Source organism: Bos mutus, chromosome X, assembly GCF_027580195.1.
Source record: "Bos mutus isolate GX-2022 chromosome X, NWIPB_WYAK_1.1, whole genome shotgun sequence".
NCBI classification, from domain to species: domain Eukaryota; kingdom Metazoa; phylum Chordata; class Mammalia; order Artiodactyla; family Bovidae; genus Bos; species Bos mutus.
In genome coordinates, this window is record NC_091646.1 from 35,953,892 (window position 1) to 36,025,980 (window position 72,089).

Sequence of the window (72,089 nt, forward strand, 5' to 3'; positions counted from 1 at the left end):
AAAAATCACTGCACATTCATTACTGATAAAATTTAAAGCATTTAAATTTACCAATGGTTACTTTGGATGCTTAAATCCATTTTAGATTAAAACATTCAGGATATTATTAACAGAAGGGAATTTCTTTAATAAGGAATATCTTTTTTAAAGACCTAGAAAAATATCATCTTCTAATGATTAAAATCATTGAAAATATAATTCTTCAATGTTTCTAATGATGAAACATTGAAAGCTATCACTTAAAGATATGGAACTTTGTATTATGCTGTTGAGGGTGTAAGCTTCTATTAATAAAACCACTTTTGAGAATAGTTTGCATACTACCTAATAAAACTGAAGATGCTCATACTTTATGACCTACCAATTCCATTTCTCGTTATATATGAGAGAATGCATACACATGTCCACCAGGTTACAGCACTGTTCATAATATCCCCAACAGGAAACAACCCAAATATCCATCAAAAAGTGTATAGTCATAGCATTATGATATATTCATACAACACTATGTACACTATGATATATTCACACAAGTACATATGACTCTATGAAACAATAAAAATGAAGGAACTACAATCACTCACAATGAGAACTAATCTTATAAACATGATATAAAAATATGGCATACTCAAGAGAAAACAAATATTCAAAAGTTTACAAATTATGAAAAGAAGTGGTAATAGCTATAGCATTCAGAAATAGGTAAATAGGTAGCAAAACTCAAAAGAAAAAAAGTGGTTTTCACACACACAAAAATATGGTAATGTTTATCTCTAAGAGAGAGAGAACTTAGTGATCAAGAAGGTGCTCAATATCTTGACCTGAGTGGCAATTAGATGTTTGCTTTATAACAAAATGTTAAACTATGTGAATATTTTATGCAGCTTCTTTATATATGTTATTCATAATAAATATGATACAAACAAATGAAAATGTATTCTAGTATAATGTACCACTCAGATTCATTCTAGCCAATAATCTGTCAATCTAATTGTCGGAATTTCAGTTCTAAAAACATTTACAAAGGAATTCTAAAATCTAGTAAAACAATATATTAGTTGCAATACAGTATCAGGTCTTGGATACAAATAATTATCTCTTCTCCTATAGCATATTAAAACATATATAGGGATTTCCCTGGTGGTTCATTGGCTAGAGGTCAGAGTGCCCAATGCAGTGGGCCCAGGACTCAATCCCTTGTCAGGGAAATAGATCCCACATGCTGCAACTAAGACTTGACATAGTGAAATAAATGTTTTAAAAACATATAGAAATTGCTTTGTAATTTTATCAAATCACTGATTATGGCCAGTTATTCCAATAGTGAAATATGATATTCTCATCATTTATTAAATGGAAATCTTTTACTACAAAATCAACAAGTATTTTCAGAATCTACTAAGTAATTATGTTACCAGGATGGAATTTAGTAGAATGTAGTAAACATGTAAACATAATGAACACAATTATCCAAGAACAAGTTTCGATGATCCAAGTACAAGCTCTAGTTGTTCTCGTCATCTGGGAGTTCCATGAAGTGGACCATTAGAGCAGAAATTAATAAATATTTTTGTTTCAAAATGTAAGCATTGATGATTAAAACAGAAAGCCACAAAGAGAATAAAACAATCAGATACATAGTATTGGTAACAGACGACTTTGACTGTTGTAAAAATTTTATTTCCTAGTGAAGGTATCAGTGTTTCCAGTAGTAGTGTTGAAGCTATGCCTTTATATCCATGTTCAAATCCAAAGCAATTAGAAAAGGGTAGCACTTCTTTCTGGAGAATTTTATCACAAATGGATGTTGAATTTTGTCAAAGGCTTTCTCTGCACCTATTGAGATAATCATATGGCTTTTATTTTTCAATTTGTTAATGTGGTGTATTACATTGATTGATTTGCATATATTGAAGAATTCTTGCATCCCTGGGATAAAGCCCACTTGGTCATGGTGTATGATCTTTTTAATGTGTTGTTGGATTCTGATTCCTAGAATTTTGTTAAGGATTTTTGCATCTATGTTCATCAGTGATATTGGCCTGTAGTTTTCTTTTTTGTGGCATCTTTGTCAGGTTTTGGTATTAGGCTGATGGTGGCCTCATAGAATGAGTTTGGAAGTTTACCTTCCTCTGCAATTTTCTGGAAGAGTTTGAGTAGGATAAGTGTTAGCTCTTCTCTAAATTTTTGGTAGAATTCAGCTGTGAAGCTGTCTGGACCTGGGCTTTTGTTTGCTGGAAGATTTCTGATTACAGTTTCAATTTCTGTGCTTGTGATGGGTCTGTTAAGAATTTCTATTTCTTCCTGGTTCAGTTTTGTAAATTTGTACTTTCTAAGAATTTGTCCATTTCTTCGCTGTCCATTTTATTGACATATAATTGCTGATAGTATTCTCATGATCCTTTGTATTTCTGTATTGTCAGTTGTGATCTCTCCATTTTCATTTCTAATTTTATTGATTTGATTTTTGTCCCTTTGTTTCTTGATGAGTCTGGCTAATGGTTTGTCAACTTTATTTATCCTTTCAAAGAACTAGCTTTTGGCTTTGTTGATTTTTGCTATGGTCTCTCTCTCTCTCTCTCTCTTTTTTTTTTTGCATTTATTTCCACCCTAATTTTTAAGATTTCTTTCCTTCTATTAACCCTGGGGTTCTTCATTTCTTCCTTTTCTAGTTGCTTTAGGTGTAGCGTTAGGTTATTTATTTGACTTTTTTCTTGTTTCTTGAGGTATGCCTGTATTGCTATGAACTTTCCCTTTAGCACTGCTTTTATGATAAAAACTCTCCAGAAAGCAGGAATAGAAGGAACATACCTCAACATAATAAAAGCTATATATGACAAACCCACAGCAAACATTATCCTCAATGGTGAAAAATTGAAAGCATTTCCCCTAAAGTCAGGAACAAGACAAGGGTGCCCACTCTCACCACTACTATTCAACATAGTTTTGGAAGTTTTGGCCACATTAATCTGAGCAGAAAAAGAAATAAAAGAATTCAAATTGGAAAAGGAGAAGTAAAACTCTCACTGTTTGCAGATGACATGATCCTCTACATAGAAAACCCTAAAGACTCCACCAGAAAATTGCTAGAACTAGTCAATGAATATAGTAAAGTTGCAGGATATAAAATCAGCACACAGAAATCCCTTGTATTCCTATACACTAATAATGAGAAAATAGAAAGAGAAATTAAGGAAACAATTCCATTCACCATTGCAATGAAAAGAATAAAATACTCAGGAATATATGTACCTAAAGAAACTAAAGACCTATATATAGAAAACTATAAAACACTGGTGAAAGAAATCAAAGAGGATACTAATAGATGGAGAAATATACCATGTTCATGGATCAGAAGAACCAATATAGTGAAAATGAGTATACTACCCAAAGCAATCTATAGATTCAATGCAAGCCTTATCAAGCTACCAACGGTATTTTTCACAGAGCTAGAACAAATAATTTCACAACTTGTATGGAAAAAAAAAAAAAAAAAACCCTTGAATAGCCAACACAATCTTGAGAAAGAAGAATGGAATTGGAAGGAATCAACCTGCCTGACTTCAGGGTCTACTACAAAGCCACAGTCATCAAGACAGTATGGTACTTGCACAAAGACAGAAATATAGATCAATGGAGCAAAATAGAAAGCTCAGAGATAAATCCACGCACATATGGATACCTTATCTTTGACAAAGGAGGCAAGAATATACAATGGATTAAAGACAATCTCTTTAACAAGTGGTGCTGGGAAAACTGGTCAACCACTTGTAAAAGAATGAAACTAGAACACTTTCTAACACCTTACACAAAAATAAACTCAAAATGGATTAAAGGTCTGAATGGAAGACCAGAAGCTATAAAACTCCTAGAGGAGAACATAGGCAAAACACTCTCTGACATACATCACAGCAGGATCCTCTATGACCCACCTCCCAGAATACTGGAAATAAAAGCAAAAATAAACAAATGGGACCAAATTAAAATTAAAAGCTTCTACACAACAAAGGAAACTCTAAGCAAGGTGAAAAGGCAGCCTTCAGAATGGGAGAAAATAATAGCAAATGAAGCAACTGACAAACAACTAATCTCAAAAATATACAAGCAACTCCTACAGCTCAACAGAAAAATAAATGGCCCAATCAAAAAATGGGCCCAAAGAACTAAATAGACATTTCTCCAAAGAAGACATACAGATGGCTAACAAACACATGAAAGATGCTCAATGGAATTTAGAAAGATGGTAATGATAACCCTGTATGCAAGACAGCAAAAGAGACACAGATCTACAGAACAGTCTTTTGGACCCTATTGGAGAGGGAGAGGTTGGGATGATTTAGGAGAATGGCATTGAAACATGTATATCATATGAGAAAGGAATCGCCAGTCAAGGTTCGATGCAGGATACAGGATGCTTGGGGCTGGTGCACTGGGATGACCCAGAGGGATGGTATGGGGAGGGGAGTGGGAGGGGAGTTCAAGATGGGGAACATGTGTACACCCATGGCGGACTCATGGTGATCAATGGCAAAACCAATACAATATTTTAAAATAATTAACCTCCAATTAAAATAAATAAATTAAAAAAAAAAAAACAAAGAAAGTGGTAGCACTAAGCGTTTGAATAAATTTCGTCAATTTTTGCTTCCATGTTTGTGTGTGTGTATACACACACACACACACACACACACATATATATATATATATATACACACACCCATACACACATACATACATGGACTTCCCTGGGGGCTCAGATGGTAAAAAATCTGCCTGCAATACAGGAGATTCCTTACCAACTGAGCTACAAGGGAAGCCTTTTTTCTAGTCATCAGTTAAAACAACAACTGGACACTTAGTGATTAGAAAGAACTAGTGAAGGGAAATGTAGCATCACTGTCAGAAGAAATCTATTCAGATTAGGGTTATAGAATATCTTTGTAAAGTATAGGTGGCAGAATTCATGGTATCTTGAACAATACAGAGAACTTCAGTTTCCACTGATGTCAATTAAGTGTCTAATTCACTGAAATAGGTAAAAAATCAAGTCTAGAATCCTGATTGAAGTATATTGTACTGTCAAAGAGACTAATAATTTATCTGTAGTTTCTTATGCTCATTAAAGTAATGTTAATATCAGCTTATTTTTCTTATTTAGGTATCATGTTGGACCTAATAAGATCAATTTAAGATAGGCTATGCGCAGAAGGGCCTAGAGGAGCTATCCCACATTGAAGGTCAGGAAGGGCAGTGATGAGGAGATACCCCTTGGCCAAGGTAAGGAGCAATGGCTGCGCTTTGCTGGAGCAGCCGTGAAGAGATACCCCATGCCAAAGGTAAGAGAAACCCAAGTAAGACGGTAGATGTTGCAAGAGGGCATCAGAGGGCAAACACACTGAAACCATGCTCACAGAAAACTAGTCAATCTAATCACACTAGGACCACAGCCTTGTCTAACTCAATGAAACTAACCCGTGCCCGTGGGGCAACCCAAGATGGGCGGGTCATGGTGGAGAGATCTGACAGAATGTGGTCCACTGGACAAGGTTATGGCAAACCACTTCAGTATTCTTGCTTTAAGAACTCCATGAACAGTATGAAAAGGCAAAAGGATAGGATACTGAAAGAGAAACTCCCCAGGTCAGTAGGTGCCCAATATGCTACTGGAGATCAGTGGAGAAATAACTCCAGAAAGAATGAAGGGATGGAGCTAAAGCAAAAAGAATACCCAGCTGTGGATGTGACTGGTAATAGAAGCAAGGTCTGATGCTGTAAAGAGCAATATTGCATAGGAACCTGGAATGTCAGGTCCATGAATCAAGGCAAATTGGAAGTGGTCAAACAAGAGATGGCAAGAGTGAATGTCGACATTCTAGGTAGGAATCAGTGAACTAAAATGGACTGGAATGACTGAATTTAACACGGATGACCATTATATCTACTATTGTGGGCAGGAATCCCTCAGAAGAAATGGACTAGCCATCATGGTCAACAAAAGAATCCAAAATGCAGTACTTGGATGCAATCTCAAAAACGACAGAGTGATCTCTGTTCATTTCCAAGGCAAACCATTCAATATCACAGTAATGCAACTCTATGCCCCAACCAGTAACACTGAAGAAGCTGAAGTTGAACGGTTCTATGAAGACCTACAAGACCTTTGAGAACTAACACCCAAAAAAGATGTCCTTTTCATTATAGGGGACTGGAATGCAAAAGTAGGAAGTCAAGAAACACCTGGAGCAACAGGCAAATTTGGCCTTAGAATACGAAATGAAGCAGGGCAAAGACTACTAGAGTTTTGCCAAGAAAATGCACTGGTCATAACAAACACCCTCTTCTAACAACACAAGAGAAGACTATATATGGACATCACCAGATGGTCAACACCGAAATCAGATTGATTATATTTTTGCAGCCAAAGATGGAGAAGCTTTATACAGTCAGCAAAAACAATACCAGGAGCTGACTGTGGCTCAGACCATGAACTCCCTATTGCCAAATTCAGACTTTAATTGAAGAAAGTAGGGAAAACCATTAGACCATTCAGGTATGCCCTAGATCAAATCCGTTATGATTATACAGTGGAAGTGAGAAATAGATTTAAGGGCCTAGATCTGATAGATAGAGTGCCTGATGAACTATGGAATGAGGTTCATGACATTGTACAGGAGACAGGGATCAAGGACATCCTCATGGAAAAGAAATGCAAATAAGCAAAATAGCTGTCTGGGGAGGCCTTACAAATAGCTGTGAAAAGAAGAGAAGCAAAAAGCAAAGGAGAAAAGGAAAGATATAAACATCTGAATGCAGAGTTCAAAAGAATAGCAAGAAGAGATAAGAAAGCCTACTTCAGCGATCAATGCAAAGAAATAGAGGAAAACAACAGAATGGGAAAGACTAGAGATCTCTTCAAGAAAATCAGAGATACCAAAGGAACATTTCATGCAAAGATGGACTCGATAAAGGACAGAAATGGTATGGACCTAACAGAAGCAGAAGATATTAAGAAGAGATGGCAAGAATACACATAAGAACTGTACAAAAAAGATCTTCATGACCCAGATAATCACGATGGTGTGATCACTGACCTACAGCCAGACATCCTGGAATGTGAAGTCAATGGGCCTCAGAAAACACCACTATGAACAAAACTAGTGGAGGTGATAGAATTCCAGTTGAGCTATTTCAAATCCTGAAAGATGATGCTGTGAAAGTGCTGCACTCAATATGCCAGCACATTTGGAAAACTCAGCAGTGGCCACAGGACTGGAAAAGGTCAGCTTTCATTCCAATCCCAAAGAAAGGCAATGCCAAAGAATGCTCAAACTACTGCACAATTGCACTCATCTCACATGCTAGTAAAGTAATACTCAAAATTTTCCAAGCCAGGCTTCAGCAATATGTGAACTGTGAACTTCCTGATGTTCAAGCTGGTTTTAGAAAAGGCAGAGGAACCAGAGATCAAATTGCCAACATCCGCTGGATCATGGAAAAAGCAAGAGAGTTTCAGAAAAACATCTATTTCTGCTTTATTGACTATGCCAAAGCCTTTAGACTGTGTGGATCACAATAAACTGTGGAAAATTCTGAAAGAGATGGGAATACCAGACCACCTGATCTGCCTCTTGAGAAATGTGTATGCAGGTCAGGAAGCAACAGTTAGAACTGGACGTGGAACAACACACTGGTTCCACATAGGAAAAGGAGTACGTCAAGGCTGTATATTGTCACCCTGCTTATTTAACTTATATGCAGAGTACATCAGGAGAAATGCTGGGCTGGAAGAAACACAAGCTGGAATCAAGATTGCTGGGAGAAATATCAATAACCTCAGATATGCAGATGACACCACCCTTATGGCAGAAAATGAAGAGGAACTAAAAAGCCTCTTGATGAAAGTGAAAGTGGAGAGTGAAAAAGTTGGCTTAAAGCTCAACATTCAGAAAACGAAGATCATGGCCTCCGGTCCCATCACTTCATGGGAAATAGATGGAGAAACGTGGAATCAGTGTCAGACTTTATTTTTCTGGGCTCCAAAATCACTAGAGATGGTGACTGCAGCCATGAAATTAAAAGACGCTTACTCCTTGGAAGGAAAGTTATGACCAACCTAGATAGCATATTGAAAAGCAGAGACATTACTTTGCCAACAAAGGTTTATCTAGTCAAGGCTATGGTTTTTCCTGTGGTCATGTATGGATGTGAGAGTTGGATTGTGAAGAAGGCTAAGTGCCGAAGAATTGATGCTTTTGAAGTGTGGTGTTGGAGAAGACTCTTGAGAGTCCCTTGGACTGCAAGGAGATCCAACCAGTCCATTCTGAAGGAGATCAGCCCTAGGATTTCTTTGGAAGGAATGATGCTAAAACTGAAACTCCAGTACTTTGGCCATCTCATGTGAAGAGTTGATTAATTGGAAAAGACTCTGATGCTGGGAGGGATTGGGGGCAAGAGGTGAAGGTGACGACAGAGGATGAGATGGCTAGATGGCATCACTGACTCGATGGACTTGAGTCTCTGTGAATTCTGGGAGTTGGTGATGGACAGAGAGGCCTGGAATGCTGCGAATCATGGGGTTGCAAACAGTCGGACACGACGAGCGACTGATCTCATCTGATCTGATGTTACTCTTTTTAGTGAGCTTCCCTGGTGGCTCAGACAGTAAAGAATCTGCCTGCAATGCAGAAAACCTGGGTTCAGTCTCTGGATCGTGAAGATTCCCTGGGAAGGGAATGGTGACCAACTCTAGTATTCTTGCCTGGAGAATTAATGGACAGAGGAGCCTGACAGGCTACATGGCTACATGGCATTGCAATGAGTTGGATGCAACTGAGTGACTAACACACACATACACACACACACACGCACATATACAGAAATGTTTCTAGTATCATTTTAAACTCTAAATCTACTTATGATATACAATGAGTATTGCTGGTAATATGGTAAAAAGGGGCCCATTTTTTGCAAAGTGAGCACTGTCTACTCTGATTACACAATAATGGAGTAAATATTCTCCTTTTTACTTTTACCTCTAGGTGTATAGCTGCCATCTTCTCTTCCATAAAGTAATCAGCAGGTAAGTCTATTGAACCTTCAAGGAATATAGTACTATTCCATAACATTCAATTTCATAATGATTCTTGATGTATGTATTATACCTTCTCAGTTATTTTCTGAGTTAATTAAAAATAAATAATAGCTACTTTTATGTAATATTTATTAAATATTGGGTTTCCCAGATGGCACAGTAGTAAAGAATTCCCCTGCTAGTGCAAGGGATGAGGGTTCAATGCCTTTATCAGGAAGATCCCCTGGAGAAGAAAATGGCAACCCACTCCAGTATTCTTGCTTACAGAATTCCATGGACAGAGGAGCCTTGCAGATTACAGTCCATGGTGTCCCAAAGAGTTGGACATGACTGAACATGCACAGTTTCTTAGGGCTTCCATGTAGCTCAATCAGTAAAGAATTTTCCTGCAATGCAGGAGACCTGAGTTCCATCCCTGGGTTGGGACGATCTCCTGGAGAAGGGAATGGCAACCCACTCCAGTATTCTTGCCTGGAGAATTCCGTGGACAGAGGAATCTGGCAGGCTATAGTTTATGGGGTCGCAAAGAGTCAGACATGCCTAAGAGACTAACACTACTATTACTACTATTAAATATTATATGATAGATGATCTTGAGTTCTTTATATATGATATTAAATATTGCAGCCTCATCCTGTATCCATTCTGCTCATCTTTCAGCTTGCCAACAGTGATGGTGGCAACTTCCTTCTTCAAACACATGCAGGAACACTTCAAACACTCTTCTTCTCTGCCTGAGAGCTTTGTTCTGCAGGTCAGGAGCTTACTCAGCATGAAAGCAGGGCAGCACCAAGGGCAGGGAATTTAATTCTTACAAAATAATCCTCAATAGTGAAGATGGGAATAATTGAATGAAGGCCCTAGTTTTTTTGTCCTTCCACAGGACATTTCAGAGGCATGTTCTGTACAATATCTCAGAGGACTGGGCATCTGTTGTCCACATGAGCAACCCACATAGCACCATGTCCCTTATTGACTCCTTCCTTCTCTCAGTTTCTCTACTCTCTCTTGCACTTCCTGGATTCATCTTCTAAATGGATACCTGTATTCCAGACTTTGTCTCAAGGACTATTTTGCAGGGAAGCTAAAGAAAGATAGAAATAAACCTAATATCTTTATTTAAAAAAAAAACTGAAAAACAGAAAGTCAATATATTTTGCCTGCAGTTGCAAAGTTAAAAAATGGCAGAATCTAGGATTTGAACCTAAGTCATTCTGGTTACATAGTCTAGACTCATTCCGTTATGTCATATTATATCTTAAGTTTGGGATTTAGTTAAAAATAGTTTCACCATGCTGTTCTCAAACCTATTTACATTCAACCATTTATTTAATGTTTGCCTTTTAGGACAAATTAAATTGCAAAATAGCATGGGAAATATTTATAGTACAGGATTTGTATACTATAATAATATAATACTATAATACTACAATAAAATCAAAGTATAGACAGATTTATTGTTAATAATTTTATATCTTTATGCTAGTTTTTGATAGTAAATCTATACATTACTACTATTATAGTAAAATTCATTAAACACATTAACAAACAAAAGCCTGTTCAATTATTCCAATATGTAATACTTTTTAATTTTAATTAATTTATTTTTTTAATTTTATTATTTTTTTAATTTACAATATTGTATTGGTTCTGCCATATGTCGAAATGAATCTGCCACAAGAATACATGTATTCCCCATCCTGAACTCTCCTCCCTCCTCCCTCCCATACCATCCCTCTGGGTCGTCCCAGTGCACCAGCCCCAAGCATCCAGTATCGTGCATTGAACCTGCACTGGTGACTCATTTCATATATGATATTATACATATTTCAATGCCATTCTCCCAAATCATCTCACCCTCTCCCTCTCCCAGAGTCCAAAAGACTGTTCTGTACATCAGTGTCTCTTTTGCTGTCTCGTATACAGGGTTATTGTTACCATCTTTCTAAATTCCATATATATGCGTTAGTATACTGTATTGGTGTTTTTCTTTCTGGCTTACTTCACTCTGTATAATAGGCTCCAGTTTCATCCACCTCATTAGAACTGATTCAAATGTATTCTCTTTAATGGCTGAATAATACTCCATTGTGTATATATATGTACCATAGCTTTCTTATCCATTCATCTGCTGATGGACATCTAGGTTGCTTCCATGTCCTGGCTATTATAAACAGTGCTGCGATGAACACTGGGGTACACGTGTCTCTTTCCCTTCTGGTTTCCTCGGTGTGTATGCCCAGCAATGGGATTGCTGGATCATAAGGCAGTTCTATTTCCAGTTTTTTAAGGAATCTCCACACTGTTCTCCATAGTGGCTGTACTAGTTTGCATTCCCACCAACAGTGTAAGAGGGTTCCCTTTTCTCCACATCCTCTCCAGCATTTATTACTTGTAGACTTTCGGATCGCAGCCATTCTGACTGGCATGAAATGGTACCTCATAGTGGTTTTGATTTGCATTTCTCCATTCTGACTGGCATGAAATGGTACCTCATAGTGGTTTTGATTTGCATTTCTCTAATAAAGAGTGATGTTGAGCATCTTTTCATGTGTTTGTTAGCCATCTGTATGTCTTCTTTGGAGAAATGTCTATTTAGTTCTTTGGCCCCTTTTTTTTTTTTCTTTTTTTTTTTTTTTTTGTTTTATTTATTTATTTATTTTTTCTTTGGCCCATTTTTTGATTGGCTCATTTATTTTTCTGGAATTGGGCTGTAGGAGTAGCTTGTATATTTTTGAGATTAGTTGTTTGTCAGTTGCTTCATTTGCTATTATTTTTTCCCATTCTGAAGGCTGTCTTTTCACCTTGCTTATAGTTTCCTTTGTTGTGCAGAAGCTTTTAAGTTTAATTAGGTCCCATTTGTTTATTTTTGCTTTTATTTCCAATATTCTGGGAGGTGGGTCATAGAGGATCCTGCTGTGATGTATGTCAGAGAGTGTTTTGCCTATGTTCTCCTCTAGGAGTTTTATAGTTTCTGGTCTTACGTTGAGATCTTTTAATCCATTTTGAGTTTATTTTTGTGTATGGTGTTAGAAAGTGGTCCAGTTTCATTCTTTTACAAGTGGTTGACCAGTTTTCCCAGCACCACTTGTTAAAGAGATTGTCTTTAATCCATTGTGTATTCTTGCCTCCTTTGTCAAAGATAAGGTATCCATATGTGCGTGGATTTATCTCTGAGCTTTCTATTTTGTTCCATTGATCTATATTTCTGTCTTTGTGCCAGTACCATACTGTCTTGATGACTGTGGCTTTGTAGTAGAGCCTGAAGTCAGGCAGGTTGATTCCTCCAGTTCCATTCTTCTTTCTCAAGATAGCTTTGGCTATTCGAGGTTTTTTGCATTTCCATACAAGTTGTGAAATTATTTGTTCTAGCTCTGTGAAGAATACCATTGGTAGCTTGATAGGGATTGCATGGAATCTATAAATTGCTTTGGGGAGTATACTCATTTTCACTATATTCATTCTTCCAATCCATGAACATAGTATATTTCTCTATCTATTTGTGTCCTCTTTGATTTCTTTCACCAGTGTTTTATAGTTTTCTATATATAGGTCTTTAGGTTCTTTAGGTAGATATATTCCTAAGTATTCTTTTCGTTGCAGTGGTGAATGGAATTGTTTCCTTAATTTCACTTTCTGTTTTCTCATTATTAGTGTATAGGAATGCAAGGGATTTCTGTGTGTTGATTTTATATCCTGCAACTTTACTATAATCATTGATTAGTTCTAGTAATTTTCTGGTGGATCTTTAGGGTTTTCTATGTAGAGGATCATGTCATCTGCAAACAGTGAGAGTTTTACTTCTTCTTTTCCAATTTGGATTCCTTTTATTTCTTTTTCTGCTCTGATTGCTGTGCCCAGAACTTCCAAAACTATGTTGAATAGTAGTGGTGAAAGAGGGCACCCTTGTCTTTTTCCTGACTTTAGAAGAAATGCTTTCAATTTTTCACCATTGAGGATAACGTTTGCTGTGGGTTTGTCATATATAGCTTTTATTATGTTGAGGTATGTTCCTTCTATTCCTGCTTTCTGGAGAGTTTTTATCATAAATGGATGTTGAATTTTGTCAAAGGCTTTCTCTGCATCTATTGAGATAATCATATGGTTTTTATTTTTCAATTTGTTAATGTGGTGTATTACATTGACTGATTTGCAGATATTGAAGAATCCTTGCATCCCTGGGATAAAGCCCACTTGGTCATGGTGTATGATCTTTTTAATGTGCTGTTGGATTCTTTTTTTGTGTGTGTGTATTCCTTTTTTTTTAATTTTTTATTATTTTTTTTTGGATTCTGATTGCTAGAATTTTGTTAAGGATTTTTGCATCTATGTTCATCAGTGATATTGGCCTGTAGTTTTCTTTTTTTGTGGCATCTTTGTCAGGTTTTGGTATTAGGGTGATGGTGGCCTCATAGAATGAGTTTGGAAGTTTACTTTCCTCTGCAATTTTCTGGAAGATTTTGAGTAGGATAGGTGTTAGCTCTTCTCTAAATTTTTGGTAGAATTCAGCTGTCAAGCCGTCTGGATCTGGGCTTTTGTTTGCTCAAAGATTTTTGATTACAGTTTCAATTTCTGTGATTGTGATGGGTCTGTTAAGATTTTCTATTTCTTCCTCGTTCAGTTTTGGAAAGTTGTAGTTTTCTAAGAATTTGCCCATTTCTTCCACGTTGTCCATTTTATTGACATATAATTGCTGATAGTAGTCTTATAATCATTTGTATTTCTTTGTTTTCTGTTGTGATCTCTCCATTTTCATTTCTAATTTTATTGATGTGATTTTTGTCCCTTTGTTTCTTGATGAGTCTGGCTAATGGTTTGTCAATTTTATTTATCCTTTCAAAGAACCAGCTTTTGCCTTTGTTGATTTTTGCTGTGGTCTCTTTTGTTTCTTTTGCATTTATTTCTGCCCTAATTTTTAAGATTTCTTTCCTTCTACTAACCCTGGGGTTCTTCATTTCTTCCTTTTCTAGTTGTTTTAGGTGTAGAGTTATGTTATTTATTTGACTTTTTTCTTGTTTCTTGAGGTATGCCTGTATTGCTATGAACTTTCCCCTTAGGACTGATTTTACAGTGTCCCACAGGTTTTGGGTTGTTGTGTTTTCATTTTCATTCGTTTCTATGCAAATTTTGATTTCTTTTTTGATTTCATCTGTGATTTGTTGGTTATTCAGCAGCGTGTTGTTCAGCCTCCATATGTTGGAATTTTTAATAGTTGTTCTCCTGTAATTGAGACCTAATCTTACTGCATTGTGGTCAGAAAAGAAGCTTGGAATGATTTCAATTTTTTTTAATTTACCAAAGCTAGATTTATGACCCAGGATGTGATCTATCCTGGAGAAGGTTCCATGTGTGCTTGAGAAAAAGGTGATATTCATTGTTTTGGGATGGAATGTCCTATAGACATCAATTAGGTCTAACTGGTCTATTGTATCGTTTAAAGTTTGTGTTTCCTTGTTAATTTTCTGTTTAGTTGATCTATCCATAGGTGTGAGTGGGGTATTAAAGTCTCCCACTATTATTGTGTTATTGTTAATTTCTCCTTTCATACTTGTTAACATTTGCCTTACATATTGCGATGCTCCCGTGTTGGGTGCATATATATTTATAATTGTTATATCTTCTTCTTGGATTGATCCTTTGATCATTATGTAGTGACCGTCTTTGTCTCTTTTCAAAGCCTTTGTTTTAAAGTCTATTTTGTCTGATATGAGTATTGCTACTCCTGCTTTCATTTGGTCCCTATTTTCATGGAAAATCTTTTTCCAGCCCTTCACTTTCAGTCTGTATGTGTCCCCTGTTTTGAGGTGGGTCTCTTGTAGACAGCATATGTAGGGGTCTTGTTTTTGTATCCATTCAGCCAGTCTTTGTTTTTTGGTTGGGACATTCAACCCATTTATGTTTAAGGTAATTATTGATAAGTATGATCCCGTTGCCATTTACTTTATTGTTTTGGGTTCAAATTTATACACCGTTTTTGTGTTTCCTGTCTAGAGAATATCCTTTAGTATTTGTTGGAGAGCTGGTTTGGTGGTGTTGAATTCTCTCAGCTTTTGCTTGTCTGTAAAGCATTTTATTTCTCCTTCATATTTGAATGAGATCCTTGCTGGGTACAATAATATAGGCTCTAGGTTGTTTTCTTTCATCACTTTAAGTATGTCTTGCCATTCCCTCCTGGCTTGGAGAGTTTCTATTGAAAGATCAGATGTTACCCTTATGGGAATCCCTTGTGTGTTATTTGTTGTTTTTCCCTTGCTGCTTTTAATATTTGTTCTTTGTGTTTGGTCTTTGTTAATTTGATTAATATGTGTCTTGGGGTGTTTCGCCCTGGGTTTATCCTGTTTGGGACTCTCTGGGATTCTTGGACTTGAGTGATTATTTCCATCCCCATTTTAGGGAAGTTTTCAACTATTATCTCTTCAAGTATTTTCTCATGGTCTTTCTTTTTGTCTTCTTGTTCTAGGACCCCTATGATTCGAATGTTGTAGCCTTTAATACTGTCCTGGAGGTCTCTAAGATTGTCCTCATTTCTTTAAATTCATTTTTCTTTTGTCCTCTCTGATTCAATTATTTCTACCATTCTATCTTCTAATTCACTAATCCTATCTTCTGCCTCTGTTATTCTACTATCTTTTGCCTCCAGAGTGTTTTTGATTTCATTAATTGCATTATTCATTATATATTGACTCTTTTTTATTTCTTCTAGGTCCTTGTTAAACCTTTCTTGCATCTTCTCAATCCTTGTCTCCAGGCTATTAATCTGTGATTCCATTTTGATTTCAAGATTTTGGATCAATTTCACTATCATTATTTGGAATTCTTTATCAGGTAGATTCCCTATCTCTTCCTCTTTTGTTTGGTTTGGTGGGCATTTATCCTGTTCCTTTACCTGCTGGGTATTCCTCTGTGTCTTCATCTTGTTTAAATTGCTGAATTTGGGATGTCCCTTCTGTATTCTGGCAGTTTGTGGAGTTCTCTTTATTATGGCATTTCCTCGCTGTGTGTCGGTTTGTACAGGTGGCTTGTCAAGGTTTCTTGGTTAAGGAAGCTTGTGTCAGTGTTCTGGTGGGTGGAGCTGGATTTCTTCTCTCTGGAGTGCAAGGAAGTGTCCAGTAATGAGTTATGAGATGTCTATGGTTTTGGGGTGACTTTGGGCAACCTGTATCTTAGAGCTCAGGGCTGTGTTCCTGTGTTGCTGGAGAATTTGCTTGGTATGTCTTGCTCTGGAACTTGTTGGCCCTTGTGTGGTGCTTGGTTTCAGTGTAGGTATGCAGGCGTTTGATGAGCTTCTGTCAATTAATGTTCCCTGAAGTCAGGAGTTCCCTGGAGTTAGAGTTTGGACTTAAGCCTCCTGCTTCCAGTTATCGGTCTTATTTTTACAGTAGTTTCAAAACTTCTCCTTCTATACAGCACCATTGACAAAACATCTACGTTAAAGATGAAAAGTTTCTCCACCATGAGGGCCACCCAGAGAGGTTCACAGTGTTATATGGAGAAGAGAAGAGGGAGGAGGGAGTTAGAGGTGACCCGAATGAGATGAGGTGTAATCAATAGAGGAGGGAGCGGGCTAACCAGTAATCACTTCCTTATGTGCACTCCACAATTGGACCACTCAGAGATGTTCACGAAGTTATACAGAGAAGAGAAGAAGGAGGAAGGAGACAGAGGTGGCCAGGAGGATAAAAGGGGGAATGAAAAGGAGGGAGACAGGTCCAGCCAGTAATCAGTTCCCTAAGTGTTCTCCACCGTCTCGAACACACAGAAATTCACAGAGTTGGGTAGAGTAGAGAGGGGTTAAGGAGGAGACACAGGCGACCTGGTGGAGAAAAAGGAGAGCCCAAAGAGTGAGAGAGCAGTCAAGCCAGTTATCTCGCTCCCTAGTGAAAAATGGGTACTGAAGATTGGGTTCTTAAAGGTACAAATTGGTAACAAATACATAAAAGCAAAAATTAAAAATCTAGAGTAGAGTTTGGAATTTCAAAAATACAATGTTAAAGAAAAGAAGAAGGCAAAGAAAGAGAGAGAGAGAGAGAGAGAGAAAAAAAAAAGTCACAAAAATTATAAAGAAAATATAGGTACAAAATTGATAACAAATACCAAAAAGCAAAAGTTAAAAATCTAGAGTAGAGTCTGAAATTTCAAAAAAATACAATGTTAAAAAAAAAAAAGAAAAAGAAAAAGAGAAAAAAACAAACAAAATCAAGTCAAGTCACAAAATTATAAAGAAAATATGGGTACAAAATTAATAACAAATACCAAAAAGCAAAAGTTAAAAATCTAGAGTCTGGAATTTCAAAAATACAATGTTAAAAAAAAAAGAAAAAAATAAATAGAGGAAAAACAAACAAAAACAAACCAAGTTGCAAAAATTATAAAGAAAATATAGGTACAAAATTAATAAGAAATACCAAAAAGCATAAATTAAAAATCTAGACTAGAGTTTGGAATTTCAGATATACAATGTTACATAAAAGAAGAAGAGAAAAGAAAGAGAGGGAAAAAAGTCACAGAAATTATAAAAAATATATATATAGGTACAAAATTGATAACAAATACCAAAAAGCTAAAATTAAAAATCTAGAGTAGAGTTTGGAATTTCAAAATACAATGTTAAAGAAAGGAAGAAAAAAAAAAAAAGGTCACAAAAAATTATAAAAATACATATATGAAGTTTGCTTATTAAAAAAAAAATAGAGTCTTTTTTGTTTTGTTTTGTTTTTTTCTTTTTGCAAAGTAATAGTAGGTTATAAAAGTGAAAAATTAAAGGATTAATAGAGGACTTAAAATTTTTTTTTAATTAAAAAAAAAAGAAAAAAGAAAGAATGATCATAAAAAGAGTAAAAATATATCTAGGACTTTCTCTGGTTTTGTTTTGGGTATTGTGGGGTCAGTTCATTTTCGGCTAGTTCCTTGGTCCAACTTGTATTTCTCAAAATCTATAGGCCCCTTCCTATGTATTCAGTTCTAACCACAGGGTTTTAATCTATTGCCTGTAGCTTCCAAGGCAGTTCCCTCTGTTATAGCTTCTTCTGTTTGCTGGTCTCTTCAGTGTCTGGTTTCCATCCTGACACAAAGGGGACTGTGGTGGACACTTTTTTTTTTTTTAGGCTCACTTGTTCAGTCACACTGTGGGGAGGGAGGGACGCTGCAAACAAATAACACTGGCTTGTGCTCGCAGTGCCTCAGCCACACTGGGTCTGCCCCCGCCCACGGTGCGTGTAGCCTCCCTGCCCACACTACTCAGGCTCTAGGCTGCTCTGCCGGGAACCATCCATGGCCGGCCCTGAGCTGTTTGCACCTCCCAGGTCTAAGCTGCTCAGGTTCAGGCACTCGGGTAGTCCTCAGAGGCGCAGACTCGGTTGGGCCTGCGTTTTGTGCCCTTCCCAGGTCCGAGCAGCTCAGGTGATGGTGTGTTTGGCGAGCACGATTGCTGCGACTTATCGCCTCCCCACTGCTCAGTTATCTAGGTGTACAACTGGCGCACCTTCTCAGGCAGCTGTTGACCATCCAGACCCCCAAGAAGTTTTAGTTAGCAAAGAAGCCTGCTTAGAGTTTTGTAGATAGTGTCTCTCTGGGGCTGTGATTGCCCTCTTCTGGCTCTGGCTGCCTGTCACCAGAGGGGGACGGTCTGTAGCCGGCTATCTCTGTACAGTCCTTTGTTCCATGCACGGGCCTGGTGGTGTCTTAGGTTAGGGCTAGCTTTTCGCATGGTAGATATCCCACAGTCTCGTTTGCTAGCCCAAATTATTTCGCTCAGATAGCACTCGGGGTATTCAGGCCAGATCCTTGCAATGCAGCCCGTGCCGCACCTCCCTGCCCAGCCCCCGCTTGCTAATGGCAGATGCAGGTGTCTGTGCTGCTTCTCCACTGGGGGAGTTACCATAGGGCTCATAATCTGTGGGTTTTAATTGTTTATTTATTTTTCCTCCCTATTATGTTGCCCTCTGTGCTTCCAAGGCTCGGCACAGATTCAGCAGTGAGAAGGTTTCCTGGTGTTTGGAAACTTCTCTCTTTTTAAGACTCCCTTCCCAGGATGGAGCTCCATCCCTCCCTCTTTTGTCTCTTTTTTTGTCTTATATATTTTTTCCTACCTCCTTTCGAAGACATGGGTTGCTTCTCTGGGTGCCTGATGTCCTCTGCCAGCATTCAGAAGTTGTTTTGTGGAATTTACTCAGCATTTAAATGTTCTTTTGATGAATTTGTAGGGGAGAAAGTGTTCTCCCCGTCCTACTCCTCTGCCATCTTAGCTCCTCCCTCCCATTATGTAATTCTAAGCATAGAATTTCAATCATGGAAAAGAGAAAAATTTAAATTAAATAAGTAACACTGAAGCCTTCATTTATGTTCCTCCAGTTTCTTAACTATCAATACCTGAGGATTACTTTGAGAGTACTAATAAGACAACTATCATCTAAAATAATATTCTTTTTTTTTTAATGTTACTCATTTATTGATACCTTAAACTATTATCACCCATTGTCAGGAATAATGCAATATCTCTTCGTTCTTATGTGTCATAATCATCACATATAAAAATACAGACACTGCGTGGTATTAAGCGTTTTTTGGAACTGATCAAGAGTCTATGTCACAGCATGCATAAGTTATTTCTATCAAAACTGTTAATTTATACTGGCACAAATTTTCATTAAGCATACAAATACTTTTTTTTAAAAGCATACAAATACTTTTTTTTTTGAAGATTCAACATATTTTTTTATTTTTATTTTTTAACTTTACAATATTGTATTTGTATTCTTAAAAAGTAAGACTTCTGTTCCTAGGGCTGATTCATGTGGATCAATGGCAGAAATCAACACAATATTGTAAGGAAACTATCCTTCAATTAAAAATAAATATGGCATTGAAACATGTATAATATCACATAAGAAACAAATCGCCAGCCCAGGTTTGATGCAGGATACAGGATGCTTGTGGTTGGTGCACTGGGATGACCCAGAGGGATGGTATGGGGAGGGAGGTGTGAGGGGGGTTCAGGATTGGGAACATGTGTACACCCGTGACAGATTCATGTTGATGTATGGCAAAACCAATACAATATTGTAAAGTAATTAGCCTCTAATTAAAATAAATAAATTAAAAAATAATAAATAAATAAATAAGAAAAATAATAAATATATAAAAATAAATAAAATGGGAATCAAACTAGAAAAAATAAACAGACAACAACTACAAAATAAGACTTCTGGTCAGCCTGTAAAAATCTTGAGTGTAATTTCTCTGCCAACCAAGTAAAAAAGCTGAACAAACTGAAAAATTGAGGACTCTTCTTGAGTCAGTCAGAAAAGTCAGGTTACAAATCAATTTTCTTCCCCCAAATTGTAGACAAAAAGTAGGTACAGGGAATCACAACTTACATGAACAGAAACCTATAAGTAGAAATCTCTGCAAAAACCTGGACCAGGTTAGGAAAACCCAAACTGTATAATTGTTGGAGGCAAAGTTTGGATAAAAATGTTTTGCACTGTAATACTAAAAGTCTATTGACTAAAGTTGTTTTTTCCCAGTACATCATGTTGCCTTTCAAACAAAGATTACAAGGCACACTAAAAAGCAAAATAAATGAATAAAAACAAAAATAAAAAAGCAACAGAAAAACCATTAAGATAAACGAGTCATACACAACAGCAATGTTAGAGTTATCACACTAGGAATTTTTTTTAAAATATGATGATTGATATGCTAAGAGCTAGAGAAAAGAATGACTCAGGCAGAAAAATGGAGAAAATTTTTTACAAATAGATATATTTTGCAAGAAATAATATGGGAAGATCTTCAGGGAATTAAAATTATATAGATCAGAAACTTGAATCTAGATTCAAAGGAAGAAAAAAAATTGGACAATGTATAATCGCAATAAAGTATGTTTTCTTTTTAACATTAATCTAATGAATAAGTTGGTTTGAAATAATAACAGCTACAATGTATTTAATTTGGTTATACATTTATATATATATATGTGTGTGTGTGTGTGTTTACATATAAATGAAATTAGTGACAGCAATGATAAAAAGGTCATCAGAAAAGAATTAAGACTATTTTATCATTTTAAGGTACTTATACTATAGGTGAAATGGTATAGTGTTATTTGAAATTGAACTTATTTTAGTTGTATATGTATACTGAACACTTCAGAGAAACCATTAGTAAAAAGTAACAGAAGAAGTATACTTGATATGCCAAGAAAGGAGTAAAATGGATGCATATAAAATACCCAATTAAAACCACAAAAGCCAGAAAACTTCTGGAAGATAAAAGCAGGAGTAATGAAGAAATGTAACAAACAGAAAACAGTAACAGAGTAGATATTAATCCAACTATATCAATAGTCAGTGGTCTAAATACACAAATTAGAAGACATACTGTAAGAGTGGATCAAAAAACAAGACCAAACTATATATTGTCTTCAAGAAACCCTCCTTAAATGTAAAATCATATATACTAAAAGTAAAGGAATAGATATATACATACATACATATATATATATAAAACACACTATGACAACATTAACCAAAGCAAGCAGGAATAGCTATATTCATCTTGAGACAGAATAGATTTTGGAGCAAGGAAAACTATCAGGGGTAAAGAAGGACAACATATAATGAAAAGGAGTCAAATTTCCAAAACAACATAACAATATTTTTTTATTTTTTAAAAATTATTTTTTATTGAAGGATAATTGCTTTACAGAATTTTGCTGTTTTCTGTCAAACCTCAACATGAATCAGTCATAGGTATACATACATCCCCTCCCTTTTGATCCTCCCTCAAATCTCCCTCCCCATTCCACCCCTCTAGGTTGATACAGAGCCCCTGTATGAGTTTCTTGAGCCATACAGCAAATTCCCATTGGCTATCTATTTTACATAAGGTAATGTAAGTTTCCATGTTACTCTTTCTATACATCTCACCCTCTCTTCTCCTCTCCTCATGTCCATAAGCTTATTCTCTATGTCTGTTTCTCCATTGCTATCCTGTAAATAAATTATTCAGTACTGTTTTTCTAGATTCCATATATATGTGTTAGAATACTGTATCTACTGTATCTTTCTCTTTCTGACTCACTTCACTCTGTATAATAGGTTCTAGGTTCATACACCTCATTGGAACTGACTCAAATGTGTTCCTTTTTATGGCTAATATTCCATTGTGTATATATACCACAACTTCTTTATCCATTCATTTTTCGATGGACATCTAGGTTGGTTCCATGTTCTAGTTATTGTAAACAGTGCTGCAATGAACAATGGGATACATGTGTCTCTTTCAATTTTGGTTTCTTCAGGGTATATGCCTAGTTATGGGATTGCTGGGTCCTATGGCATCACTGACTCGATGGACGTGAGTCTGAGTGAACTCCAGGAGCTGGTGATGGACAGGGAGGCCTGGCGTGCTGCGATTCATGGGGTTGCAAAGAGTCGGATACGACTGAGCGACTGAACAGAACTGAACTGAATGGTGGTCTTACAGAGAAGGCAATGGCAGCCCACTCCAGTACTCTTGCCTGGCAAATCCCATGGATGGAGGAGCCTGGTAGGCTGCAGTCCATGGGGTCCCTAGGAGTCGGACACGACTGAGCGACTTCACTTTTACTTTTCACTTTCATGCATTGGAGAAGGAAATGGCAACCCACTCCAGTGTTCTTGCCTTGAGAATCCCAGGGACAGGGGAGCCTGGTGGGCTGCCATCTCTGGGGTTGCACAGAGTCGGACATGACTGAAGCGACTTAGCATCATTATCAGCAGCATAGTGGTTTTATTCCTTGTTTTTTTTTTTTTAAAGGAATCACCATACCATCTTCCATAGTGGCTGTATCAATTTACATTCCCACCAATAGTGCAAGAGTGTTCCCTTCCCTCCACACCCTTTCCAGCAGTTATTGTTTGTAGACTTTTCAATGAGGGCCATTCTGACCGGTGTGAGGTGATATCTCATTGTAGTTTTGATTTGCCTTTCTCTAATAATGAGCAACGTTGAGCATCTTTTCATGTGTTTGTTAGCCACCTGTGTCTCTTCTTTGGAGAAATGTCTGTTTAGGTCTTTTTCCCACTTTTTGATTGAGTTGTTTGTTTTTCTGGTATTGAGTTGTATGAGCTGCTTGTATATTTTGGAAATTAATCCTTTGTAAGTTGTTTCATTTAGTATTATTGTCTCCCATTCTGACGGCTGTTTTTTCAACTTGCTTACAGTTTCCTTTGCCGTTCAAAAGCTTTTAAGTTGAATCAGGTCCAACTTGTTTACTATTGTTTTTGTTTCCATTATTCTAGGAGGTGGGTCATAGAGAATCTTGCTTTGATTTATAAAACAGCATAATTCTTAATGTACATTTGCCTAACAACAGATCATAAAAATATGAAAGAAGGAACTAATAGAACTGCAAGGAGAAATTCATATGAATTCCCCTGTTATATGACTTGACTGCCTTTTATCATAAATGGACAAAACAGGCAGGAGGAAATTCAGTAAGACATAGTTGAACTCAATAGCACCATTAAACAACTATATGTTATTGACAGCTATAGATTACTTCATCCAACAACAGCAAATTATATGTTATTTCAAGCTCACATGAACCATTCATCAAGATAGAAAACATCCTGGGTTATAAAACATACCATAAGAAATTTAAAAGAACAGAGCATATATAATGTCTGCTCTCATACCATAGAGGGATTGAACTAGAAATCAATAACAGAAAGATAATTAGAATACCACAATAAAAATTTCAAGGGAAATTTTAAAAAATATTTGGAACTAGATGAAAGTGAAAACAACTTACAAAAATTTGTAGAATGCAGCAGAAGAAATGCTTAGAAGGAATCTTATAGTATTGAATGAATGAATTCAGTTCAGTTCAGTTCACTCAGTCGTGCCCAACTCTTTGTGACCCATGGACGGCAGCACCCCAAGAATCCCTGTCCATCACCAACTCACAGAGTTTACCCAAACTCATGTCCATTGAGTCAGTGATGCCATCCAACCATCTCATTTTCTATCGTTCCCTTCTCCTCTCACCTTCAATCATTCCCACCATCAGGGTCTTATCAAATGAGTCAGCTCTTCACATCAGGTGGCCAAAGAACTGGAGTTTCAGCTTCAATATCAGTCCTTAAATGAACACTCAGGATTGATCTCCTTTAGGATGGACTGGTTGGATCTCTTTGCACTCCAGGGGACTCATAAGAGTCTTCTCTATCACCACATTTCAAAAGCATCAAATCTTTGGTGCTCAGCTTTCTTTATAGTACAAATCTCACATCAATACATGACTACTAGAAAAAACATAGCCTTGACTAGACAGACCTTTATTGGCAAAGTAATGTCTCTGCTTTTGAATATGCTATCTAGGTTGGTCATAAATTTCCTTCCAAGGAGTAAGCGTCTTTTAATTGCATGGCGGCAGTCACCATCTGGAGTGATTTTGGAGCCCAAGAAAATAAAGTCTGCCACTGTTTCCCCATCTATTAGCCATGAAGTGATGGGACCAGATGCCATGATCTTAGTTTTCTGAATATTGAGTTTTTAAGCCAACTTTTTCACTCTCCTCTTTCACTTTCATCAAGTTCTTCACTTTCTGCCATAAGGGTGGTATCGTCTGCATATCTGAGGTTATTGATATTTCTCCAAGCAATCTTGATGCCAGCCTGTGCTTCATCAAGCCCAGCGTTTCTCCTGATGTACTCTGCATATAAGTCAAATAAGTAGGGTGACAATATACAGCCTTGACACACTCTTTTTTCCTATTTGGAACCAGTCTATTGTTTCATGTCCAGTTCTAACTATTGATTCCTGACCTGCATACAGTTTTCTCAAGAATCGGGTCAGGTCGTCTGGCATTCCCTTCTCTTTCAGAATTTTCCACAGTTTATTGTGATCCACACATGACCCATGCATGTATTAGAAGTGAATCTTAAAACAGTAATCTAAGCTTCAACCTTAGTAAAATAGGAAAATAAGAGCAACTTAAATCCAAAGTAAGCAGAAGAAAACAACTATTCATGATTAGAATAGAAATAAATGAAATTAAAAGCAGTGAATCAATAGAGAACATCATCAAACTCAAAGCTCGTTCTTTGAAATATCAATAAAGTTAATACACCTCTATTCCAGCTAACTATACCAATATTTGTGGTTGTGCATGTCCCTTTTAGAAAATGTTGTAGCATTTGCATATAACCTATGGACATCCTCCTGTGTACTTCAAATCATCTCTAGATTATTTATAATACCTAATACAACGTTAATGCTATGTTAGTAATGCTGGTGCGTGACAAATTCAAATTTTCTTTATGGAACTTCTAGAATTAAAAAATATATATTTTCAAGCCATGGTTGACTGAATCTGAAGATGTGGAATCCACTAATATGGAGGGCCAACTGTTTACCAAGGTAGAAGTTTAGAACATTTATATATAAAAGTCAATCACTTTCCTACATACCAGCAATTAACAAGTAGAGTTTGAAATTAAAAACATTCATTTACATTAGAACATCAAAGATGAAAACTCTAGCAAAATATGTACAGCAGCTATATAAGGAAATCTATAAAACTGATGAAAGAAATTAAAGAACCAAGTAAATGGTGAGATATTCCATGTTCATGAATAGGAAAACTCAATATTTTCAAGATGTCACTTCTTCCCAATTTGATTTATAGATTAAGAACAATTCCAACCAAAACCCTAGTAAGTTATTTTGTGGATATTGACAAACCAATCTAACATATATAAGGAGAAGTGAAGGACCCAGAATAACCAGTTAATTATTAAAAGATAAGAACAAATTACAGCACTGACACTGCCCAACTTCAAGACTTACTATAAAGCTATAGTTATTAAGACAGTGGAATATCTGTGAAATAATAAATAAATAGATCAATGAAACAGAACAGAGAGCCCAGAAATAAAGCCACATAAATACAGTCAACTGAACTTTGACAAAGGAGTAAAGTCAATATAATGAAGAAAAGATTTTTTTTTTCAACAAATGGTGCTGGAACAACTAGACAATAAAATATATTAAAAAAAATTAATCTAGACACAGACTTTACTCTCTTCACAGAAATTAGCTCAAAGTAAATCATAGGCCTAAATGTAAAATATGTAACTATAAAACCCCAAGAAAATATAGAAAAAATATCTAGATGACCCTGGGTATGGTGATGACTTTTTAGATACAAAACCAGAAGCCCATCTATGAAAGAAAAAAGTTGATAAACTGGACTTCTTTAAAACTAAAACTTCTGCCTTATAAAAAACAATGTTAAGAGAATGAGAAGAAGAGTCACAGACTGAGAGAAAATGCTTGCATAGGGTATGTCTGATAAATGACTCATCTCAAACATACAAAAACATTTTTTTTTTAAACTCAATAATAAGAAAACAGAAATGCTTAAAAATTTGGCCAAAGACCCGAATGGTCATTTCACTAAAAATGATACATGGATGACAAATAAGCATATAAAAACATGTTCAAGATTGTATATCAATAGGGAATTGAAAATTAAAATAACAATGGCTCAATGGGTAAAGAATCTGCCTGCAATGCAGGAGACACAGGAGACTTCGGTTCAGTTCCAGGATCGGAAAATCCAGTATCTTTGCCTGGAAAATCCCATGGACAGAGAAGCCTGGTAGGCTACAGTCCATAGGGTCGCAAAGAGTCGGACATGACTGAGCAATTAACTATTTCACTTTTCACTCAGTAGGTGAGTGCATGCTCAGTTGCTCAGTTGTGTTTGACTCTTTAAGGCCCCATGGACTATAGTCTGCCAGGTTCCTCTGTCCATGGGATTTTTTCAGGCAAAAATACTGGAATGGGTTGTCATATCCTCCTCCAGGGGATCTTCCTGACCCAGGGATCTAACCCATGTCTCCTGCATTGACAGGCAGATTCTTTATCACTGAGACACTTGAGAAACACTTTTAGTGAGTAGACAAATAAATGTGGTACATCCAGATCATGGAATATTATTCCATGCTAAAAAGAAATCAGCTATCAAACCATGAAAACACATGGAGGAACCTTAAATTCATATAGTAAATGAAAGAAGACAATGAAATTGTCACATACTGTATGATATTCTGGAAAAGTCAAAAGTATGGAAACAGTAAAAATATCTGTGATTGCTTAGGTATAGAGAAGACGGAGGAATGAACAGGCAAATCACTGAGGAATTTTAAGGGCAGTAAAATTATACTGTATAGTACTCTCATAGTGGATACATATGATTATATTTTTGTCAAAATCCATAGACTGTCAACACCAATAAATTATATATCTTGGCTGCTGATGTGTCAGTGTAGTTTCACCAGTTTTAACAACTGTATCACTTGTGTGGGAGGTTGTCTATGGGTAAATGGAAACTTTTTTTCCTGTATACTCACTTTTCCTATGAATCTAGACCTACTCTAAAAAGTAAAGGTTACTAATTAAATTTTTTGTGGTTTAGTTGCTAAGTCATATCTGACTCTTTCGTGAATTAAAAAATACATATTTTTTAAAAAGTATTTATACCAAATCTTTGCTATACAGAAAGAATTTGATGTAGCTATAAGAAATGGTTTAGTTATTATGGGAGATGGGTAAATAAAGGAGTTAAGAGCACAGATTCTGGAGCCAGACTCCCTGGCATAAATCCCAGTTCTATTACTTACAAGCTACATAACTTTTGGCAAATTATTTATCCCTTTGATAACATCATTTTTTTAATATATAAAATGGGGATAATGAAAGTATCTTACCTCATAGATCCATTGGGAGCATTAAATGAGTTAATATATGTAAAGTTCTTAGAATAGAACCTGGCACAGAATGTAAGCATTCAAATACATATTGTTATTATTTTATATACATATTCAAACACTGTATTGACTTGCCTAAAATGTTAACAAAATTATAAAATTCTCACCAAAATTATTGAAAATCTTTCTTTTTCTAAAAAGCATGTTTGTTTGTATAACAATCTTTCTGAACTTGTTATAAACTCACAATATATCTCTTATCTCACCTTTTACCACATCATTTGTTTTACTGATTCCCTACATGTCACACTCAGCTTTATCAAAATTCTTTGTCTATAAGAGATCTAAATTTTATTTTGTTAGTTAGATGTGATATGAATTAGCAACTATTTTGTTTTTCTATTATGGATTATAAATCTATTTTTCATTAGTAGAATTCTATAAAGGAAAAGAAAATTAATCTATTAAATATGATTGAGGAATTTGAAGAAGATGATATACTTGCAAAGTCACATAAAATGTTTGAGATTTTTAAGGTCAGGGCTTGGGAATTGCTGTTAACTTTTTTAAAATGGCGTTTTGTGCATGTGGGTATGTGTGAGAGAAAATAGAAGAGGAGAAAAATGATGAGATCTAGAGGAAATAGCTAGTATAGAATTAACGTAAAACAATTCAGCCATTCAACACATAATTGGAGTGTACTTTATGCAAAATTTCTATTAAATAAAGTATAAATACATGAATGAGTGAATAAATGATTGAAACTGTTTATCTACCAGCTGTTTTGGAAAAGGAATAAAATATACAAGGCAAACTGAAAAATTCTGGTCAATAAATCAGGTAATAGTTGCTCATGACCATGTGCACATATGTGTGTGTGTTAATTGTTTGGGTTTCCAAGGTGGCCCAGTGGTAAAAAATCAGCCTGCCAATGCAAGAGATGTGGGTTTGATCCTGGGTTGGGAAGATCACCTGGAGTAGGAAATGGCAACCAACTCCAGTATTCTTGCTTGCGAAATTCCATAGACAAAGGAGTGTGCAGCCCACGGGGTCGCAAAGAGTCAGAAATGACTGAGAACGCATGCTGTATTAATTGTTTCTATCCAAGGACATTCACCTGCAACACGAACAAAACATGTTTATCTTAACAAAAGGAAGAAAAAAGATTTACCTTTGATGAGTTAATTGAATAATGAGCTCACAAGTATGACAATTTTGCTTCATATGAGGAACAAAAAAAAAAAAATTGTAACAGGGGTCACTATTTAATTTTGACTCTGGTACCTTATTTAAAAAATAGAACAAAACAACAACAAAAATTTTCAAGTACTCACAGGAAACTAAAGGGGAATTTCAAAAAGGACTCAAATGTTACTTATTCAACAACATTGACAACAAACGATGCTCCTTAAAAGTTTCAACAATTTATTATCCAACCAATTGAAACTTTAGTATAAACATTACACAGAGTTTTTCAATATTTCTGAGGTTTGTTTTTTCATTAAGCAAATCAAAACCTCGTAAATATATGTCTTATCTATTATTTCTAAGTTTTTAATGTTAAAGTTTCTAACAGACCAATTGCTACAGTGAATGATTTAGAGAGAAATCTGGAATGTAACAAATAGTGCTAGCTTTCTCAGAACAATATGTAATACCTTACTCTTTGGTTACCATATAAATTAATTGTTTAAAGATCCAAGTTCCTGAAGATCTTAATGGACGTAACAAACTTTCTTACTTAACATACTTCAATTACACATAAAGTATAGAAAGTAATTTAAAAAAACTTACCCACTATCCAGGTTTATCAAATATTAATGTTTTGCTACATTTTCTTCACAAGTATTTTTAGTGAATATATATTACAAATATACTGAAGCAAGCTGTGCAATCTTCACTGGTCTGTTTCATCTCTCCCTCACCAATGGAAACTACTAAACTTTATTTAATGTTTATCATTCTCAGACATGATAGTTCTTATACTATTAATACTTGTGTAACAGTTAAAATATGTAATCTGTTTCCTTGTTTTAAATTTTTGTAGGAATGACATCAGCTAAATGGTAGTATAGAAATTTCTAGCTCCCATCTTCTCCTGCTGCTGCTGCTGCTGCTGCCCATCCTCTCCTAGAAACATCTCCTAGAAAAATCTCATGGCCTTAGATGATTTCAGCAGGTTCACACCCAGGCTTCTGCAGGGTCCTGTGACCCAGGCCCCATGCTCACCCAGGTGCTTGGCTCCAAGGAAACTTCTGTGGCATCAGGCCCCTTGCATACTTCTATGAACCCAGGCTCTCAGTTTACCCCAGCACTTGCTGACACTCATGACACAGGCAGCTTTCATGGCACCAAGCTCCCAATAGGCTTACAAGAACCCAGGCCCTCTGTCTACCCCAACACTGGCTTCTTCCCATGGTCTCAGGTGGCTCCAGCAAACACAGCCTCCTAGCTCACTCTAGTGTTGTCTGGCTTTCATGACCCTAGTGACTCCTATGATTCCAGGCTCCCAGAAGGCTCCTGAAAACTTAATCCCCCAGCCCATACAGGTGCCTGCTGGCTCTATCAGCCATAGCAACTTTTGCAGCCCTAAAAGGCTCTTGCAAATTCAAGCAACTTCCAAGGCATGAGGCTTCTGGGGTCTTCCTATGAACTCAGACTCTCAGTCTACTTCAGCACCAGCTGGTTCCAATGGCCACAAGTGGCATTAGCTTCAGGTAGGCTCCAACAAACCCAGGCTCCAAGCCAACCAAGAGTTGGCTGGTTCCCATGATCCAAGTAGTTCCTGGGTACTCAGGCTCCTGGTAGGATCCTGAAAGTTCAGACATCAATATCACACTGGTACAGAATGCCTCCCTGACACAACATGCCCCGTGAGCCCCTATGAACCCAGAATTTCCACACATTCCAGTGTTTACTGGCTCCCATGAACTAAGAATCCACTGTGGCCTCTGGTTCCAGATTAGTAGGTCATAGAAGAGATCAAAAATGAAGTTAAAAATAATTTGAAACAAATGAAAATGAAAATACAATATGCCAAAGTTTATGGATGTGGAAAAGCAAGTTAAATTGGGGCATTTTATTGATAAATGTCTACATTACAAAAAAGAAAAGATATCAGAATAAGAAATTTAAGTTTTAACCTCAAGGAACTAAGGGAAAAGCTAAAAGGCAGAAGTTAGTAGAGGAAGGAAATAACAAAGATCAGAGAAGAAATAAATGAAATAAAGAATACAAAAAATACGTAGAGATGTCTATGAAACCATGAGTTGGCTTTCTTAAAATAAAATGACACACTTTTAGCTAGTCTAAGTGTAAAAGACAAGACTTGAATAAATAAAATATAGCAAAAATCATATAACAAAACTGAGGCTAAGCGTATCACTCATAGTCTTCCCAGGCAGCTCAGTGGTAAAGAACCTGCCAATACAGGAGATACAGGAGATGTGGGTTCAATCCCTGGGTAGGGAAGATACCCTGGAGGAGGAATTGGCAACCAACTCCAGTATTCTTGCCAAGGAAATGTCAAGGACACAGGAGCCTGGTGCACTACAGTCCCTGGGATTGCAAAGAGTCAGACACAACTGAGTGACTAAGCAATAACAACAGCAGTGCACGCACACACACACACACACACACCACTCACATCAATACATGTGAATGTCAGAATGGGAGAAAATAATTGCAAACAAAACAACTGACAAAAGATTAATCTCCAGAACATATATAAGCAACACATACATCTCAATGTTAGGAAAACAAATAGCCCTATCAAAAATAGGCAGAAGACATAAATAGACATTTATTCACAAAAGACATACAGATGGCCAATAAACACATGAAAAGATGCTCAACTTTGCTGATTATTAGAGAAATGAAAATCAAAACAATGAGGTATTACTTCACACCAACCAGAATGGTCATCATCAAAAAATCTACAAATAATAAATGCTAGAGAGGATGTGGCAAAAAGGGAACCCTCTTATATTGTTGGGGGGAATATAAACTGACACAGACATTATGGAAAACAGTATGGAGATTCCTTAAAAAATTAGGAATAAATATTTCATATGACCCAGCAACCCCACTACTGGGCATACACCCTAAGGAAATCACAGTTCTAAAACACACATGTACCCCAATGTTCAAAGCAGGACTATTTACAATAGCCAGGACATGGAATCAACCTATATGTCCATTAACAGATGAATGGATAAAGAAGATGTGGTACATATATACAATGTAATATTACTCAGCCATTTAAAAGAATGAATTTGAGTCAGTTCTAGTGAGGTGGATGAACCTAGAGCCTGTTATACAGAAGAAAATAAGTCAAAAAGAGAGAAACAAATACAGTATATTAACACTCATATATAGAATCTAGAAGAATGGTCTTGATGAACCTATTTGCAGGAAAAATATGGAGACACAAATGTAAAGAATGAACTTGTAGACAGTGGGGGAGGAAAAGAGTGGGACAAAATGAGAATTCGCATCAACATAGATGTAAAACATCTTCTTGAAAAGCTAAAGTTCTGACTTTTTGTTCAGTTTATCATCTTACATGACTTCCTAATTTAAAAGCTGTTCTATTAGACAGCTCATCTACCCATTGTCAGCCTTTACTTATACAGTAGTCAGCCAAAAACATTTTATGGTGAGCATTTGCATGCAAATTGTAAATGTGCATAACCTAGACATATAAGATCTAAACATTCCATCAAATTTTCCTAATCTGCTTTTCCCATGGATTTTATTTATAAAAGCAGCTATCATTACATAAAATCCTGTCTTCTAGACTGTTACTGAGAAGGGGTTAGATCTCTATTTTTAATCCTTGAATTCTTTATAATTTCTACCTTACTCTTTTTTTTCCTTATAAGTGCAAAGCAGAATGCTCTTTTAAAAGATGAACTTACTGCCCTGATATTGTATCAGAACCACATTGCAAAATACCTTGAAGAACCAAAAACATGTAGCTGGCCTTGGACTCAACTCCAGTTTAAACAAAATGGTTTCTAAAAAAAACAAAAAACAAAAACAGAAACCCAGTCATGGAAATTCATCTTTAATGTTCCTCAAAGATTCAAGAGATTCCTTAGGAGCACAAGCAAATTATGCAGATTAGGAAGAAAGAGATCAGGATGGTTTGTACAAGTTCAAGGAATGGATGGAGAGACAGACAACCACAAATACAAGAGAGAAGAACAAACCTGTAGGAGAGTCTGATAAAATTAAAAGCTCCACATGGCTGAAGATTTTTTTTAAAATGTGAAAAAAAAAATTAAAACAGTTTTATTTTTGCAACGAAAAAAATTAAAGATATAGATGCTGATTGAGGTGGATGGTTTAATATGAATAAAATCTCACACTAAGCAGGAAAGCTTATTTTCTTCACTGAAGTATCTTAAGCATTTAAAAAAATGTTTAGTACACAGTATGTGTTCAATAAATATATATTGGATGAATGGGTGTCTCACATAGAGCCAAACATCTTGGAATGTGAAGTCAAGTGGGCCTTTGGAAGCATCACTACAAACAAAGCTAGTGGAGGTGATGGAATTCCAGTTGAGCTATTTCAAATCCTAAAAGATGATGCTGTGAAAGTGCTGCACTTAATATGCAAGCGAATTTGGAAAACTCAGCAATGGCCACAGGACTAGAAAAGGTCAGTTTTCATTCCAATCCCAAAGAAGGGCAATGCCGAAGAATGCTCAAACTACCACACAACTGCACTCATCTGACATGATAGCAAAGTAATGCTCAAAATTCTCCAAAATAGTCTTCAACAATACATGGATCATGAATTTCCATATGTTCAAGCTAGATTTAGAAAAGACAGAGGAAACAGAGATCAAATTGCCAACATCTGTTGGATCATAGAAAAAGCAAGAGAATTCCAGAAAGACATCTACTTCTGCTTTATTGACTATGCCAAAGCCTTTGACTGTGTGGATCACAACAAACTTGAAAATTCTTAAAGAGATGGGAATACCACAGCAGACAGCTTTACCTTCCTCTTGAGAAATCTGTGTGCATGACAAGAAGCAACAATTAGAACCAGACATGGAACAACAGGCTGGTTCCAAATTGGGAAAAGATTACACAAAGGTTGTATATTGTCACCCTGCTTATTTAACTTATATGCAGTTACATCATGAGAAATGCTGGGCTGGATGAAGCACACACTGGAACCAAGATTGCCAGGAGAAATATCAATAATCTCAGATATGCAGATGACACCACCCTTGTGGCAGAAAGCAAAGAGGAAATAAAGAGCCTCTTAATGAAAATGAAAGAGGAGAATGAGAAAAGTGGCTTAAAACTCAATGGGAATTCTAAAAACTATGATCATGGCATCCCATCTCATCACTTCATGGCAAATAGATGGAGAAACAATGAAATACTTTATTTTGAGGGGCTCCAAAATGACTGCAGATGGTGACTCCAGCCATGAAATTAAAAGATGCTTGCTCCTTGGAAGAAAAGCTATGACCAACTTAGACTGCATATTAAAAAGCAGAAACATTACTTTGCTGACAAAAGTCTACCTAGTCAAAGCTATGGTTTTACCAGTAGTCATGTATGAATGTAAGAGTTGGACTGTGAAGAAAGCTGAGCACTGAAGAATTGGTGCTTTTGAACTGTGGTATTGGAGAAGACTCTTGAGAGTCCCTTGGACAGCAATGAAATCCAACTTGTCCATCCTAAATGAAATCGGTCCTGAATATTCATAGGAAGGGCTGATGTTGAAGCTGAAATTCCAATACTTTGACCACCTGATGGGAAGAACTGACTCATTTGAAAAGGCTCTGATGCTAAGAAAAATTGAAGGCAGGAGGAGAAGTAGACAACGCAGGATGAGATGGTTGGATGTCATCACCGTCTCAACTGACATGAGTCTGAGTAAACTCCAGAAGTTGGTAATGGACAGGGAGGCCTGGTGTGCTGCAGTCTATGGGGTCACAAAGAGTCAGACATGACTGAGTGACTGAACTGAACTTAAAGAAAAGGGACAGAGAAAGCTTCTGACATAGACATCAGAAGGGGGACAGAGAATGCCCCCCTCACTAGTCTACGTAAGGGAGTTATATACTTTTAAATTAGTTATTACAATACATCAAAAGAATGACTCAAAGTTGTAAACTTTACCAGACCAGCTCCTACAATTTACATTTTAAGGTAACAGGATTAAAATTTAGCAATAGAAAGATCTTACCAGACCCACTCCCATAATATACAGTTTAAGATAGCAGGATTAGTAAGAAGGTTTTCAAGAAGGAGAAGTTGTCCTTAAGCAGGATACATTGCTGTTATATCATCCTTAGTACAAAGTTTAAACTGAGCTGTTTGTTTTGTAATCATCAGTTCTGGGCTTAAAGAAAAAAAAAGTTTTATGTGACTAAGACTAAGGAATGTAGAGGAAAACAAGACTTTTGTCCTTTTTTATCTCCTTGAGAATTCCAGATCTCTATCTCCTCCTTGGGGACCCATGACTTCTTATCAACCTGCCTAGGAACTGACTCTTAAAACCAGATACAAATTTGGAGCAACCAAAGAAATGCCTAACTGAAAAGAAAATCTATATGGAAGACATAGGAAATATCATAATGTTTTATCCACCCTTCCCACTGCCTCTGGTGCAGCACCATGCTTTCAGGAGAAAGCTGTATAATTCCCAGTTCCTCTTTTGAGATGGAAAGAAAAGAGTGAAAGGTACTTACAGTGTTCTGGTTTGTCTGGAGACATTTCAAGGAATTGGTTTCTGTCTCCTGTGAATCTCAGGAGACAGAATAGCATGTTGACATAGTTTTGATATTAGGTTGGAGGCTGCTGAAAGAAGTGTCAGGAACCACAACAAAAAAGCATTTCAAGAGGAATGCATACTTGTAAGCACCTAAAGACAGGAGATTACAGGCAGAGGAATACAACAGATAACTACACTGAGAAGATACAGGAGTGAGAGTCTTAGGGAAATAAAGATATATAAAAGCAGCTATATAGAAAAAAAAAAAAAAAAAAATTGGAGTCAAAATCAAATGCATGGCCCCAGGGAAGATACACTCTCAGGAAAACGGCTGAGATGACCTTGAAAATTCACACTGAACTGACTAGTGAAGGTCTAGTCTTCATTGAAGGTGGCACAGTGGTAAAGAATCTGCCTACCAATGCTGGAGATACAAGAGAACTGGGTTTGATCGCTGGGTCAGGAAGATCCCCTGGAGTAGGAAATGGCAATCCACTCCAGTATTCTTGCCTGGAAAATCCAATTGACAGAGGAACCTGGTGGGCTAAAGCCCATGAGGTAGCAAAGAGTCAGACACAACTGAGCACACTAGCACACAAACAGTCCCCTGAATGGAGTAAGTTTGCAAAGACTAGGAGAGGTCATTGTTTTTTCAAATGCTAACTGTCAACAAAGTATAAGACATACAAAGAAACAGGGAAACACGCCACATTTGAAGGAGAAATAAATCTTCAGAAAATGACCCTAAAAAAAATAAGCCCTAGATTTATTTGACAAAAACTTCAAAATAGCAACATTAAATGTGTCCAATGAGGGGGAACATGGACAGAAAATTAAATGAAGTCAAGAAATGGATATATGAACAAAATGTGAATATCAATAGAGAAGTAGAAATTACAAAAAAGAACTAAACAAAAAATTCTATAACTGAAGGACATAATGACTGAGTTGAAAAACTCACTGGAGGTGTTCAACACTACATTCAAACACACAGAGGAAAGAATTAGTTAATATGAAGACAGATCATTTGAAACTATCCCATCTGAAGAAACAAAAGAAAAAATAATGAAAAGAGCAAACAGAGTGTAAAGAACTTATGAGACAGCATCAAGAAGATTAAAATACCCATTATGAGAGTCCCAGATGGAAAAGAGAGAAATGGGCAAAGGTCTCACTTAAGTAATAGTTGAGAATTTTCCAAATATTCAAAAACACGACTATTCAAATACAAGAAGCTCAATGACACATAAGCAGAAGAATTTAAAGACAAACCCAGAGACACATTAAAATCAAAGTGTTGAAAATCAAAGACAAATATTAATTAGCTGCTAAGTCGCTTCAGTCATGTCTGACTCTGTGCGACCCCATAGACAGCAGCCCACCAGGCTCCCCCATCCCTGAGATTCTCCAGGCAAGAACACTGGAGTGGGTTGCCATTTCCTTCTCCAATGCATGAAAGTGAAAAGTGAAAGTGAAGTTGCTCAGTCATATGGGGTAATTGAATACCTTGAGTGTTATCATTGGTAATGTAGAAGTTATAGTCACTATTGAATACAGTATGGTGGTTCCTCAAAAAATATTAAAAATAGAACTACTTCACGATCCAGCAATTATACTTTTGGATATATATTGCAAATAATTGAAAGCAAGGCCATGACAAGGTATATGTAGATCTCTTTATAATAGCATTATTCACAAGAGTCGACAAGTGTACACTGATGGATAACACGTAAACTGTGATATATATGCACAACAGAGTATTATTTAGCCTTGAAAAAGAAGGAAATTTTGACACATGCTACAGCATGGATGTACACTAGGACAGTATGGTAAGTGAAATAAAACAGGTCACAGAAAGACAGATACTCTCTGATATCACTACATAGAATAGTCAAATTCACAAATGGTAGTTTTCAGGGCCTGACAGTAAGGGGAAGTGGGTGGTTGTTATTTATTGTAAATGGAGTTTTAGTTTTGCAAGATGAAAAGAAGTCTGGAGATTAATGTATAACAATGTCAATTTTATTGAAATTACTCAATTGTACACTTAAGAATTGTTATAATGGTAAATTTTATGTAATATATTTTGTTCCAATTAAAATTCAATGGAATATGAAAAAAGGAAGGACTAAATAAAGAATAATATAACTGCAAAAGTCTGAGAGAGAAAACTGGTTGAGCAAAACCTAGACAAGTAGAAAGAAATTGGACAAATGAAATGGTCCATGTGATGAGAATATTAGATAATTAAGTGGAAAATAGAGAACTTAACAAACTATGAAATTAATATGTACAAATGAAGAGAGGCAGTTACCTTCAGAGAATATTCAATGCAGTTAGAGTCATGTGGTGTGGCTGGGAATATAAGTAATATAGTAGGAAAAGAGTATAGAAAGTATTCTTTGGGCAGAATCCAGACATTTTAACCTACTAGGTTGAGGAATTCAGTAATGCATCAGTAAGAAACACCTGGGATGTGAGGGAAATTCAAGAGGGAGAGGACATATGTAGACTTATGGCTGATTCACATTGTTGTATGGCAAAAACCAACACAATATTGTAAAGAAATTATCCTCCAAATAAAAATATATTTAAAAAATAAGAAATACCTTGATTTTTTAAAATGAATATCGCATTATCAGAGCTGCTTTCTAAAAATATAACAGTGGATAATGTGGGGTTGGTTTGGTACATAGAGTGATCGGAGGGTTATAATAGCACAATCGTGTGAATGTATGGCAAAAACCATCATAATATTGTAATTAGCCTCTAATTAAAATAAATAAATAAAGAGAAAGATAATAGAGAACGTTAGAAGTATTTTTTTTTCAGTTAAAAGTGAGTATTTTGTTATAAAACTATGCATTTTTATTATAGAAAACATAAGAAATAAGTATTATCAAAAAGAAAATCTGAAAGATGCACAATCCCATTATTCTCACACAATGAACAAATTTCTATCAACTGATAATCCTACCGTAAGCACATGTTTGATTTCTTTGATTAGCATTTTCATTTTTGAAAGTATTTGCCAATTTTACAACTTGATGAAAGTGAAAGAGGAGAGTTAAAAAGTTGGTTTAAAGCTCAACATTCAGAAAACTAAGATCATGGCAAACGGTCCCATCACTTCATGGCAAATACATGGGGAAACAGTGTACACAGTGGCTGACTTTATTTTTCTGGGCTCCAAAATCACTGCAGATGGTGACTGCAGCCATGAAATTAAAAGACACTTGCTCCTTGGAAGGAAAGTTATGACCAACCTTGACAGCATATTAAAAAGCAGAGATATCACTTTGCCAACAAAGTTCCATCTAGTCAAGGATATGGTTTTTCCAGTGGTGATGTATGAATGTGAGAGTTGAACTATAAAGGAAGCTGAGCATCGAAGAATTGATGCTTTTGAACTGTGGTGTTGGAGAAGACTCTTGAGAGTCCCTTGGACTGCAAGGAGATCCAACTAGTCCACCCTAAAGGAGATCAGTCCTGGGTGTTCATTGGAGGAACTGATGTTGAAGCTGAAACTCCAATACTTTGGCCACCTGTTGGGAAGAGCTGACTCATTTGAAAAGACCCTGATGCTGGGAAGGATTGAAAGATTGAGGGCAGAAGGAGAAGGGGATGACAGTTTAGATGGCATCACTGACTCGATGGACATGTGTTTGGGTGGACTCCGGAAGTTGGTGATGGACAGGGAGGCCTGGCATCCTGCGGTTCATGGGGTTGCAAAGAGTTGGACTCGACTGAGTGACTGAACTGAACTGAACTGAACATCTGAAATGACATCTCATTGCCGTTTTAGTTTAAATTATGTCTTTGAATAATATATTACTTCTTTCCTCACCTTGTTTAAAAAAAAATGCACATTTAGTTGGTCTTTGTAATGGTATATATGATGGCCATTTATTTAAAAATTCAGAAAATTCAAGTATGTGTGAGAATGCTGTAAGCAAGGTAGTGAGATAAGAATCCTCAGAGCTGTTTTCTTCCCACAGACACAATGATTCAACTACCATACAGGGATAATTTCCTCCGGAGGAATCTAGATATCACCCTTGAGCATGCAACCAGCTGCATTGAAGCCAGTAGGAAAATTTGTGGCACCCTCTTACCATAGTCCCTCTACCTGGCACAGTATCTCATGATTAGAAAGAAATACTCAAGTTCTCAGCTTGTCCCCAAGGAAGGAAGGAGAGAACAGGAGCATATGTCCCTGTGTCAATGTTTGGAATTTTAAGGAGGCTTCCCAAAAGACTAGTTTCTGACTTGCCTCAGTCTGAACACAGACAGGAAAAGCCTCCAGTTTGGGAGTTTCTGAGAACAAAGGCAAAGGTATGGACAAGTAAGCACTTACTCGCCATAGCCCTTCCCTCTATCTGGCACAGAACACAGTAGTGAAAACCCTCAAATCCTTCTCCCTAGGGAGAGAAAGCGTTGAAGCATCTGCACAAAGTTCTGGATTTTTAGAGGTCTGCCCATGGGACTAGCTTATTTACCACCAAGTTATGAGCACTGAAGAGATATAGTATACTCTAGATGTCTGCAGACTGCTGAGATTAAAGAGGAATGTTAGTACTCTTACCCATTCACTACCAGACTCCCTTCCCCTGGCTCAGCACAATCTGGTTGGGAAAAATTACATCCATGACTTATCTTGTGGGAGGGAAGGACTGAAACTCATGTACAACATTCACTTTTAAGTGGGCCATGTGAGGGACTGCTGCTAAGTCACTTCAGTCGTGTCTGACTCTGTGTTACCCCATAGATGGCAGGCCACCAGGCTCCCCCATCCCTGGGATTCTCCAAGCAAGAATACTGGAGTGGGTTGCCATTCCCTTCTCCAATGTGAGGGACTAGTCTCGGTCTAACATATGTCACAGTGGTGATAAAATCCAATATATTCCAGATGCCAGAGGGACAATGGAAAAAAAAAAGGGGGGGTGGTATATTGCTGCTGCTCCAGGGGACATGCAGTATTACAGATAAACACCAGAGGGAACAAGATATTATAAATGCTTGGGCGGGGGGTGGGGTGGGGGCAGCAGTTCCTTCTAGTTAGGAATTTACATGCACAAGTCCAAAGAAGACACATCCACAGAAAAGATTTGAGATGCCTCCCAGAATCTTTAAAGTTGATTTAGGATGTTCTTCCCATCTATAAAGACAATTCATAAAGAATGAGGGAGGTAGTTGTTTTCCAAATACACTGATATCAACATAAAGTTACAAGGCACACAAAGAAACAAGTAAAAATGGCCCAAGCAAAGTAACAAAATAAGCCTCAAAAAAAGACAGGTAATTACATAAACTAACAAAAAATTTAAAATAAACACTGTAAAGATATTCTATGAGCTTAGAAAAATGATACTACATGAACAAACTGAGAATTTCAACAAGAAAAAAGTGTTTTTTAACAACAGAAATTTTGGAGCTGAAAAATGCAGTAACAAAACCAAATGATTTGTAAGAAAGGCTCAGCATCAAATTGATCAAACAGAAGAAAGAGTCAGCAATAACAAAGATAAGTCATTTGAAATTATCCATTCAGAAGACAAAAAGAAAATAAAAGAATGAGAAAAGGAAGAAAAAAATCTTAAGGATTTACCAATAACTAGCAAAGAAACAAATATGTGTATTGTGGGAATCCTGGAAGGTAGAGAGAGAAAGGGGCAGAAACTTCCGAGAAATAATTGCCTAACACTTCCTAAATCTAGAGAGGGAAATAAACATTCAGATTCAAGAAACCCAAAATTCTCTAAATATGATCCAAAGAAATCCATGCTGCCATGCTTTATAATCAAATTGTCAAAAGGAAGGATTTTGAAAAAGCAAGAGAAAATCAAAGAGCTTTTTATGTATAAGAGAGCACCCATAAAACCATCAGCAGACTTCTCCATAGATATCTTGCAAACCAGAAGGGAGTTAGTTGATAGATTCAGAGAATTAAAAAAACAAAAACAAAAAAACTGCCAAAAAAGAAGTGCAATCAAAATTATCCTTCAAAAATGAAGGTAATATAGACTTTGCCAGATAAACAAAAGCTGAGAGAGTTCATTACCACTAGACTTGCCTTGCAAGAAATGCCAAAGGAAGTCTTTTAAGTTGAAGTGAAGGGATTATAAACAGGAACACAAAAGCATATAAAAGTATAACGCTCACTGGTAAGGGTAAATATATAGACAAATACAGACTACCATACAAATGCAACAGTAGCATGTAAATCAATGTTAATTCTGATAAAGAAACTAAAATATAAATATAATATCTATGACTATTAAAATGTCACAGAAACACAATATAAAAGATGTAATTTGTGACATTACTACCACAAAATCTGTATCTGTTGAGAAGTAAAAGTGTATAGTTTGAAGTTATCAATTTAAATTTTTTTAACTATTAGATATTTTTTAAGCACTATGGTAACTACAAAGAAAAATACATAAAGACAACACACAAAAGAAAAGAATCAAAATATGTAACTGTAAGAAAGCACAAAGGAATAGATCTAGAGAAAAAAAAGAGAAAAAAAGATATATGACAAATGGAAAATAATCAATAAAATGACAACAGCAAGTCCTTCCCTATCAATAATGTCTTTCATTGTAAATTGATTAAAATTCCAAATCAGTAGAGTTACTGAGTGGACAAAAATAACAAGAAACAAATATATGCTGATTCTGATACTCACTTTATTTTTTTTATCTTTCTATTTTTTTTAAATTATGAAAATATGATAACACATTTACAGGAGACTTGGAAAATACTGAACAAAGTTACATATAGTTCCACTATATATTACAATTGTTTATTTTAAATAGATAAATTAAGATTTTTAGTTGGAGTTTCCATATCAATCTCTCAAAAATTTATAGAATGAATGTACAGAGAAATAGAGTATAGTAGACCTGAAAAGCATTATGAACCAATTTGACATAATTAAGATTTATACAATTTTCACACAACTGTAGGATACAAATTCTATTCAAGTACCCATAGACTATAAACTAAGAGATACTGGAACATATCCAGAGACATAAGACCACGTACACAAATTTCATGGTCTAAAGATGCTGAAATCAAAGAGTCTGTTCTCTTATTACTGGGAAATAATGATAGATATCAATAACAAAATATATTTGAAAATAATCCACATATTATCAAGTTCAGTGTGACATTTACCAAGAGAGATCTTTGACTTGGCCACTGAAAGCCTCAATAGAGTTAGAAGACTGAAAAAATACGGAGGGTGATTGCAGAAAAGAAAGCATTTAAATGAGAAATTAATATCAAAGATACATTAAAAATCCCATGTATTTGGAAATAAAATGTCCGCTTTAAGTGAGGGATTTATCTAGAAGCCATAACAAAGAAAATTAGAAAATGTTTATAATAGAATAAAACTGAAAAGAGAATTTACCATAATTTTTTGCATGTAGCTAAAGCTGATCAATGCAATTAGATATAACGTGGAGTCTTGAATAAGGTATGAAAACAAATAATGGACATTAGTATAAAATTTTATAAGATTAAAACAAAATCTGTAGTTAAGAAATGATACTGTATCACATGGTAATTTCCTGTTTTTTTGCAAAAGAATATTTCTTTATATTCTCAGAAATGGATTAGAAGGTTCAAGCCTCATTCAAAAAATTTTAATCACTAAGACAATGAAAACACAACAACCCAAAACCTGTGGGACACTGTAAAAGCAGTGCTGAGGGGAAAGTTCATAGCAATAAAGGCATACCTCAAATAACAAGAAAAAAGTCAAATAAATAACCTAACTCTACACCTAAAGCAACTAGAAAAGGAAGAAATGAAGAACCCCAGGGCTAGTAGAAGGAAAGAAATCTTAAAAATTAGGGCAGAAATAAATGCAAAAGAAACAAAAGAGACCATAGCAAAAATCAACAAAGCCAAAAGCTGGTTCTTTGAAAGGATAAATAAAATTAACAAACCATTAGCCAGACTCATCAAGAAACAAAGGGAGAAAAATCAAATCAATAAAATTAGAAATGAAAATGGAGAGATAACAACAGACAACACAGAAATACAAAGGATCATAAGAGACAACTATCAACAATTATATGCCAATAAAATGGACAACATGGAAGAAATGGACAAATTCTTAGAAAATTAAAACTTTCCAAAAGCAAACCAGGAAGAAATAGAAATTCTTAACAGACCCATCACAAGCACAGAAACTGAAACTGTAATCAGAAATCTTCCAGCAAACAAAAGCCCAGGTCCAGACGGCTTGACAGCTGAATTCTACCAAAAATTTAGAGAAGAGCTAACACCTATTCTACTCAAACTCTTGCACAAAATTGCAGAGGAAGGTAAACTTCCAAACTCATTCTATGAGGCCACCATCACCCTAATACCAAAACTTGACAAAGATGCCACAAAAAAGAAAACTACAGGCCAATATCACTGATGAACATAGATGCAAAAATCCTTAACAAAATTCTAGCAAACAGAATCCAACAACACATTAAAAAGATCATACACCATGACCAAGTGGAATTTATCCCAGGGATGCAACGATTCTTCAATATCTGCAAAGCAGTCAATGTAATACACCACATAAATAAATTGAAAAATAAAAGGGATATGATTATCTCAATAGATGCAGAGAAAGCCTTTGACAAAATTCAACATCCATTTATGATAAAAACTCTCCAGAAATCAGGAATAGAAGGAACATACCTCAACATAATAAAAGCTATATAGGACAAAACCACAGCAAACATTATCCTCAATGGTGAAAAATTGAAAGCGTTTCCCCTAAAGTCAGGAACAAGACAAGGGTGCCCACTCTCACCACTACTATTCAACATAGTTTTGGAAGTTTTGGCCACAGCAATCGGAGCAGAAAAAGAAATAAAAGGAATCCAAATTGGAAAAGAAGAAGTAAAACTCTGTTTGCAGATGACATGATCCTCTACATAAAGAACCCTAAAGACTCCACCAGAAAATTACTAGAGCTAATCAATGAATATAGTAAAGTTGGAGGATATAAAGTCAATACACAGAAATCCCTTGCATTCCTATACACTAATAATCAGAGAATAGAAATAGAAATTAAGGAAACAATTCCATTCACCATTGCAACGAAAAGAATAAAATACTTAGGAATATATCTACCTAAAGAAACTAAAGACATATATATGCTGCTGCTGCTAAGTCGTTTTAGTCGTGTCGGACTCTGTGCGACCCCATAGATGGCAGCCCACCAGGCTCCCCCATCCCTGGGATTCTCCAGGCAAGAGTACTGGAATGGGTTTCGATTTCCTTCTCTAATGCATCAGAGTGAAAAGTGAAATTGAAGTTGCTCAGCCGTGTCCGACTCTTAGCGACCACATGGACTGCAGCCTAGCAGGCTCCTCCGTACATGGGATTTTCCAGGCTAGAGTACTGGAGTAGGGTGCCATTGCCTTCTCCGAAATACCTATATATATAGAAAACTATAAAACACTGGTGAAAGAGATCAAAGAGGACACTAATAGATGGAGAAATATACCATGTTCATGGATCGGAAGAATCAATATAGTGAAAATGAGTATACTACCCAAAGCAATTTATAGATTCAATGCAATCCCTATCAAGCTACCAATGGTATTTTTCACAGAACTAGAACAAATAATTTCACAATTTGTATGGGAACACAAAAAACCTTGAATAGCCAAAGCAATCTTCAGAAAGAAGAATGGAACTGGAGGAATCAACCTCCCTGACTTCAGGCTCTACTACAAAGCCACAGTCATCAAGATAGCATGGTACTGGCACAAAGACAGAAATATAGATCAATGGAATAAAATAGAAAGCCCAGAGATAAATCCACACACCTATGGACACCTTAACTTTGACAAAGGAGGCAAGAATATACAATGGATTAAAAACAATCTCTTTAACAAGTGGTGCTGGGAAAACTGGTCAACCATTTGTAAAAGAATGAAACTAGAATCCTTTCTTACACCATACACAAAAATAACTCAAAATGGATTAAATATCTGAACATAAGACCAGAAACTATAAAACTCCTAGAGGAGAACATAGGCAAAACACTCTCCGACATACATCACAGCAGGATCCTCTATGATCCACCTCCCAGAATATCGGAAATAAAAGCAAAAATAAACAAATGGGACCTAGTTAAATTTAAAAGCTTCTGCACAACAAAGGAAACTATTAGCAAGGTGAAAAGACAGCCTTCAGAATGGGAGAAAATAATAACAAATGAAGCAACTATCAAAGAATTAATCTCAAAAATATACAAGCAACTCCTGCAGCTCAATTCCAGAAAAATAAATGACACAATCAAAAAAACTAAATAGACATTTCTCCAAAGGAGACATACAGATGGCTAACAAACACATGAAAAGATGCTCAACATCACTCATTATCAGAGAAATGCAAATCAAAACTACAATGAGGTACCATTTCACACCAGTCAGAATGGCTGGGATACAAAAGTATATAAGCAATAAATGCTGGAGAGGGTGTGGAAAAAAGGGAACCCTCTTACACTGTTGGTGGGAATGAAGACTAGTACAGCCACTATGGAGAACAGTGTGGAGATTCCTTAAAAAACTGGAAATAGAACTGCCATACGACCCAGCAATCCCACTGCAAGGCATACACACTGAGGAAACAAGAATTGAAAGAGACACATGTACCCCAGTGTTCATCCCAGCACTGTTTATAATAGCCAGGACATGGAAGCAACCTAGATGTCCATCAGCAGATGAATGGATAAGAAAGCTGTGGTACATTCAAACAATGCAGTATTACTCAGCCATTAAAAAGAATACATTTGAATCAATTCTAATGAGGTGGATGAAACTGGAGCCTATTACACAGAGTGAAGCATGCCAGAAAGAAGAACACCAAAACAGTATACTAACACATATATATGGAATTTAGAAAGATGGTAATGATAACCCTGTATGTGAGACAGCAAAAGAGTCACAGATGTATAGAACAGTCTTTAGGACTCTGTGGGAGAGGGAGAGGGTGGGATGATTTAGTAGAATGGCATTGAAACATGTATAATATCATATAAGAAACAAATCACCAGTCCAGGTTCGATGCATGATATTGGATGCTTGGGGCTGGTGCATTGAGATGACCCAGAGGGATGGTACGGAAAGGGAGGAGGGGGTGTTCAGGATGGGGAACACGTGTATACCTGTTGTGGATTCATGTTGATATATGGCAAAACCAATACAATATTGTAAAGTAATTAACCTCCAATTAAATAAATTTATATTAAAATAAATTAATTAATTTTAAAAAGACAATAAACTTCCTAGATTTCAGCAGTAATACTAGATGCCAAAATACATGGGACTCTATAAAAATTGTGAGTTAATATAGATTAGAAATTAGCATTACATACATATTAAGTCAAACAAGTAGAATCAAAATGTCATGACATTTTTATGTAGGCAAAAATTCTTATTTTCATATATATGTGTGTGTGTGTGTGTGTGTGTGTGTGTGTATTATCAGTTCAGTCACTCAGTCATCTAAGACTCTTTGTGACCCCATGGACTCCAGCATACCAGGCTGCCCTGTACATCACCAACTCCCGGAGTTTGCTCAAGCTCATGTCCATCGAGTCGGTGATGCCATTCAACCATCACATCCTCTGTCGTCCCGTTCTCCTTATGCTTTCAATCTTTCCCAGCATCAGGTTCTTTTCAAATGAGTCAGTTCTTCACATCAGGTGGCCCAAGTATTGGAGTTTCAGCTTCAGCATCAGTCCTTCCAATGAATAGAGGACTGATTTCATTTAGGTTTGACTGGTCTGATCTTCTTGCAGTCCCATGGACTATCAAGAGTCTTCTCCAACACCACAGTTTAAAAGCATCAATTCTTCGGTGCTCAGCTTTCTTTATACTCCAACTCTCACACCCATAAATGACTACTGGAAAAACCATAGCTTTGACTAGACAGACATTTTTTGGCAAAGTAATATCTCTGCTTTTTTTTTTCTTTTTAATTTATTTTTTTATTGAAGGATAATTGCTTTACAGAATTTTGTTCTTTTCTGTCAAACCTCAACGTGAATCAGCCATAGGTATACATAAACACCATCCCTTTTGAACCTCCTTCCTGTGTCTCTGCTTTTTAATATCCTGTCTAGGTTGGTCATAGCTTTTCCTTTTAACCTGGCTTTTTCACTCTCCTCTTTCACTTTCATCAAGAGGCTTTTTAGTTCCTCTTCACTTTCTGCCATAAGGGTGGTGTCATCTGCATATATGAGATTATTGATATTTCTCCTGGCAATCTTGATTCCAGCTTGTGTTTCTTCCAGTCCAGTGTTTCTCATGATGTACTCTGCATATAAGTTAAATAAGCAGGGTGACAATATACAGCCAAGTGCTACAGAAACTGAAAAATTAGTGTAAAGTTTCAGTGATGCAAGATCAAAAGCTTCTAAGGATCTGCTGTAGAACTTTGAACTTTTAGTTATCAATTCTGTACACTTAAATTTTTTAAGATGGTAGATATCATGTTATTTGTTTTTACTACAGCAAACAATGCCTGAATGAGCATTTGTCAAAGTAGACACTAGTTGCAGTCTTCATGAAGCTCACATTAAGTGGAAGATATGGACAAAAATAGTAATAGTTCAGCGTTAAATCATATAATATTAAATTCAGGGTACTAAGATCAAACATTGAAGGGATAACTAACCAAAACTTGTAAGAGAGATAGTAAGGGAAATCTTCATAGAAAACATGGTCCTCAGTTTGGGAAGGTGTTAGCTACATCAAGGGAATATGGAGTTAGGTGAAAGAGGGAAGTGTATTCAAGTTACATTTTCTAACTTGGATAAATGCTTAACAAAGGAAATTAAAGGGGGGGGAACTGCTTGTTATGTATGTCTGAAGATATAAGTTAAAGAGTACAAGGGTGAGAAAAAAGAGAGTGATCAAAGGAATATAAGGTTGGGAATATAAACAGAGACCATACGTTTAAGAGCTTGGTAAGTCATTAAAGGAATTTAGATTTTAAGAACCATTAGGAATCATTGATATTAAATAATACAATGATGTTGTCAGAGATGGGAAAGTGAGTTAGGAAACTGAAGTATGCCAGGTGATAGTCTATGGTGTGTGTGCTCAGTCGCTCAGTTGTGTCTGACTGTTTGCAACCCCATGGACTGTAGCCCACCAGGCTCCTCTGTCCATGGGATTTCCCAGGCAATAATACTGGGGCGAGTTGTCATTTCCTACTCCAGGGGATCTTCCTCACCCAGGGATTGAACCCACATCTCTTGCATCTCCTGCACTGACAGGCATATTCTTTACTGCTAGCGCCACCCTGGGAAGCCCCAGGTCTATGGTGGTCTGAACTATTTAATATTGAATAGTTATTTTTGTGGAAAAGGCAATGGCAGCCAACTTTAGTACTCTTGCCTGGAAAATCCCATGGACGAAGGAAACTGGTAGGCTGCAGTCCATGGGGTCGCTAAGAGTCAGACATGACTGAGAGAATTCCCTTTCATTTTTCATTTTCTTGCATTGGAGAAGGAAACTGCAACCCACTCCAGTGTTCTTACCTTGAGAATCCCAGGGATGGGGGATCCTGGTGGGCTGCCGTCTATGGGGTCATACAGAGTTGGACACGACTGAAGTGACTTAGCAGCAGCAGCAGCAGCAGCAGCAGCTATAGTTGACAGATTAAGTGATTGAATAGATGTAGAGGAGAGTGACAGTCAAGGATGATTCCTAGGTATGTAAATAAAGCAACTGAATCAGCGGTGTGTAATTCACTGAGACAGAGAATACATAATGAAGATCATGAATAGAAAGTGATAATACCAGAAATATGGGAGAATCATCAGATTTTGGCAATTCATGTACAATGGATAATTTTTACTTGGGACTCTGAAATCAAGACTATTTTTTTTTTCTAATTTAGAGTAGAAAGGTAAAATTTCTATTTCTGAAATCTGAATGTCAGTGTATTATGAATATTTTGTAGTATATTTTCATTAGTACACTGATTCTCTTGTGTATTTATAGTACTTGATAGATATCTCTCATCTACCCCACTAATATTGGTAAATTTTACTAAGAAACCAAGCTGAAGGAAGACTTTAGCAAAGAAAAAAAGGCCCAATGAAAACAGTAGAATATCTGATTTTAGAATAGCCCAAATGTCAGTAATAATGAAGATATTCCAATAAAAACATAGAATTTATGTACGGCCTAGAGTTACTATTTTTTTCCTCCTTGTAAATACTTCTGAACAATATGTTTTATGGTTATTTGAAATTTATTCTCTGTTAGGAAGATATAGATGGCAAATTTTCTTTCATTGGTATCCAGAGGTTAATAAGACTTTCTGTCTGACTGTGGATTAAATATGAATAGAATTAGATATCAATGAAGCATTTGCTAATGAAAAAGAAAGATATTATAAAAAGACAGGGAAAAGAATCTGAAGGCTAAACATTGGTGATTCATTTGCTCTAATAACACTGATTCATGAATCAGTTCTAGCAATTAATTCATTTTCTCTGATGTGAGTGTTTGGAAAATAATGCTAGTCTTCTGTTAAATTTTTAAGCATCTGATGTAATCATTGCACTTTAATTTTGGATGGTATTTTAATAAGTAATTACTTGAGGTAGTCTAACCTATTTTGTGGTCAGCCTGTTTATTTAAGTGTTACAAACATACACATCTCCTGAAAAATAAAAACAAAAAAGCCCACTACATCTTATTTGTTATTTATACTATAGTGTTACATCTTCCCTTCCCTTCCCAGGCAAAACTTGTAAAAACTGCAATTTATAGTTACTTTATTCATTTTTTAACAGGCATGTTATTTGTCACTCATAATCTAGTTTGTAGTCTAAATGAAAAGGGAGTTTATTTTCAAATCCAAATGTTTCTTCTTACCCTCACTGGGCATTTGACATTGTTCACCAAAACCATTATAAACACTATATCATTTTAAAAACACAATTTCCCTGCCTATCATAACATTGCACTCCCCTGATTTGTCTTGTACCTAACATCTCTCCAATTGCTTGCAAAACTTGCCCCTCTCCATCTTTTTAGCTATAGCTAGTCCTTAAAGCTTTATCTCTTTCATTGCTACACTTTTCCCAGATGATTTGAAATATCACATACAGGCTGATGACTACCATATCTATAATTCTGGTCCTGCTGCCTTCTTCAAACTCCACGTTCACTTTGAAACATATGGCTTGGCATGTGTCTCCATGTAAATATCCCACTGGGATCTTAAACTTGACATTTCTAATACCAAACTTACTGAGTCACGAAAGCTTTTCCTTCTCCTGTGTTCCAAATCTTTATTAATTGAGTTCTCACGATTAAAATCACTTATATTAGAAACATCATAGACATTTTTAACTCATCCCTTTCTTTCACTCCACATTCAATTTTGAGACCTTATCATCACGCTTTCAGAGTGTCTTTTATATCTATCTCTTCATTTCTATTTATGGCCCTACTTCATGTCTTTATTAACTTTTGCAATTGTTTTTCTTTTCTCTGTTATTTTTTCTAGAATTATTTCCACAGGTTAATTTATACCACTACTCATCTCAGAAATATGTTTAGCTTCTCCACTATATAGGAAAATAGATCTATATTCTTTAGCAAAGCATTCCAACATGTCTTGATCCAACAAACTCCCCAGTCTCAATTTCCACTAATCACTATACATATCCTATGTTATGCTCATTATGATTTATTTATACATTAACATGCCCAGTGTTTATTTTTTAATATAAATTTATTTGTTTTAATTGAAGGCTAATTACTTTATAATATTGTAGTGATTTTGCCATACATTGACATGGATCCACCATGGGTGTACATGTGTTCCTCATCCTGAAACCCCCACCTACCTCCCTCCCCATCCCACCCATCTGGGTCATCCCAGTGCACCAGCCCTAAGCACCCTGTCACATGCATCAAACCTAGACTGGTGTTCTATTTCACATATGATAATATACATGTTTCAATGCCATTCTCCCAAATAATCTGACCCTCGCCCTCTCCCACAGAGTCCAAAAGACAGTTCTATACGTTTGTGTCTCTTTTGCTGTCTCGTATACAGGGTTATCATTACCATCTTTCTAAATTCCGTATATATGTGTTAGACGACTGTATTGGTGTTTTTCTTTCTGACTTACTTCACTCTGTATAATAGGCTCCAGTTTCATCCACCTCATTAGAACTGATTCAGATGTATTCTTTTTAATGGCTGAGTAATATTCCGTTGTGTATATGTACCACAGCTTTCTTATCCATTCGTCTGCTAATGGACATCTAAGTTGCGTTCATGTCCTGGCTATTATAAACAGTGCTTCAATGAATATTGGGGAACATGTATCTCTTTCAATTCTGGTTTCCTTGGTGTTTATGCCTAGCAGTGGGATTGCTGGGTCATAAGGCAGTTCTATTTCCAGTTTTTTGAGGAATCCCACACTGTTGTCCATAGTGGTTGTACTAGTCTGCATTCCCACCAACAAGGTAAAAGAGTTCCCTTTACTCTGCACCCTCTCCAGAATTTATTCCTTGTAGACTTTTGGATAGCAGCCATTCTGACTGGTGTGAAATGGTACCTCATTGTGGTTTTGATTTGCATTTCTCTGATAATGAGTGATGTTGAGCATTTTTCACACGTTTGTTAGCCATCTCTATGTCTTCTTTACAGAAATGTCTATTTAGTTCTTTGGCCCACTTTTTGATTGAGTCGTTTATTTTACTAGAATTGAGCTTCAGGAGTTGCTTGTATATTTTTGAGATTAATTCTTTGACAGTTGCTTCATTTGCTATTGTTTTCTCCCATTCTGAAGCCTGTCTTTTCACCTGACTTATAATTTCATGTGTTGTACAGAAGCTTTTAATTTTAATTAGGTCCCATTTGTTTATTTTTGCTTTTATTTCCAATACTCTGGGAGGTGGGTCATAGAGGATCCTGCTGTGATTTATGTCAGAGAGTAATTTGCCTATGCTCTCCTCTAGGAGTTTTATAGTTTCTGGTCTTACGTTGAGATCTTTAATCCATTTTGAGTTTATTTTTGTGCATGATGTTAAAAAGTGTTCTAGTTTCATTTTTTACAAGTGGTTGACCAGTTTTCTCAGCACCATTGGTTAAAGAGATTGTCTTTTTCTCCATTGTATATTCTTGCCTCCTTTGTCAAAGATAAGGTGTCCATAGGTGCGTGGATTTATCTCTGGGCTTTCTATTTTGTTCCACTTATCTATAGTTCTGGCTTTGTGCCAGTACCATGCTGTCTTGATGACTGTGGCTTTGTAGTAGAGCCTGAAGTCAGGCAGGTAATTCTTCCAGTTCCATTCTTCTTTCTCAAGGTTGCTTTGGCTACTTGAGGGTTTTTTTTTTTTTTTTTTTTTGGTATTTTCATATGAATTGTGAAATTATTTGTTCTAGCTCTGTGAAAAATACCATTGGTAGTTTGATAGGAATTGCATTGTATCTATAGATTGCTTTGTGTAGTATACTCATTTTCACTATATTGATTCTTCTGATCCATGAACATGGTATATTTCTTCATCTATTAATGTGCTCTTTGATCTCTTTCACTGGTGTTTTACAGTTTTCTGTATAGAGGTCTTTTGTTTGTTTAGGTAGATATATTCCTAAGCATTTTATTCTTTTCGTTGCAATGGTGAATGGAATTGTTTCCTGAATTTCTTTTTCTATTTTCTTATTATTAGTCTATAGGAATGCAAGGCATTTCTGCGTGTGAATTTTATATCCTACAACTTTACTGTATTCATTGATTAGCTCTAGTTATTTTCTGGTGGAGTCTTTAGGGTTTTTTATGTAGAGGATCATGTCATCTGCAAATAGTGACAGTTTTACTTCTTTTCCAATCTGGATTCCTATTATTATTATTTTTTTTTCTGTTCTGATTGCTGTGGAGAAAACTATGTTGAATAGTAGTGGTGAGAGTGGGCATCCTTGTCTTGTTCCTGACTTTAGGGGAAATGCTTTCATTTTTTCACCATTGAGGATAATGTTTTCTGTGGGTTTGTCATATATAGCTTTTATTATGTTGAGGTATGTTCCTTCTATTCCTGTTTTCTGGAGGGTTTTTTATAATAAATGGATGTTGAATATTGTCAAAGGCTTTCTCTGCATCTATTGAGATAATCATATGGTTTTTATCATTCAATTTGTTAAGTGGTGTATTATGTTGATTGATTTGCAGATACTGAAGAATCCTTGCATCCCTAGGATAAAGCCTACTTGGTCATGATATGTAATCTTTTTAATACATTGTTGGATTCTGTTTGCTAAAATTTTGTTAAGGATTTTTGAATCTATGTTCATCAGTGATATTGGCCTATAGTTTTCTTTTTTTGTGCAATCTTTTTCTGGTTTTGTTATTAAGGTGATGGTGGCCTCATAGAATGAATTTAGAAGTTTACCTTCCTCTGCAATTTTCTGGAAGAGTTTGAGTAGAATAGGTGTTAGCTCTTCTCTAAATTTTTGGTAGAATTCAGCTGTGAAGATTTCTGACTACAGTTTCAGTTTCCGTGCTTGTGATGGGTCTGTTAAGAATTTCTATTTCTTCCTGGTGCAGTTTTGGAAAGTTGTACTTTTCTAAGAATTTGTCCATTTCTTCCAAGTTGTTCATTTTATTGGCATATAGTTGCTGATAGTAGTCTCTTATGATCCTTTGTATTTCTGTGTTTCTGTTGTGATTTCTCCATTTTCATTTCTAATTTTGTTGATTTGATTCTTCTGCCTTTGTTTCTTGATGACTCTGGCTAACGGCTTGTCAATTTTATCTTCTTAAAGAACTCACTGTTAAATTTGCTGATTTTTGCTACAGTCTCTTGTTTCTTTGCATTTATTTCTGCCCTATTTTTAAGATTTATTTCCTTTTACTAACCCTGGAGTTCTTAATTTTTTCATTTCCAGTTGCTTTATGTGTAGAGTTAGGTTATTTATTTGACTTTTTTCTTTAGGTAAACCTTGAGGTACTTCCCTGGTGGCTCAGACGGTAAAGCGTCTGTCTACAATGCGAGATACTGGGGTCCAATCCCTGGGCTGGGAAGATCCCTTGGAGAAGGAAATGGCAATCCACTCCAGTACTCTTGCCTGGAAAATCCCATGGACACAGGAGCCTGGTAGGCTACAGTCCATGGGGTCGCAAAGAGTCATACATGACTGAGCAACTTCGCTTTCACTTTCAAGCCTTGAGGTATTTGTATGAATGTTCCCCTTAGCACTGCTTTTACAGTGTCCCATAGGTTTTGGGTTGGTGTATTTTCACTTTCATTCGATTCTATGCATATTTTGATATCTTTTTTGATTTCTTCTTTGATTTGTTGGTTATTCAGCAGCATGTTGTTCAGCCTTCATATGTTGGAATTTTTAATAGATTTTCTCATGTAATTGACATCTATTCTTACTGAATTGTGGTCACAAAAGATGCTTGGAATGATTTCAGTTTTCTGAATTTACCAAGGCTAGATTTATGGCCCAGGATGTGATTTATCTTGGAGAAGGTTCCATGTGCACTTGAGAAAAAAGTGAAATTCACTGTTCTGGGGTGAAAGGTCCTATAGATATCAATTAGGTCTAAATGGCCTATTGTATCATTTAAAGTTTGTGTTTCCTTGTTAATTTTCTGTTTAGTTGATCTATCCATAGGTGTGTGTGAGGTATTAAAGTCTCCCACTATTATTGTGTTATTGTTAATTTCCCCTTTCATACTTGTTAGCATTTGTCTTACATATTGTGGTGCTCCTGTGTTGGGTGCATATATATTTATAATTGTTATATCTTCTTGGATTGATCCTTTGATCATTATGTAGTGTGCTTCTTTGTCTCTTTTCACAGCCTTTGTTTTAAAGTCTATTTTATCTGATATGAGTTTTGCTACTCCTGCTTTCTTTTGGTCTCTATTTTTGTGGAATGTCTTTTTCCAGCCCTTCACTTTCAGTCTGTATTTGTCCCTTGTTTTGAGCTGGGTATCTTATAGACAACATATATAGGAGTCTTGATTTGTATCCATTCAGCCAGTCTTTGTCTTTTGGTTGGGGCATTCAACCCATTTATGTTTAAGGTAATTATTGATATGTATGATCCTGTTGCCATTTACTTTGTTGTTTTGGGTTTGAGTTTATACACCCTTTCTGTGTTTCCTGTCTAGAGAAGATCCTTTAGCATTTGTTGGAGAGCTGGTTTGGTGGTGCTGAATTCTCTCAGCTTTTTCTTGTCTGTAAAGCTTTTGATTTCTCCTTCATATTTGAATGAGATCCTTGCTGGGTACATTAATCTGGGCTGTAGGTTTTTCTCTTTCATCACTTTAAGTATCTCCTGCCATTCCCTTCTAGCCTGAAGAGTTTGTATTGAAAGATCAGCTGTTATCCTTATGGGAATCTCCTTGTGTGTTAGTTGTTGTTTTTCCCTTGCTGCTTTTAATATTTGTTCTTTGTGTTTGATCTTTGTTAATTTGATTCATATGTGTCTTGAGGTGTTTTGCCTCGGGTTTATCCTGTTTGGGACTCTCTGGGTTTCTTGGACTTGGGTGACTATTTCTTTCCCCATTTTAGGGAAGTTTTAATCTATTATTTCAAGTATTTTCTCCTGGTCTTTATTTTTGTCTTCTTCTGGAACTCCTATGATTCGAATGTTGGGGCATTTAACATTGTCCTGGGGTCTCTGAGTTTGTCCTCATTGCTTTTAATTCTTTTTTTCTTTTTTCCTCTCCGTTTCATTTATTTCTACCATTCTATCTTTTACCCCACTTATCCTATATTCTGCCTCAGTTATTCTACTGTTGGTTCCCTCCAGAGTGCTTTTTAGCCCATTTATTGAATTATTCATTATATATTGACTCTTTTTTTTAATTTCTTCTAGGTCCCTGTTAAACCTTTCTTGCATCTTCTCAGTTCTTGTCTCCAGCTAATTTATCTGTAACTCCAATTTGTTTTCAAGGTTTTGGATAATTTTCACTATCAATATTTGGAATTCTTTATCAGGCAGATTCCCTAACTCTTCCTCTTTTGTTTGATTTGGTAGGCATTTATCCTGTTCCTTTGTCTGCTGGGTATTTCTCTGCCTTTTCATCTTGTTTGTATTGCTGTGTTTGGATTGGCCTTTCCGTATTCTGGCAGTTTGTGGTTCCTCTTTATTGTGGAGGTTCTTCACTGTGGGTGGGGTTGGATGGGTGGCTTGTCAAGGTTTCCTGGTTAGGTGTCAGTATTCTGGTGGGTGAAGCTGGATTTCTTCTCTCTAGAGTGCAAAGAAGTGTCCGGTAGTGAGTTTTGAGATGTCAGTAGGTTTGGTGTGACTACATGCCCAGTATTTAATGACATAAAAACTTCTGATTCAGCTAAAATATCACCACTTTCATGAAGCTTTCTGCCAGTCAAAATCAATACCTTATGTTCTATATTCCTGTAAAATTTTATTTTTACCTCAGTTATAATACTTATATTCTTTTTACTTTGGTAGTTGCTAAAGTATCTAGATCTCAAAATAAATAAACTGCTGTATTACAAAGGGTCTGTATACACTGAACAGTGTTTGATTATTACTTAGAGTTTAAGTCCTTTAACAATATAATGCTATTTGGGTAAGAAAATATTTAATGTTACAATAACAGACAAAGAAGTTGATTATGAAACTGAGAGAGATGGCATGTGTTTTAGAAATCATACCTGATAAATTATTTTCTAACCAATTTCACAGTGACAAAATAATCATTATTGTTCAAAAGTTTCTTTTTTAGACATTAACATGTTATGTGTTAAATATGGTTTCTAAATCAGTTTGACCATAATTTTTCAAACCCTTCCTCCTTTAGTAACAGAATATGTAGTACAAAGAGATAATAAAGATGGAGGTAGTGAGATTGGCACTAAATAGTAAGAAAAATAAAAATGTGAACAAACTACAATAAATATATAAACAAACTAAAATCAACATCATCTTTATTTATTTATTTTTTTAACATCATCTTTAAAGAAAAAGAAAACTTTTTTTTTTGTATTGGGGTATAGCCGATTACGGTTTCAGTGTGTCTGCCCTCTGATGCCCTCTTGCAAAACCTACCATCTTACTTGGGTTTCTCTTACCTTGAATGTGGGGTATCTCTTCACGGCTTCTCCAGGAAAGCTCAGCTGCTGCTCCTTACCTTGGATGAGTCACCCTTCCTGACCTTGAACGTGGAGTAGCTGCTCTCGGCCCTCCTGCACCCATGCAACCGCCACTTCTTGGACATGGGGTAGCTTCTCTCGGCCGCCACCCCTGACCTCTGATGTGGGGTAGCTCTTCTTGTCAAGGCTATGATTTTTCCAGTGGTCATGTATGGATGTGAGAGTTGGACTGTGAAGAAAGCTGAGCGCTGAAGAATTGATGCTTTTGGACTGTGGTGTTGGAGAAGACTCTTAAGAGTTCCTTGGACAGCAAGGAGTTCCAGCCAGTCCATTCTCAAGGAAATCAATTGGAAGGACTGATGCTGAAGCTGAAACTCCAGTACTTTGGCCACGCCATGTGAAGAGTTGACTCATTGGAAAAAACCCTGATGCTGGGAGGGATTAGGGGCATGAGGAGCAGGGGACGACAGAGGACAAGATGGCTGGGTGGCATCATCGACTTGATGGACATGAGTTTGCATAAACTCCAGGAGTTGGTGATGGACAGGGAGGCCTGGCGTGCTGTGATTCATGGAGTCGCAGAGTTGGACATGACTGAGCAAATGAACTGAACTGAACTGAAATGATGGCTGATTAACAAACAGTTTTGTAATAGTTTCAGGTCAACAGTGTAGGGACTCAGCCGTACATATATATGTATCCATTCTTCTTCAAACTCCCCTCCAATCCAGGCTGCCACATAATATTGAGCAGAGTTCCATGTGCTATACAGTAAGGCCTTGTTAAACCAACATAATCTTAATGTGTTAAAATTATGTCTTTGACAAAGCACCGAGTATCAACAGGAACAAAGCAATACATCATTCATTGAAAGCTATTTGGTTTTACCACAAACCAGATAACATATATTAAATTTGATTTATTCTTAGAAGAAAGAAGATAATCATCACTTACTTTTATTTTCAATCACAGTGACCTATGGATAACAGTATCTTTAGGACATGCCTTTGGGATATGGGTTTGGCATTTATAATGTACTTTAGTGAAAATGAAAGTATTAGTCACTCAGTCATGTCTGACTCTTTGTGACCCCATGGACTGTAGCCGACTAGGCTCCTCTGTCCATGGGATTCTCCAGGTAAAAATATTGGAGTGGGTTGCTGTTCCCTTCTCCAGGGGATCTTCCTGACCTAGGGATCAAACTCAAGTGTCCTGCTTTGCTTGCAGACTCTTTACCATCTGATCCACCAGGGAAGTACAAAGCATGTACTTCAACCTACTCTGAAATATCATAATTTAAAAATCATTCTTAGGAATTGTTTGTACATTTTGGATTTCAACATTATAGGTCAGCCATCAAAGCCACCAATAGCCCTTGTAAATTATTTCATAGACCTTAGTTACAGTGTAGCCAGAATAATGGATATAGAGCTGAACAGCAATTCTCTTTGAGTAGACATGCTCCCTTTCTGACAGAGTAGGTATTCTTTGACATCTCTTCTCAAACATTTTCTTTTGAGTTTGTCTTTGAGTCATGGGGTAGTAAAAAAAAAAACTTTCTAGCTACAAAAGTGAAGTTTTGATAATCCTTCTTCAAATACATGAAAAGAAAATAATTTCAAACCGCAAATATCAAAATAACATCGAAATAAGTTTCTAATGATTTCTTTCATACAACATTTTCCTATTTTTCTTTGTGTTAGCTAAAAGACACACACCTGGTAAGAGACAATTATCTATGGGTCTCTCACTTTTCTGCATGACTTGCAAGGAGAGGCATTGTTTGCCTTTTTTCCAGACTACTTGTTTAGAAATATTTGTACAGTGAATTGCTTTAAAAGATAGAGACAATATCCTCCCCCCCCCCCCCCAGAGCACGGAGAAATTTTGTTTACTGTCCAATATGATAAAGACAGTGTCTCCAACCAGGGCAAAGATCAGACAGGGTTACTGTCCATTATAAAGGTTTAAGTTTCCTAAGCTCAGAGTTCCTTTCCTATAATGTAAACCACTGCATGCACAGTTGTCACCTGACCCTCTTAATGTCATCCTATGAAAATTAAGGCTTAGAGAACCATCACAAGTACTGGCATTCTGATTAATGTTGTTGCTATGAGTAGTAAAGTTCTTCTTCTTTTTTTTTTTTTTGTAATCCAGAATTCTCATGTCTTCTGACAGCCTCTATAAAATTTTGATAAGATAACTCATTAGCTTATAAGTAGAATAAAATCTCAGATCCTTCAAAGTTCTAGACACATTCATAGATTCATTCTTTCATGTAAAGAAAGACAAAAAGAAGAAACAGCCTCTAGGCAACATTATCTTAGAACAGTGTTTTAAATGAAACAAAAATGAATGTGTTAATGCAGCTTTTCCTAGTGAAAATTCATTATCACCAATTGCAGGCTTCTTAGATAACTAATGCTATTCAAACATTATTTTTCCATTAATTTAATGATTAAATTGTTCTATAATTTCTTTTCATTTGCCCTCTGCATTTTCAGTCTATTTTAAGATTAGTTAAGAGAAAGACCAAGCCAGATACACTTATGTTCCTACACTAATGAGTACAAAGATAGTTGTCTGACACTTTGCTGCTTTAGGAAATAATGATTTATTCCATAATGAACAGTGCTGTTCTCTGAGAAAGTGGGAAAAAAATACTTAGTTCATGGTAAGGAAGGTTATAGTTGTACGCCTGAATACATTTTAAAAATAAAAACTTACTATTATCTCTTTTGCATATGTCAATGTTTATTTATATCTGTAGTTTAAAAAGAAAAGATATAATATTACAGCAAACTTCAGAAAATACAGCTATTTTCTATACTCTTGCTTTTAATAGGGGGAAGCACTCTGTCTCTTCCTGTCATCCTTGCTTTGCTGAAGCCAACAGATTCGTGCAACCTGATTTCTAGCTTCTTTCTAAGAATGGTGAATTGGGTGGGCAAATAATTTGGAGGAAATTTCTATAGCAATTAAAAAATAGTAACCATGTATTTTGTTCCTATAGAAATTGTGTGAGTAACTATATCTTACACTGGTGATATTTGAGTTATTACTATAACCAACAAGATTTCAAAAATATTCTATTATTGAGAGGGATGTCATCAAAATTGTAAGATTTTGCATTTCATTATAACAAATAATATAACATGGCAATATCAATAACTTCCTAACTGTTCGGAAATCTCACAAATATGTAATTTTTGACTTTAAAATGAGATAAAAACTGGAGTTCATAATTCAGAAATTACAGAATTCATTGTTTCCCCAGATTACTCAAGCAGAGAAAAATTAGAATGAAGATATTTAGATCAAATTGCCAACATCCGTCGGATCAACAAAAAAGCAAGAGAGTTCCAGAAAAACATCTACTTCTGCTTCATTGCCTATGCCAAAGCATTTGACTGGGTGGATCACAACAGACTGTGGAAAATTCTTCAAGACATGGAAATATCAGACCACCTTACCTGGCTCATGAGAAATCTGTATACAGGTCAAGAAGCAACAGGTAAAATCAGAAATGGAACAATGAACTGGTCCCAAATTGGGAAAGGAGTACGTCAAGGCTGTGCATTGTCACCCACTTATTTAACTTATATGCAGAGTACATTATGCGAAATGCTGGGTTGAATGAAAAACAAGCTGGAATCAAGATTGCCAGGAGAAATATCAATAATCTCATATATGCAGATGATAAAATCCTTATGGCAGAAAGTGAAGAACTAAAGAGCCTCTTGATGAAAGTGAAGGAGGAGAGTGAAAAAGTTGCTTAAAACTCAGCATTCAAAAAACTAAGATCATGACATCCAGTCCTATTACTTCATGGCAAAAAGACAAGGAAACAATGGAAACAGAGACTTTATTTTGGGGAGCTCCAAAATCACTGCAGATGGTGACTGCAGCCATGAAATTAAAAGACACTTGTTCCTTGGAAGAAAATCTATGACTAACCTAAATACCATATGAAAAAGCAGAGACATTACTTTGCTACAAAGGTCTCTCTTGTCAAAGCTATGGTTTTTCCTGTAGTCATGTATAGATGTGAGAGTTGGAGTATAAAGAAAGCTGAGCACCGAAGAATTAATGCTTTTGAACTGTGGTGTTGGAGAAGACTCTTAAGAGTCCCTTGGACTGCAAGGAGATCCTACCAGTCTATCCTAAAGGAATTCAGTCCTGAATAGTCATTGGAAGGACTGATGCTGAAGCTGAAACTCCAATACATTGGCCACCTGATGCGAAGAACTGACTCACTTGAAAAGACCCTGATACTGGGAAGGATAGAAAGCAGGAGGAGAACAGGATGGCAGAGGTGAGATGGCTGGATGGCATCACCGACTGGATGGACATGAGTTTGAGCAAGTTCTAGGAGTTGGTGATGGACAGGGAAGCCTGGCATGCTTCAGTCCATTGGGTTGTAAAGTGTCGGACATGACTGAGTGACTGAACTGAACTAAATTGAACTGATTTTTTACTTTATTTTCCGTATATATTGGTGAAAAATAAAAGTATTGTTAAATATATTAGTTCAGTAATCAGTCATTACTTTTTTCAAAATTCTGTATCTTAATTGTCTTTGTATAGAAATTTCATTAAAATAAAATATTAATAATAACATAAATCATAATTGAAATAAATCCTAGTGATGGATCACATGTAGTCCCTAAAAAGCAGAAATGGTTTCTTTTTATCAACACAAGGGGCTCTCTGTGGTCAAATTTAATATTAAGATAGATATTAGAATCCCCAAAACTATGCAATTCAAGTATTGTATGATTTCTTTTTTAATATTCTTTTGGAAAATCAAATTTTGCATGAATTAAATTGCATTTGTAATCAGGTTGTATAAAAGTGAACACACACTATATTAGGCTGCTTATTAGTAATCTTTCACATTTCTGCTTTGCCTAACAGCCTCTTTTTCTCCTCCCTAACAGAATCATAGAACTGAGAGTTACAAGGGACCTTAGAGATCAGGTAACCAACTTGTCTTGAGAAGTAGTATTCACTGCAAATACCCATGACAGGTGATTTTCGAGCCTTTTCTTGAATAAGTTCAGCAATGAGGTGGAAAAGTCTAATGGCCATAGAAGCAAAATTTTTTTTCACATAAGTTATTTTGTAAAACTAATTTATGTGGTGGAAACAATATAAAATATTGTTTCTTGCAATTATGACAGCATATTTAGAAAGGCAAGCAAACACATAATCTTTCTTTTAACCACATCATGTGACCTTAGTCCCCCAATTAGGGCAACCGGGGATTGAACTCAGGCCCTTGGTGGTGAAAGCAGGGTATGGGAGCAGGGGTCTTAACCACGGACTGCCAGGAAATTCCCCACATAATCTTATTGTTAAGGTTTATAAACATTCAAATATCTCATCAAAAATGGGCTAAACATAAACCTCTAAGCTAAATTCAAGATAAATGATAAGAAATTCAAAGACAATCATTGCATGTTTAAGTAGCATGTTACTGTATTTAATTTGGGGGGAATGCATTAATTAAGAAAAACATGCTTTCTATTTTTTACACTATCTTTTCCTCTTGAAAGTACACATTTCCACTACTGAGAATCTGATTATCAAGTTAAGGATCCATACATTTTTTCACTTTCCTCTCATTAATTTGACTCCTCACTTACAACAGAGCAGGCATGTTGGGAAGAGAAAGTAAAACTTTAAATATTAAATTTCTCATTCCTTAGAAGCTTGGATAAAACAATGTAGTTGAATAAAGGTAAATGTTGTTGGTGGAATGAGCTCTTTTTATTAGATACCAATTTTGTTATCCCTGTTTCTCTTGCTTACAGTCAGTAACTATGCTTAGGTTATGCTTATAAGAATACGTTCAGCAAGGAAATATAGGCATTATCTGTGTCTCTTTTAGCTGAAAGACTGTACAGATACAGTACAATAAAAGATGGTGAGATCTAAAAATAAGCTCATTTACTTTGAAAAGTTCTAAACATTTTAGAAAAATAGCTTGCAAAAGAAAAGATATATAGTAAGGTCTGGGGCCTTACTATACTTGATTTCAAAGGGAAGAGGTATTATTTTATTTTGTATTGACAAGCCAAATGGCATCACTTTCCATTTTATATTCATGCTATTTTTAATACTGGCAAAGCTCCAAATTAAAAAGAGATTTAGTATGATTGATAAGTACAGATTTTATTGCAAAGTACTAATTTAAGTTGCTTCATCTTGTATTTGAAGTTGATAAACTCTACTCGGTCAGATAATCTAGAAAAAAAATTTTAGTTGAATACAAAATATACTTAGGATGAAAAGTGTGCTTGTATATGCTGAATATCATGTTCTTTTTACATTTCTATTCACTTTAAATTATATACATTCCAAATTTACTTCTATAAAATAAAAGATATTAATAGATTGTAGGGCATTACATTAATTCTAATCATACACCAAGATTATAAATAACTAAATATAACATTTATTACTATATTCACAGTCATAAGTAATATATCAATACTACCATAACTCAAGAAAAATACTTTGTCCTAATCCATTCAATTAATAAAAGATAAGTAAAAATGGAGATCAGCAGGTCATGGTGGAGAGGTCTGAAAGAATGTGGTCCATTGGAGAAAGGAATGGCAAACCACTTCAGTGTTCTTGCCTTGAGAACCCCATGAACACTAAGAAAAGGCAAAATGATAGGATACTGAAAGAGGAACTCCCCAGGTCAGTAGGTGCCCAATATGCTACTTGAGAACAGTGGAGAAATAACTCCAGAAAGAATGAAGGGATGGAGTCAAAGCAAAAACAATACCCAGTTGTGGATGTGACTGGTGACAGAAGCAAGGTCCTATGCTATAAAGAGCAATATTGCATAGGAACCTGGAATGTTAGGTCCATGAATCAAGGAAAATTGGAAGTGGTCAAACAGGAGATGGCAAGAGTGAATGTTGGCATTCTAGGAATCAGTGAACTGAAATGGACTGGAATGGGTGAATTTAACTCAGATGACCATTATATCTACTACTGCAGGCAGGAATCCCTCAGAAGAAATGGAGTAGCCATCATGGTCAACAAAAGAGTCCGAAATGCAGTACTTGGATGCAATCTCAAAAACGACAGAATGATCTCTGTTTGTTTCCAAGGCAAACCATTCAATATCACAGTAATCCAAGTCTATGCCCCAATCAGTAACGTTGAAGAAGCTGAAGTTGAATGGTTCCATGAAGACCTACAAGACCTTTTAGAACTAACACCCAAAAAAGATGTTCTTTTCATTATAGGGGACTGGAATGCAAAAGTAGGAAGTCAAGAAACACATGGAGTAACAGGCAAATTTGGCCTTGGAATACGGAATGAAGCAGGGCAAAGACTAATAAGAGTTTTTCCAAGAGAACGCACTGGTCATAGCAAACACCCTCTTCCAACAACACAAGAGAAGACACTACACATGGACATCACCAGATAGTCAACATCGAAATCAGATTGATTATATTCTTTGCAGCCAAAGATGGAGAAGCTCTATACAGTCAGCAGAAACAAGACCAGGAGCCGACTGTGGCTCAGATCATGAACTCCTTATTGCCAAATTCAGACTGAAATTGAAGAAAGTAGGGAAAACCACTAGACCATTCAGGTATGACCTAACTCAAATCCCTTATGATTATACAGTGGAAGTGAGAAATAGATTTAAGGGCCTAGATCTGATAGATAGAGTGCCTGATGAACTATGGACTGAGGTTCGTGACATTGTACAGGAGACAGGGATCAAGACCACCCCCATGGAAAAGAAATGCATAAAAGCAAAATGGCTATTGGGGCAGGCTTTACAACTAGCTGTGAAAAGAAGAGAACTGAAAAGCAATGGAGAAAAGGAAAGATATAAGCATCTGAATGCAGAGTTCCAAAGAATTGCAAGAAGAGATAAGAAAGCCTTCTTCAGCGATCAATGCAAAGAAATAGAGGAAAACAACAGAATGGGAAAGACTAGAGATCTCTTCAAGAAAATTAGAGTACCAAGGGAACATTTCATGCAAAGATGGGCTCTATAAAGGACAGAAATGGTACAGACCTAACAGAAGCAGAAGATATTAAGAAGAGGAGGAAGAATACACAGAAGAACTGTACAAAAAATATCTTCATGACCCAGATATTCACGATGGTGTGATCACTCACCTAGAGCCGGATATCCTGGAATGTGAAGTCAAGTGGGCCTGAGAAAGCATTACTGCAAACAAAGCTAGTGGAGGTGATGGAATTCCAGTTGAGCTATATAAAATCCTAAAAGATGATGCTGTGAAAGTGCTGCACTCAATATGTCAGCAAATTTGGAAAACTCAGTGGTGGCCACAGGACTGGAAAAGGTCAGTTTTCATTCCAATCCCAAAGAAAGGCAATGCCAAAGAATGCTCAAACTACCGCACAATTGCACTCATCTCACGTGCTAGTAAGGTAATGCTCAAAATTCTCCAATCCAGGCTTCAGCAATACATGAACCGTGAACTTCCTGATGTTCAAGCTAGTTTTAGAAAAGGCAGAGGAACCAGAGATCAAATTGCCAACATCCGCTGGATCATGGAAAAAGCAAGAGAGTTCCAGAAAAACATCTATTTCTGCTTTATTGACTATGCCAAAGCCTTTGACTGTGTGGATCACAATAAACTGTGGAAAATTCTTCAAGAGATGGGAATACCAGACCACCTGACCTGCCTCTTGAGAAACCTATATACAGGTCAGGAAGCAATGGTGAGAACTGGACATGGAGCAAATAGGAAAAGTTTGAAGGGTATCTCCCGACTGCCGCCCCTCATGATCTTGAACGTGGAGTAGCTCCTCTAGGCCCTCCTGCTCCTGGGCAGCCACTGCTCCTTGGAGGTGGAGTTGCTCCTCTTGGCCGCTGCCCCTGGCCTCGGGCGTCGGGTACCTCCACCCGGTCGTCACCCCTGACCTCACACGTGGGGTAGCTCCCCCTGGCCGCCACCACTGTCGGGCATGGGGTCCTCCTGGCTTTTGCCTCTGCCCTAGGTTCCAAATAGGAAAAGGAGTACATCAAGGCTGTATACTGTCACCCTGCTTATTTAACTTATATGCAGAGTACATCATGAGAAACGATGGGCTGAAAGAAGCACAAGCTGGAATCAAGATTGCCAGGAGAAATATCAATAACCTCAGATATGCTGATGACACCACCCTTATGGCAGAAAGTGAAGAGGAACTAAAAAGCCTCTTAATGAAAGTGAAATAGGAGAGTGAAAAAATTGGCTTAAAGCTCAACATTCAGAAAACTGAGATCATGGCACCTGGTCCCATCACTTCATGGGAAATAGATGGGGAAACAGTGTCAGACTTTATTTTTTTGGGCTCCAAAATCACTGCAGATGGTGACTGCAGCCATGAAATTAAAAGACGCTTACTCCCTGGAAGGAAAGTTATGACCAACCTAGATAGCATATTGAATAACAGAGACATTACTTTGCCAACAATGGTCCGTCTAGTCAAGGCTATTGTTTTTCCAGTGGTCATGTATGGATGTGAGAGTTGGACTATGAAGAAAGCTGAGCACTGAAGAATTGATGCTTTTGGAGCTGTGATGTTGGAGAAGACTCTTGGGAGTCCCTTGGACTGCAAGGATATCCAACCAGTCCATTCTAAAGGTGATCAGTCCTGGGTGTTCTTTGGAAGGAATAATGCTAAAGCTGAAACTCCAGTACTTTGGCCACCTCATGCGAAGAGTTGACTCATTGGAAAAGACTCTGATTCTGGGAGGGATTGTGGGCAGGAGGAGATGGGAACGACAGAGGATGAGATGGCTGGATGGCACCACTGACTCGATGGATGTGAGTCTGAGTAAACTCTGGGAGTTGGTGATGGACAGGGAGGCCTGGCATGCTGCAATTCATGGGGTCACCAAGAGTCGGACACGACTGAGCGACTGATCTGATGTGAAACCTTGTGAATCTAGACCATTATTGATGAAATCTATGTCTGTATCTATCTCTATAGTATACATCTACAGTGAGAGCAGAGTTATGTGTTCTGCATATATAGATATATGAAGTGAAACATATACATAATATATATGAATTCGGGAAAATGCTTAAATTCTGAATGCTTTTGTTTTTTGTCACTTTACTAACACTACTCCCAGACAACTGCTTTCTTCTTATACTCTTCCAAGGGCCCTCATACACTAAGGCATCCTTCATTATAAAATTCCATCTGATATAATAAGAGCTAAAACTGTTGTAGTGAATAAAGCAATTCTTTTTATTCATTTATTTAAAAACAACTAATTAAATGAAATTATAAATACAATCTAACTACTGGATCAGGATTATCTAATACACTCTTTATTTTGCAAAAGAGAAAGGCTATAATTAATATTCAGTAAATTGATATCCTAATAATTGGAACCAAGAATTGCTGAAGTTTTCATATTACATCTTCAGCTTTTCAAAGTTCCCTCTCTAGAACACCATTAAGGAGGTATATCGTTTTCTTTAATCCTGCTTGCTCTTACCTTTGCCTTTACTGATTTGGCATAGGAATGATGTGGGGCGTGTTTGAATTAGCTAATCCACCAAGGAGAGCAATAGGAAAGAAATCCCAGAAGTCCAGATACAAAGGCATATGGAGAAGTGGCTGCATTTAAAATTTTTACCTAATGACAACTACTGTTCTATGTATAATTGCTACTGTGGATCAGACATGTCCAATTCTATCCTACTATTTGGTAGGATAGCTACTATTTGAACAAATATAATTTATGAACTAAAGTAAATCTTTGCTTACACTTTTCCCATGTAATGGAATTCAACATTTTTAAAGCATCTGTTATATATAAGGCTTTTGGTTGGGCCTAAGGGTAAGAAAAGATGAAGATGTAATGTTTACCCTCAAAGTATTTTTAATATAGTAATAAAATCAATAAAATTGATATTCTATATATTATATATGTTTTATATATACATTTATATGGCATAGAAGCAAAAATGTGGTAAGATTATTACTTGGGCCTGGGGAGCTCCAGAAAGGCACCATTATGCTGTGAAGAATGGGTCAAATTCTGAGTAATAGGTATTTAAAACAGAGAGAACAATGTGAACAAGGGCACAGAAGTGGGAAGTATAGAGTCCAGTTTGTTTGATCCATGAACTAGATGCTAAAGCAGCAGCTGTAAAATCAGGAATGGTAATTTTAAATTTTGATGTCTCATTAATCATTTACTTGTTTTATGCATCATGCTGTCTGAGTCATATCTAAACATAAATTTACCTAGCCCAAGGCCAAGATAACAAATGTATTCTTTTATATTTTGTATAAATAAAATTCCAGAAAAACATCTACTTATACTTCACTGACTATGATAAAGCCTTTGACTGTGTGGATCACAACAAACTGTGGAAAATTCTTCAAGAGATGGAATACCAAAACATCTTATCTGCCTCTTGAGAAACTTGTATGAAGGTCAAGAAGTAACAGTTAGAACTGGACATGGAACAACTGGTTCAAAATTGGGAAAGGATTATGTCAAGGCTGTATACTGTCACCCTGCTCATTTAACTTATATGCAGAGTACATCATGAGAAATGCCAGGCTTGATGAAGCACAAACTGGAATCAAGATAGCCAGGAGAAATATCAATAACCTCAGATATACAGATGACACACTCTTATGGTAGAAAGTGAAGAGGAACTAAAGAGTCTCTTGATGAAAGTGAAAGAGGAGAGTGAAAAAGTTGGCTAAAACTCAACATTCAAAAAACTATGATCATGGTATCCAGTCCCATCGTTTCATGGCAAATATATGGGTAAACAATGTAAACAGTGAGAGACTTTATTTTCTTTGGCTCCAAAATCACTGCAGATGGTGACCACAGCCATGAAATGAAAAGATGCTTGCTCCTTGGAAGACAATTTATGATAAACCTAGACAGTGTATCAAAAAGCAGAGACATTACTTTGCTGACAAAAATCCGTCTAGTCAAAGCTATGGTTTTTCCAGTAGTCATGTATGGATGTGAGAGTTGGACCATAAAGAAGGGTGAGTGGTGAAGAACTTTTGAACTGTGGTGTTGGAGAAGATTTGAGAGCCCCTTGGACTGCAAGGAGATCAAATCAGTCTATCCTAAAGGAAATCAATCCTGAATATTCATTGGAAGAGCTGATGTTGAAGCTGAAACTCCAATACTTTGGCCACCTGATGTAAAGGACTGACTCATTGGAAAATACCCTGCTGCTGGGAAAGATTGAAGGCAGGAGGAGAAAGGGAAGGAGAATATGAGATGGTTGGATGGCATCACTGACTCAATGGATGTGAGTTTGAACAAACTCCAGGAGATGGTGAAGGACAAGGAAGCCTGGCATGCTACAGTCCATGGGGTCACAAAGTGTTGGACACAACTGAGTGACTGAACAACAGCGTATTTTATATTTTATAGGTTAAATTTTCCGTTTGGCTTATGATCCAATTTGTGTATGGTTTGTGGAATTTATGAGTTTCGTTTCTTTTTCTTCTTCCCCACTTCATTCTCTTCTTTTTTCCTCTTCCTCTTCTTCTGCTTGACATAGATCTGTCCAGTTGTTGCAGCACCATTTATTGAGCAGACCATTCTTTCTTTATTTACTACTTTGGGTTTTATTTACAGTTTTGTTGAAAATCATTTGACTATACATGTGTAAGTCTGGGCTTCCCTGGTGGCTCAGACAGAAAATAATCTGCCTGCAATGTAGGACACCTGGGTTCAATCCCTGGGTTGAGAAGATCCCCTGGAGAAGGGAATGGCTACCCACTTCAGTATTCTTGTCTGGATAATCTTATGGACAGAGGGGCCTGGCAGGCTATATAGTCCATGGGGTCTCAAAGAGTTGGACATGACTGAGTGACTTTCATTTCCTTCACTCCTGTACTGTATTGTAAGTTTATTTCTTATATCCCTTATGCATTCCATTGATCTACTTATCTTTTTTTCCAAAACTACATTGACGTCAATAGTGATTTATGCTCAATCTTGAAGTCAGGTCATCTCAGTCCTATAATTCTTTTTCAAAATTGTTTTGTACACCCTCATTCTTAAACCTCAGTGATAATTCTCTCTTCTTTGACAAATATCTAATGATACAATGTGTGGGGATCATGCTTTTTCAAACTCTATAGTTCCTGAAACAGCTTTTTTTTTTTTTTAACTTGATTGAGTAAAAAAAAAAAAAGCAAACAGATTTTTTAGAATTCTTCAGGACATGTTGTAGACTCAGAAGAAAGTAACAATAGGATTCAAATCAATTATAAAATATGTACAATGAAAAGAATAAAAAGTCATCAGTAATGCTTATTACAGAAGGGAAAAATTAATTCAGTCACAAGAAAATAGCTTACATAATTTTTCTGGTTTTGTAAAAAAGTAATACAATAATTCATTTATGTTAACTGTATTATTAGGGCATAATTACCCTGAAGCATGATTACAATATGTGCATCATTAAGTAAATGCCAGATTTACTTTGCTATGTTTTATTTCATTATAACTGGTAATTACAAAGGTGTTTAGTAGGTTTTCATGGATTTCTGGATACCACAGCACAATTTCTGGTAATGTAGCAAAAGTGTATATGCAACTCTTTTTTTTTTTTTTTTAAATTGAGAAATTTTCTTTGGAGGAAAAAAATTAAAGTTTGAGAAAAATAGGCTGGAAAAAAATACTGCAACTCAAATCACCAGTAGCAAAGGTTAACTTCTTTGATTTATAAAATGCTCTTTCCATTCAAAAAGAAAGAGAGACAAGATGGCAGAGGAGCATGTGTATGTGGATCACATCTCTCTCCATTAGGAATACACCTTCAGATACAGAAGATCTTACAGAACCCAGTTGAGAGTGTGCAGGAGTCCCTGACCACCAGAAGAAAATATATAGATGCACAGAAAACTCGGTAGAACAAAGGAAGGAGAGGGAAAAGAGGAGAGTGAGTAGCACTGGACTTGAACCTGGGGGGATAAGGGAACTGAAGCAGGGGTGAGATCTCCACATCAGAGTATCTGTACTGCCTCCATACTCAATCCTCACTTGCCAGAGGCTAGAAAAAACCCTAATACTGCCATATCTCCTGCTCTAGGGGCTCCCAAGGTACCTTCAATCCAAGAAACTGTGCCAACTCCACCCCTGATCCTCAATGGAGCAGACCCAAGTCCTTCAATGCAACTTTAGGAGCAAACTCCTGTGGATGATCCACATGCAGAGATGTGGATAAAACTACAGTTGAACTCCAGGGGCAGAATGGCCAAGGAAGGGGATCAAAAACCTTTTAATCAGCTGTACAAACTGCAGGTTAAATCTACATGATCAACAAGGTAGACTCTGTGTCTATGGA